The 71025-nt window shown below is 46.9% G+C and overlaps 2 protein-coding genes across 2 annotated transcripts; one reads left to right on the plus strand and one right to left on the minus strand.

Moving 5' to 3' along the window:
• Positions 1 to 4615: 4615 nt before the first annotated feature.
• On the plus strand, positions 4616 to 30170 carry APBB1 (amyloid beta precursor protein binding family B member 1). Its single transcript, XM_064288521.1, has 14 exons — positions 4616 to 4711; positions 12194 to 12925; positions 18435 to 18610; positions 18714 to 18770; positions 18854 to 18939; positions 19059 to 19122; positions 19560 to 19709; positions 20102 to 20229; positions 20629 to 20743; positions 20892 to 20976; positions 21262 to 21345; positions 29331 to 29446; positions 29592 to 29768; positions 29850 to 30170. Exons 2-14 carry the CDS (start codon positions 12208 to 12210, stop codon positions 30015 to 30017), a joined length of 2124 nt encoding a protein of 707 aa, XP_064144591.1. The 5' UTR covers positions 4616 to 4711; positions 12194 to 12207; the 3' UTR covers positions 30018 to 30170.
• A 377-nt stretch (positions 30171 to 30547) lies between these two features.
• SMPD1 (sphingomyelin phosphodiesterase 1) lies at positions 30548 to 35194 on the minus strand. Its single transcript, XM_003412057.4, has 6 exons — positions 34681 to 35194; positions 32947 to 33719; positions 32236 to 32407; positions 31858 to 31934; positions 31498 to 31643; positions 30548 to 31316 (listed from the first exon to the last, which is right to left on the minus strand). Exons 1-6 carry the CDS (start codon positions 34984 to 34986, stop codon positions 30907 to 30909), a joined length of 1884 nt encoding a protein of 627 aa, XP_003412105.1. The 5' UTR covers positions 34987 to 35194; the 3' UTR covers positions 30548 to 30906.
• Between the last annotated feature and the right edge of the window lie 35831 nt (positions 35195 to 71025).

The raw sequence follows: 71025 nt of genomic DNA on the forward strand, positions 1-71025 counted from the left end.
CGAGTGATAAAACCCAACTCAAACTGGCATAAGCAAAAAAGGAATTTATTGATTTGTATAAATAAAAATTTTGGGGGTGGATTTTGACTTCAGGCAGAGCTTAATATAGTTGTTAAATAGATGTTATCAGGAATTTGTCTCTCTCCATCCCTCAGCTTTGCCTTCTTTTAGTTGGTAGTCCCCACCCAGGGACTGCCGTTACTCTCCAGCTACTACCTATTCTGTTTTCCAATTTTCTCAAAAGAGGTTCTGCACTTATTTATTCTACTTCATCATTTTCCATTTATTTGTTTCATTGCATTGTGGCCTCTGCCTCCATTTTCTGCTTATACAGATTGTATCTTGGGGATTCAGGACATCCATGTTGCCAAATTCAACATACCCTTTTCAGCACTGACCTTATTGGAAATCTTCACTACATTTGATGCTGTTGATCACTTCTCCTCCTTGAAAGTCTTTCTTCCTTTGGATTCCTTCCATGACATTACTTTCTCTTGATTCTTCTCTTACCCTTATTTTCCTTCTCAACTTTCTTCTTGACCTTCCCTTCCTCTGCTGGTTCCCCAAATGCTGGCATTTCCAAAATTCAGTCCTCAGCCCTCTTCTCACCCTGGTGCTCTGAGTATGTTTTAGAACAGCCCTGTTGAAGGAGGGCATCGAGGAAGCCTTTGCTAGGCCCAGCATCTGACTTATGAATTTCATTGCGTATAATATGTGGGGAAATTTACTTCTCATAGATTTTCCAAATGAAAACAACCACCCAGAAGAAAGGGGGTTTATTGGATCAACTACAAGAAAAATTACAGTATCAAAGCAATACTTACGTGTGGCAGTGGTTATGGCAGTGGTTAAGGCTGACTTTGCTTCAAAAGTGTCTTTGCTGTTAATATAGATGAAAGATCCATCTTTCCATATAGGAGACTTGAGTCTCACCTACCTAGTAATGCTACCCTAGTTGGCTACTCTACCAAACCATACAGCATAAAGCCATTACTCTTAGTAACAGTGACTCTGGATGAGCGTTTCCAGTTTTTTTTTTTTTTTTAAACAGGTCTACGAGGTAGTAGTTTTAAAAAGGCTGCTCCCTCAGAGGGGCCCACAATTTGTCAGAACCACAGAGTCCAAGACAGCTCATAGATTACTGGTTGCTCCTACACCGTGGAGAGTATGGGGGAGGGGGAGAGAAATAACAGTAGAAAAAGGATGGGTGAAGGCACAGGTGTGAGTTCCTATTGGTCAGGAGGCTTTGCAGACCCAAGAGGAGATCAGGAATTCAAGAAGACTGTATGTGTATCAAATACATCCAGAGGTAAGTGTACAAGTGAACTGCAGATCTTCCTTTTTGCATCCTAGCTAATTAGACCTCCATGCCCCCATGTCTTACTGCCTGTCTCTGGCTACCCAAAGAGATTTTACCAGACATTGTAGCCTTTTTGCTCAGTGGGGTTGAGAAGACAAGCATTCAGTTGGGCTATAGTAAATGGGTGGTATTTCTGGGTATTTTTTTCATTTGCTCAAGCAGAAACCTGAAGGTTATCCTTTTCTTTCGCTTCCATGGCCAATCACTCAATTGATCACTAATTTCTGTAAATTATCACCTCCTAAATATTTATTAAAACTAAGCACACTTCTCTCCATCCCACTCCTACCACTCTAGTCCAAGCCATAGCTATCTACCACCTAGAATACCTCAACTACTCTGTAACTGGCCTCCATACTTCCAATTTTGCTTTCTTCCTATCTATTCCCCACTCAGTAGCCAAAGGTGATCCTGTTAAATGCAAGAGCAAACATGCCACTACTCTGCTTAAAAGCCTTCAGTGGTTTTCCATTGGCCTTAAAACGAAAGTCCCTTTATTTAAAAAAAAAAAAAAAAAAAAACCTTAGCCTGAAAGACAAGGCCCTCCTGGATTTGCACTTACCCACCTTACCAGCTCATCTTGTATCATTCTTTTTCACCATTACACCCACACTGATCTTCTCGTACTATTCTTTACCCCTGGAATAATTTTCTCTTCTCCTGGCTGACCTCTACCATCTTTCACCCCCCTCCCCTTAAGTATCACTTCCTAGTGAAAGCCTACCCAGATATCCCCAGGCCAAATTAAGCCCACTCACATAGTGCCCTGTACATCTCCTTCAAGATACTCATCACATTTCTAATTACATGTTTAACTTCTCTTTCCCCTGTTGAATCTCAAGCTTCGTGAGGGCAGGAACACTATCTTGTTTCCTGATGTGTTCCTAGCACCAAGGACAGTGCCTCACACATTAATAATTATTTGTTGCAAGAGAGCCAATGAATGAAGGAATAGGGCCACCTTTTTTCTTCTGAGTAACTCCCACTGGGTAACTTCTTCAGGACCCAGATCAGATACTATCTCCTCCAGACTGGGTAACAAGCAGACCTGGTTCATTTTTGGATTCCTGGGCGCTAGCTTGGGATGTAGTACATGGTTTATACATCATAGATGTTTATGAAATTACAATAAACTCTTTGCCATGAGTGGACAATTGTTGAAACTGAGTGACTGGCATACGTGAGTTCATTATTCTGCTCTGTCTACTTTTGTATGTATTTGAAATTTTCCATACTAAAAAGTTAGAACATTAATAATCATCTTAAGTCAAGTGAAAGTATAGTCAAAGATGATCTTGAGGTTTCTGGCTTGGACAAGTGGTAGATGGTGGTGCCATTCACTGGGATGGATGAAGTAACTGCAGCCGCATCCAGTCTGGAGTGTATGCATGTTGGGGAGGGCTGTCCTTAGAAGACCAATAAAGGAAGATGAAATAATGGATTCGGATTTGGATACCTTTAGTTTTAGATGCCCTAAGGACATCTCTAGTCAGTTGCTTGATATGTTAGCAGGTCCAATAAATTAAAACCTGCCTTAGGATCACTACGAGTTGGAATCAACTTGACAGCAACAGGTTTTTTTTTATTATTATTATTATTTTAGACACAACAGTTGATCTCTATTCACCTGGAGCAACAGAGAAAGGAGAGTCAGGAATAGGAGGAGGGTATGGAATGTGTGGCTAGTTGCCTCCATAAATAACTGCTTCCTTTGCCATGAGACCAGAACTGGATGGTGCCTGGCTACCATTACTGAATATTTTGATCAAAGATTACATAGAAGAATCCTGATCAAAAGGGGGAAAATGCAGAACAGAATATAAAATTCTCATAGACTCCAGACTTTCCTGAGCCATGGGGAGTGGATGAACCCCTGCAACTATTGCCCTGAGATTATCTTTAAACCTTAAACCAAAAATATTCCTTGAAGAGTTCTTAAAACCAAATAATAATTTAGCTTAACTAGTAAAAAATGTCTTCCTTGAGTGTTATGCTTTTTTAAGAATTATCCATATGGGATCAAACTGACAACTGCAGTTAGGGGCCAGGGAATTTATGTTAATGAGGAAGGATCAACTCAGAAAAGGAGGGTGAGAATGGTTGCACAACTCAAGGAATATAATTAATGTCACCAAATTGTAAATGTGGAAACTTGAATTGGTATATGTTTTGCTGTGTATATTCGCAACACGAACAAAATAAATAAAATTTAAGAAAATAACCCCCAAAAAATCCTGCCTTAGAGCAATGAGTCTTTAAAGGGTGTCTGGATGGTAACACTTTCCCTCATTATTCTTGATGGCCTCTGGGATCTATCTATTCCATCATCCAGAGGTCTGCAACATATATTGTGCCAGACCGTTCTTCCTTCATGCCTTTTACCCTCTCTCTCTCTTTGGCTTTCTTCCCTCTTGTGGATTTGTACCAGAGAGCAATTTATTCTTGACATTTGTGAGGCCTGGGTACCACAGTCTTATGTGAGCAAGAGCAAGGATAGTTAAGAAACAGCTGGGTTCCAGTCTGATCTCACCGATTATTGTGACTGCGGGCAAGTACTTTTACCTTTCTGAAGCTCAGCATCTGCCTCTGAAAAAATGAGGATAATAATAGCAACGACTTCATAGGGTTGCTGTGAGGATTAATGCATGTAAAGGGTTTAACACAAAGACTGGCAGAGTGAAGTGGTCAATAAATATGAGCTATAAAACAAAAATAACATAACAAAAATTTATTTATTTTTATTTTTTTTTATTATTATCACTAACACTGTGTCCTCATTGCCTCCGCACCAGGACGTCAAGGTGTGTTTCTGCAAGAGCAGAGCAGGCTGCCTCCTCCGAGACCCTCCTGGCTCGGCCCCGGCCCCGACTCGACCACCGCAGCTCCCGCTGCAGCCTTGCCGGTCCGTGGCTCCGTGGGGTCGGGCCCTGCGGGGCGCGCGCGGTGAGTCTGTGGCATCGTCGCGAAAGGCGGTGCCAGGCTGGGCAGGGGTCGGGAATGCTAGGCAGAGCTCTGGGCCCCGGGGAGCGGGTTGGAAGGATGTCGGCTGGCGAGGGGGGCTGGGCCTAAGGGGACCACTGGGAGTCGAGGGCCCTAAAAGGGGCGAAGCGGGGCGCATCCGCCCTCCCGCAAGCTGCAGCAAGAGCCGCCCGGGCAGGGTTTGCGCTGGTGGTCCCGCGCCCGGCCCAAGATGGCGCCCCTCCCCCCGCGCGCGCCTCCGCCGCTCGGGGCGCGGCCCCGCGGCCCGCGCGCTCCTGGGCGGGGGATGTTGTGATGGAGAAACCGCGGCGGAGCCGGAGCCCCGCAGCCTGAGCCGCCTCTGCCACCTGGGCCTGGGGCCTCGCTGCGCAGGTAGGAGCTGCCCCTGCCCGGTCCCAGCCCCGGCGGCCAGATCCCGATCCCCAGCAGCAGGCAGGCCCCGCAACTCCTTCCCCGTGGCGGCCCGGGCTCCGTGGCCAGGCCCCATACCCGCAGGCGGCCCTCCCACCGCGTGCCTGCAGACCGCCCTCCTGTCCCCCCTCGCAGACGCCACCTTGGTCCTCACACCGCCCCCTCCCCTGACCTTTATCTTTTGCCCCTCTGGGATGAATAGGGGGCGAGAATAGGGGACGCGAATAGGGGACGCGAAGGGAGGGGCGGTGGGTGGGGGAGGGGAGGTCAAGGGCCGGGAAGGGGATGTGGAGTGAGGTGGGGAGGAGGCCGCACGAATTCCAGCTAGAGTCCCAGGCCCGGGAGCTGTCAAGCCGCATTTTGTCGCCCTCAGCGACCGAGGGGTGGGCCCTGGGGGGCCGGCTGTGTCTCAGCTCAGCCGGAGGCCTAGCACTGACGGGAGCACTCTTGAGGAGCGGATTTTCCCCTCGCCAATACGGAGGCTATTCCAAACCTATTTTGAATATGCCTGTGTGTCTCTTGTATTCCAAACCCCTCAGGCTATAGTCCTAGCTCACGCCGCCCTTCAAAGCCAAAACCCTGTCTACACTTGCTACCTTTATTTCCTCACTTCTCATTCATTCTTAAAACCACTCTACTCAGTCTTCTGTCCCTGACACCCACTGAAACTGCACATACCAAGGTCACAGGAGACCTCAGTGTGGCTAAATCCAATGGATACTTTCTTATCATCCCGTTTTACCTTTTAGTAGTATTCAGCGGTGTCTGCTAACCCACTCTTCTTGAATCATTTTCCTGGTTTCTTTCCTACCGCATTGTCTGCTCCTTCTCCATCTCATTTGATACCTCCTTCTCCCTTTAGATGCTGGTGAGGCTCTTGGTGAGCTGTCTTCTCTCATTATGCACTTTCCAGGGTATTTTATTCATCCCCAAGGCTTCAAATTCCATATATATGTTGATGATTCCCAGCTTTATATATCTGACACAGCCCTCTTTCCTGAATGCCATGCTCATATATCTCTAACTGTCCTCTTGGTATCCCCTTGGAAGTCCAACAGGAATTCCAAACCTACAGATCCCAAACTGAATCAATTATCTTTCCTATTCCATCTCTACCCTACTTTTGTATCGGCTTTTCCTTCAGATCTCAGAAATGGACACTTTCCAATCAGTTGCCCAGGCTGGCATCCTGGGGCAACATTCTAGATTAACCTCTCTTCCTCACTCTCCACATCTGATGTCCCCAAGTTCTGTTGTGTTCACTACCTAAATATTTCTCAAATCCATTTATTTCACCTCATTCGCACTGCTACCAAACTTATTCTGGGCCACCATCCTTTTTTTCCTTTACTGCTCTAAGTATACCCTCTTGCCTACTGTCCCCTAACTATTCTCAACACAGGACCCAGAGTGATCCTTTAAGAAAATGCATCTGAGCATTTATTCATTCAACAAATATGCTTTGAGGACCTAATATGTGCCAAGCAATGTGCTAGACACTGAAGATATAATTATGAGCAAAATAGACCAGGTCTGTATCCCTGTGGAATTGACAGTCTGCAGGTGGCGGTGATGGTAATCAAATAAGAACGTAGTACAAATACCAATGTAGTAAATGCCATGAAGGAAAGGTGTATGGCTCTTTGAGAATACACAAGAGGAGAATCTAAATTTGGTCTGGGGTTAGGGGAAGAGGGTGCAGGAAGTCTTCTCTGAGAACATGACATTTGAACTAAGATGTAAAGGATGAGTAGAAGTTAAATAGCCCTAGAGGGTAGGGGAAGAAGGTCTCAGAAGGAAAACCATGTGCAAACACCCTGTGGAAGGAAAGAGCATGATGGCTTCGAGGAATTGAAAGAAGGGCAGTGAGACTGGAGAGCAGAGTGACCAAAGTGTAGAGGAACGCAAGGGCCAGACTAGCAGGACGACTTAGGCATGTTAAGGATTTGTGTCTTAAGGTATTTGTCCTTGGTGTAGAATGTTGATGGTAGTAGATGTGAAGCATAGATGAAGTCCGGAAATTTTTCTCAGAAAATTGCCAGTGCTTGGGGATGGATTGAATATGGGGAATGAGGGAAAGGGAAGTGTCAAGGGTGGTACCTCTACTTCTGATTTGCACAACATGATACGTGGTCATAACATTTCATGAAGGTCATGGAAGAGAACCAGTTGGGGGTGGGAATGAGAAACATGAGTGTGGCTTTGAGTATAGTGGCTCCAGGGGTCTTTGAGACCTCCACGTGGAGATGCTGAGTAGAAAATTGAATATATGTGTCTGGAGCCAGATGAGGGGTTAAAATGGAGGCATGAATTTGCAAATCATCAGTGTATAGATGGTAACTGAAGTTGTGGGCATGAATGAATACCTATTAAATATAGGATAAGGAAAAGAAAAGGGCATAAGAACACACCATGACAGACTACAGCATGCAATGGCTCATAGAGGAAGATGAGCAGGCAAAGGAGTCTAACCAGAAATATGGAAAGAAAACCAGGAGATGTAGTGTGTAGAAGCCACGGGGGAGTGATGGGAATGGTCTACAGCATCAAATGCTGCAGATAGTACAACCAGTATAAGGACTTCAAGTGTCCATTGGATTACATGACACAGGGGCCATGTCAACCTTAGTAGTGGCTGTTACAGAGCAGTGTTGGGAGTGGAAGCTGGATTGGAAAGGGTTGAGGAGTCAGTGGGAGGTGCGGAAATGAGAACAGTGAGTAGAGACAACTCTTTCAAGAAGTTTGCCTGTGTAGAGAAAAGAAAGCAGAGAGTAGCTCTGGAGGGCTGTGGGGTCACGAAAGATTTTGTTTTTAAACTGGGAGATAGTGAATCCCATTGAGAAGTTGATTATATAAAAGAGAAAATCAATAAATAAACAACAACAAAAAGAAAAACAAACAACCAGTTGCCGTCGGGTCAATTCCAACTCATGGCAACCTCACGTGTATCAGAGTAGAACTGTGCTCCCTAGGGCTTTCAGTGCTGATTTTTTGGAAGTGGATCACCACGCATTTCTTCCAAGGTGCCGCTGGGTGGACTTGAACCCCCAATCTTTGGGTTAGCAGTGAAGCGCATCAACCATTTGCACCATCCAGGGATTCCAAATAAATAATGATATAAAATTCCTGGAAAAGCAGGAAAGGAAGGATTCAAATTGTAGGTGAAGTGGTTGGTTTTAGGAAGTAGGGAAGAAAAGGATAGGTTCTGAAGTAGTTTGTTTGTCTGAGGATGTTTCCTACTGATGGTTTCCATTTCCTCTGTGAATTGGGAGGTTGTCCTGTCTGAGAGGGAGGAGGTGAAGGAGCTGTCCATGGAGAGTTGTGTTCTAGTTTCAGCTTAAACCTTGCTTCCTCAGGCAGGACTTGGCTAAGTCTCAGGTGTCTGTAGAGCCTGTTGTTCCCCATTACAATATCCAATCATTTATTAAACCAATAAGGAGCATTTACTAGGTGCCAGGCTCATGACGCTGCACTGTAATGGCTTGATCAGTGATGGTTTCCCCACTATATTGGGAGTTCCAGCAGGGGAGGAGCCATTTCTTTGTCATTCATCACTCTCCCCCATGCACAGCACAGTGCCTGGCATAGCATGAACAGTCGGAATAGAAGCCCCTCACTGTCTCCCTGACTTTGAGCAGGACTCACCCCTTAGCCCTGTGTTTGCTCTCAGCTCCTTCATGCTTTGTTACCACTCCTTCTAGCCCTGGCCCTAGGGGTAGCCCTGCCCAGCTCCCTGTCTTGAGCCAGAACCCTTTGGCTTTTTCCATTCCTTTGAAATACTCCAGGTATGGATACTTACAGTGAGAGGAGAAACTTTGAGTTATGCCCTTTCTTGAAGAAGTTGGGTATCTGGTCATGTTTTCGACCTCAGAAAGTGAGCGAATATTGACCACTCAGCTTTGGGCTAGCTGCTCAGTCTTCTACACTTACCACAGCTGAATTTCCCCATTCCTCCCCTAATACTTTCTTGCCTTGAACCAGGTAGGCAAAGCTGCCCTAAAGTCTACCTGGCCCTCCATGGTCCCAGTCACACAGTGCATGTTCCCTTTTGAGGTCGTATCTCAAGAAGGTTGGACCCAGTCTGACTTCTGAGAAACTTGGCTCCATGCACCATTGCTTCAGAGATGGGCTCATCATCCCTATGATTCCCTGAGCCTGGCAGAGTCACGGGGTCCTCTGTGTCCTCCAACTCATGGAGATAGCACTGCTGAACATACTTTGAGCCAGAATGTCAGTTTAAGCTAAGGCACTCCTTCTTCTCATCCAGGATCTCAGTCCTCACCTGTCCAAATGCCTGTCCTGTCTTACTTCCCTCTCAAGACCCTTTGTCATTCTCCAACATCCTCCCTAACATTCTCAGTACCCATCCCCAGCCCATGGGGCCACACAAGCCTTTCTTAGTGTCTATTCCAGGCCACTTCCAAGCCTCCTAATTCCTGCTTCCTCCTACCCCTTCCTCTGTCCCTGTCGTCTCTTCCTCCCTTCAACACCAAGGATCAACTACATGGCAAATACACAACACACTTACCTTAGTACTGGGGATGCAAAGTTGAATAAGCCATGGTTCCACATGTTTTGATAGCATTCAGTACTGGGTATTGTGAGATGCAAAGGAGGGCATAGTCCATTGAGGGTAGGGAGAGAAGACTGGGCAGGAAAGACTTACTGCTGAGGAGCTGTGATTGTTGAGCTGAGTTCTGAAACATGAGCAGAAGTTTTCACAAGAAGAGACAGGATTTCAGGCTGAGGGAGCAGTGTAAACAAAGATCCAGAGCTGTGAGAGTGTGACATGTTCCAGAATCCGCCACACTTCCTGTGGCTGGAGTATAAGGTGTGAAGGAGGTAGGGAGTGGGAGGAGGTTTGAGCAGTCATAGGGGATGGCTCAAGGAGACTCTTGGGTGTCCTGCTAATGAGCTTAGACGTATCCTAAAGGCGGTGGTGAGCCATCTAATTTTTGAACCAGAGAGTGATACAATCTGGTTTCTATTTTTGGAGGATTACTGTGGTTCTGTTAGAGGCAGAGTCATCTTTTTTTTCTTTATTTATTCCAGTGACCACGAATTTTCTCACTGCCCAGGTGGAGCCACACTGAGCAGAATAACAGTTAAACGTAGGGTAGACGCATGGACAGAAACTTTTTTTTTCATTTATTCCACAGATGCATGCCTAACACTGTGGTAGGGTCTGAGGAGCTAGAAACAACAGAAAGGCAAGCTGTGGCTTCTGTTTTGGGATCATACACTGAAAAGTTGACAAAGTTGTGCTTAGGGCAGCCTAAAACACCTTGCTGGCAGCCTGTGCTTGGTACAGGAGCTACACTGAGGAAGCAGAGAGAACTGGGGCAGGGGGGGAGTCACGGAAAGAAAGTGGAGGGACAGGGAGCTAGGGAATTCTGAGAGAAGAAATTGAGGAGAAAGAACTATACAGTGGTAGTCAGAAAGAAAAAAAAATGAAGGAAGATTGTATGTGTATATGTGTGGAGGGGGGGTCAAGTAGGAAGAGAACTGGAGTGGAGTATCAGAGAAGGAGGGAATAATATGGTAGGGGTTATCTGAAGGAGAGGAGCCTCTGGGTGACTCAGATGGTTAAGTGCTCATCTACTAACCAAAAGGTTAGTGGTTTGAACCCATCCAGAGGCACTTTGGAAGAAAGGCCTGGTGATCTGCTTCTGAAAGGTCACAACGTTGAAAACACTAGGGAGTGCAGTTCTACTGTGCAACACACAGGGTTGCCATGAGTTGGGACTGAGTTGATGGCAACTGTTTGGTTTTTTTGGTTGGCCTGAAGAAGGGATCTGCAGAGAGGGGTCAGGATGAGAGAGAATCGGGTAGTGGTTGGTCAGGGAGAAATAACTGTATGATGGGGCCAGTGGGGATCAGGAAAGGACATTGAGCAGAGCAGTGGAAGCTCAGAGAGGGTAGACAGTATGGAATGAGGTCTTGGGAGGGGGACCCCTGGAGCAGTGGGACTAGAAGAAGAGGTAGGATTCAAATCATTGTGAAGAAGGCACTCAGTGAAGGCCTTGTAATGAGGGAGTCCTGGGGGATAGAAGAGGTGGGGTGCAGTTGTAGAGCAGGAGACCCCTCACCTGACAGACAGGTGGAGTTTGGTTGGAGCACCATGACCAGTGGTTGAGATACAGTAACATGACCGAAGTGTGATTTCTGAAGCTTGCAGAGGAGATGCTGAAAGGGGGCCTGGAGAAGATGAGAGGGTCAGTTCACACATTAATTCAACAAATATTTATTGAGTCCCTGCTTTGTGTCAGGATGGTGCTAGGCACTGGATATACTGCACTGAGCTGGGGAAAAAGACAAAATCTTCACCACCGTGGAACTTAAATTATAGTGAGGAGACAATCATTAAGCAAAACAAATAATAAATTAGCTTGTCAGATTATGATAAGGAGATGTTGAAGGGTTGGGGATTGCTGAGAATGGAGTATGGTGGCCTGCAATTTTTTAAAGGGTGTTCAGGGAAGCCCTTACTGAGAAAGTGACATTTGGACAAAGGCCTGAAAGACTGGAGAGTCCAGATCAAAGGCTCTGGCAGTGACCTAGGTGGGGGATGTTGAAGGGGCTGGCAGAGGAATTGATCCCAAGGTGAGACACTTCATAGAAGCAGCCACCAAAGCATAGCTTCCACTGGCCAAAGGAGCCATGGATTGGAGCTGGAGGCTCTCATCTGTGACCTGCCTTCCCAATGCCATGCCCTTGAGGGCTAGGTCTGCAGCTCATTCTTCTCTGTCCTTACAGTCCCTAGTATGCAGTGGGCTAGGGGGCTGGTGGAACATAGCAATTATGATGACTGGAACACAGCCTGGGGCACTCATAGTGGTAGGGCTCGGGATAGCAGTGTGGCAAGAGGAAGGGGGCAGTCAGTGTCCAGTGTCCTGAACCCATCAGCCAGTCCCACAGCAGCTGTGTCCCTGGCACAGTAGGCTCGGGCCAGATGAGCTGGGGGTGTGGTGCACAGAGAGCCATTGTGTGGAGGCTCTGCTGGTGGGAGTGAGGGCAGAGTACGGACAGGCTGTGCTACCCCGGGATGCTCCAAATCAAAAAACCAAACCCATTGCTGTTGAGTCGATTCCAACTCATAGTGACCGTACAGGACAGAGTAGAACTGCCCCATAGGGTTTCCAAGGAGCACCTGGTGAATTTGAACTGCCAGCACTTAACCACTATACCACCAGGGTCAGGACCAGGAATGAGGATGGGGTGGGCTGTGGACCTGGGGCTGGCCTGTGATGGGGTGCTGGTGCTAGGACAGAAGTTGAGCTCAGTCATTCTTATGAGAGATTAGCTGGTGGGATAAGAGCAGTGTCTGCTGGCCTGCTGAGTGTGGCAATATGAGAAGGTACAGGACGGAGACCTGGGACAGAAGCAAGGGTGCTGCTGTTCTGACCTAGAGGCTCAACGTGGTCTCCCCTCCCCACCCTACAGGATCTTCCAAGGCCATGTCTGTTCCATCGTCACTGAGCCAGTCGGCCATTAACGCCAACAGCCATGGAGGCCCTGCACTGAGCCTACCCCTGCCACTGCATGCTGCCCACAACCAGCTGCTCAACGCCAAGCTGCATGCCACAGCTGTGGGACCCAAGGACCTGCGCAGCGCCATGGGGGAGGGTAGTGGGCCTGAGCCAGGCCCTGCCAATGCCAAGTGGCTAAAGGAGGGCCAGAACCAGCTCCGGCGGGCTGCCACAGCCCACCGCGACCAGAATCGTAACGTGACCTTGACCCTGGCGGAAGAGCCCAGCCAGGAGCCTGAGACAGCACCCTTGGGCCCCAAAGGTCTAATGCACCTGTATTCTGAGCTGGAGCTCTCAGCCCACAACGCAGCCAACAGAGGGCTCCGAGGACCTGGCCTGATCATCAGCACCCAAGAGCATGGGCCAGATGAGGGAGAGGAGAAGGCAGCAGGGGAGGCTGAGGAGGATGATGAGGAAGAGGATGATGATGAGGAGGAGGACTTGTCTTCTCCCCCAGGGCTGCCTGAGCCCCTGCAGAGTGTGGAGGTTCCCCCTGGGCCCCAGGCCCTTGCAGACGGCCCCCGGGAGCACAGCAAGAGTGCCAGCCTCCTGTTTGGCATGCGGAATAGTGCAGCCAGTGACGAGGACTCAAGCTGGGCTACCTTATCCCAGGGCAGCCCCTCCTATGGCTCCCCGGAGGACACAGGTACCTTGTGGACCTTGACGGGGCAATGTGGGAGGGCTTGAAGGCAAGGTCAGGCCTCTCTAGACAGAGGCCACGACCAGCCTGGCCATGAGTCACTGAGCCTGTGTCCTCAGTCCACAGCAGGGTAGGCCCAGGTTTTCCTGACATTTCCACATTCAGGGAGTGCTTGAACAAGCTGATAGATCCATCCATAATGAACACCCAGATGGATGGTGGAGTAGTTCTGTTTATGGGGCACTTACCAGGTAACTGGCCCTGTGCTCAGGATTATCATATTTATCTTTACAATAATGCTGTGAGGTTGAATACTATTATTATGCCCACATTACAGATGAAGAAAGAGACCCAGAGAGATTTAGTAGCTTTCCCAAGGTCACTTACAGTCAGTAAACAGTAGAACTGAGATTTAAACCAGATCCGAGTCCAGAGCCTGAGCTCTTGAGCCCACATTTCGCTGCCACCAGTGCATACAGCATGATGAACTAAGATGCACTTGGGGCAATCTCTGTCCTGTTCTAACAGGCCAGGTCTGCAGGGAGCAGCCGGCGTCTCCCCACTGTGAGCCCTGTTTAGAAAGACCGGGGTTGTTGTATACCACGGCTGTGGGACCCAAGGACCACATATGATCTGCATACCCAGGACAGAGCATTGTGCTGGGCATTGCAAGGATACTGTTTTGTCAGGAATAACTAAAAGTTAGGAAACAAGGGAAGAATAAACATATGCTTCTTTGGGATTAAAAAAAAAGGTATTAAGATCCAAGGTTTGATCATTAAACTTACCCCATTTAAATAAATCGGTTCTCCACATTTGCTGATATCACCTAGAGATGCAGACAGAGCTAACGGAAGAGATAGTGGGCTGTAGCCACAACGCTGGAGTTTTGTGGAATGGGAGTGTAAGTAAAGATTAGGGAAAGAATTTTATTGGCACTGGGCAGCAGGTGCCACACCCAGACCCCAAACTGGAAGCTTTGTAAGGAGCATGCAGTTCAGATGAGCCTAGGGTAGCACACCATTCCCTTTAGAAAAACTCAGAAATTGTCACACATCAACAAAAGTGGAGAGAATAGAATAATGAACCTGATTTACCCATCACTCAGTTTCAACAATTATCAATACACGGTTAATCTTGCGGCATCTATACACTCACCCATTCCTTGGGCCCCAACTGAGGTTATTTAGAAGCAAATACGTTCATCTGTAAATACTTACACATGCATTTCTAAAAGGTTTCTTTTCCCCTCTTTAAAAAGAGTTTGGATTGTTTGAATCGGGATACAAATAAGTCCTAACCCATAAATAGGTCCAGACATTCCCCATGGTTAAGTCTTTTAAAGTTTCTTTTGATCTGTCAGTTCTCCCTCCATCTCTATGTTTTTGCCTGCAGTTTGTGTGTGTGTGTGTGTGTGTGTGTGTGTTTTAACTGAAGAAACCGTGTTGTTTGTCCTGAGTGTTTCATAGTCTAGCTTTTGCAGACTCTCCCTGTGGTGATGTTTAACATGTTCCTCTTCCCCTGGATTTCCTATAAATTGGTGGCTAGTTCTAGAGATTTGATCAAATTCAGATTTGAGGTTTTGTTTCCTTTTGTTTTGTTTTTACAAGAACACTTCATAGTGTCTGATTGCCTCTCTTTTTGTGATGTTAGCAGCCTTTGGTGGGCATTGCCTTGACCCCTTGTAAAGGGCACAGTCCCTACTCCACTGCATCTGGTTGTTTATAGGGTTGGGGCAAATGTAGTCTCAGTGGAGCCAATTCATACAACTTGTCAAAGAAAACTGAAAACTAGATATTGATGTAAAATATCCCAATTTTTAAATGTTGGCAATTCACTTTTTTTTTTTTTTTAGCACTGTGCAGGCCATACAAAATTTGTCTGAGGCTTGCATCAGTCTGCATGTTGCCAGTTTGCAACCTCTGTGCTAGGGGATGTGACCCAGAGGCCAAAATACAGAGAGCCTCAGTGGCTCCTGGGCCAGTCACTGTAGTGGCCGCACCCATGAGCCTTCTGGAGTTGAAGGATAAAAGTGTGAAGAACCAGAAAGGCATGCTAGGCATGGGCAGCGGCCTCAGCAAAGGCAAGAGGATGGTCGAAGTTCATGCTCTAGCGGACGTGATGAAAACAGGATAGAGTCGTGGGGCCGGCCCAGGGAAGAGGTTGGGTCACTGCTTATTCTTTTGCGATTGTGTTTCTATGTCCATGAAAGCCACAGAGCATGCCTGGGCTTCTGTAGGAATGGGGCTAGAAATGAGCAAAAAATTATTTTCTCTTCCCCACCCTGGGATCTCTACAGTGTTATTGATTGAATATGTAAATGCATGAACACATGAATGAATGATGAATGAATAAATGATTGAATGAATAAATTTTACTATCTCTGTTGGGTACATACTCAGTGCCAAGCCTTGTCCTAGATGCTGAGGATACATTCTGCAGGAGACATGTGCTCCTACTCATGGCGCTCACAGTCTAACGGGGAGGCGGAAATAAGCAGATGGTTATAATCAGTATGATGAGCACCTGAGTATGGGAGGCATCAGAGGGACACCTAACCCTGCCTGTGTGTGCGGAGAGGGGAGGAGTTTGGAGAAGTGATCTTTCCACTGATGCCTGAAGAAGGCATGGGAAATAGCTGGCAAAGACGGAGAGAAGGAGGCTGGACTGAGAGAGGAGGAGGTGCATATCCCAGGCAGAGAGAGAGGGAGAGAGAAAGGGAGTGGAGTGGTCAGAAATAAAGGCTGTCAGGCTGATAGTTAGGGGCCCCTAACAGCACATAAACCCTGTGGAGCAATTTGGACTTTATCCTAACGACAATGAGAAAACAATTAAGAGTATTAAACTGGAGAGTAACTTGGTCAGCTCAGCATTTTGGAAGAATCATTCAGGCTGCAGTATGCAGCCCAGATTGGAAGACACTAGACAGGAAGCAAGGAGATCAGTTAGGAGGCTGTTTGAGTGATCCAGGTAAAAAATAATAGTAGCCTGGATGACATGGGGGTGGAGAGAAGGGGAGAGCGTTAAGTGAATCACTGATTCCTGAGCACATGAGTCCACCTGGCCTAGCTATTAAGGCATGCTTGGGTGGATGGGTGAATGAATGAATGATAAATGAAGGTTTGAATTCATACGTGAGTGCCCAAATGAATCCATGCAAGAGTGAATTTGTGCATTCCTGAATAAATGCATGTATGTGGAAGCAAAGGCCCCTGGGGCCATGCTTGGAGGGAGATGTGCCAGGCTCCAGAAGGGCCTCCCATATGGTCAAGGGGGAGAAGCTGCCCCTCCAGGACAGATCCGAAGGATGAAGCTCTTTGAAACAGGAAGGTACAGGCTGGCAGGGATGGCAGATGGGATTGGTGTGCGTGACTCAGTTCAGAGACGGTGAGTTGGTCCCCAGATTCCAGAAATGGGAACTCAGGGATTGCTGAAGTATACATCCGCTCAAGAGGACGGGTGTGGCTGTGGAGGACATGGAGGCCCTGGCTGGCGGTGTTCCTGGAAGGTTTTAGAAGGAAAGCCCTGAAGGAGATAAAGGGTCTCTGGAGACAGCAGGTATTCTCTGAGGCTCCATCAAGTGTCAGGTGCCCACCGGGCACCCTATTCCCTAGGGCCTGAAGTTAGGGGTGGGAGAGAGGTGAGGATGGCTGTCTAGGAGGCCAGATGTGCAAGAAGAGCCCCTCCCTCACTGACTGTCTGTGGGCCCACCCTCACTTCGAAGCTGAGCATAGTGAGGCACCTTGCTGGAATAACTCTCACACCTGGTGTGCAGTCACCTCAGTGTAACCACGCCCACCCTAGCCTTCCCCTGCTGTGCCTGGTTGCCCGGCAGCTTGGATCTTGGGACTGCCTGTCCCTCAGTGCTGCCTCTTGGACCAGTCAGGATTCCTGGTTTCCCTGGTAACGGGAAGCACGTCAGCAGTCTGGGCGCTCCCAGCCAGTCCTGGTGCTGCGGTTGCCGAGGAGACGCTGCAGCCTAGCTGGGCCTGGCAGGTGAGCGGGGCTGGTGGGGTGGAACCCCAAGCCCAGCCTCAGGCTTCCTGGGACCTAGGCCCTCAAGGCCACCCTTAGGCTCCAACTGCTGGGCAGGTTCTGGGCAGGAGAGACATCCCTAGGGGATTTGAAGCCACACCCTGTTTATGCTGAGAGCTATAAGCTCTGCAGGGCCCCATGTGGCTGGGGTGTTCCTAAGGGACTGAGCCTCCAGGTGTCTGTGAGACTGGGCTTGACTAAGGCACTGAGGTGACCACTGGGGGGTGGGATGGGGATTCAGGATGGGGGGGCAGGGTTAGGAAGAAGGGATGTGAGCAGAAAGGGCCAGGGCCTCATGAGCCCCCTTCTCCCCACCATCCTGACCCCATGGAGGCCCCCTAGCACGGTGGTCCTGGCCCCTCCCTATGAGCTCTAGGCGGGGGAGGATCTTGCCTGGCAGACGCTCTGCCCTGGTGAGAAGGGGGTGGGATGAGCTTTTCCCTGCAGCCCAGCACCAGGCTGTGAGCCCAGCTGGCTGGGCTGGAGGGGCTCTGAGGAGGGAGGGTAGAGGCAGGAGGGGCCGGGAATGAGCACCATGTTCTCCCAGGACTTTTTCCTGGCTATCATCCTTCAGGACAGCAGCCCAGGTGAGGGGCAGCATGGGGCTGGGCATGTGGGGCGGGGCTGACTGGGAGAGCAAGGAGGTGGGAGGAGGCATCCACTGAGGGATGGAATGGTGTGGCTCTGCCGAGGAGGAGGGGCGTATGCCACAGGTGTGTGGTACGCATGTATGCACATGAAATGTTTGCCTGCATCTGTGTGTGGCAAGGTTTTGAAGTGAGTATCTATGGTGTCTGCACACGTGGGGCAGGGATTGGTGTATATTGTGTGTCAGAATGTGTGTCACATGTATCCACACATGTGTTGGGGGTCATTGGGGGTGTGGCACCTACACACAAGTGTGGCAGGGTTGTAGTATATAGCTGTGTGTGTGCACACCTCTGAGTACAAGGTTTGCATTAATATGTGACTGGAGTTGATGTTTATGTGTCTATGTACACAGGTGTGCACCTGTATGTGGTATCTGTCATCTGTGCTGGCATTGTCTGTGTGGTGTTTGCACAGGTGTGTGGCAGTGCCTTGTATACATTGTATGTCTGTGTGCACATGTATGTGTGCAGGAGCTGATGAGTGTGTGCCCCTTCATGTACCCTGGAATATGGATATGTATGAGAGGAGGTTAATTGGGGTTATCCAGCTTCCCTCTCTCCCTTCATACTTTACTTCCTTCCCTCCATATGGCTGTACTAGCCAGGGGCAGGGCCCAGGAGGAGACTGGAGCCATGTCCTCTGCTGGTAGCCCCCTATGTTGTGACTTCAGAATGTAGGCTCTAGGAGAAAGCAGGAACCGTATTGCGCGGTAGCCCTTCTGCCACCCCTTCTTCTCAGCCGTGGGTTTCAAGGGAGGGACTGTGTATAAGTGCCGCACTGCCTCTGCTTGTTGGGTAGGCGGACCCTCACCAAGCCCTCCACCTGGCAGATTCCTTCTGGAACCCCAACGCCTTCGAGACGGATTCCGACCTGCCAGCTGGATGGATGAGGGTCCAGGACACCTCAGGGACCTACTACTGGCACATCCCAACAGGGACCACCCAGTGGGAGCCCCCAGGCCGGGCCTCCCCATCACAGGGGAGCAGCCCCCGAGAGGAGTCCCAGGTGAGGCTCATGGGCGTGTTGGCTTTGGACCAGGGCAGAGAGGGGATGCGTGCTGCTGGAGCAGGATGAGCCACCCGCTGACTGCTCCCTTTTCTCCTCCTAGCTCACCTGGACAGGCTTTGCCCATGGAGAAGGGTTTGAGGATGGAGAGTTTTGGAAGGTGGGTGAGGGTCCTGCTTCATGATGGGGGGAGCTGGAGAGAGGGCATCAGTTTGGTCCTGATTCCTCACTCCCCTTCCCAAGGATGAACCCAGTGAAGAGGCCCCTATGGAGTTAGGACTGAAGGACCCTGAGGAGGGGACATTGGCCTTCCCGGCTCAGAGCCTCAGGTGAGTGGAAAGGCACCGGATGCAGTGGGCTGGCAGTGGAAAAGATCTATCCAGAAGGGACCCTGTGGGACAGCTCCATGTTTGAGGACCCTGTGCCAAGTGTTACCATCTGCCTGCAGCCCAGAGCCGTTGCCCCAAGAAGAGGAGAAGCTGCTCCCACGGAATGCCAACCCAGGGATCAAGGTTTGTTCAAGATTAGCCCCCATTTCCCAGGCTGGGGCTGGCTTCTTCATGTGGAGGAAAGCCCCTCATGTCGTATTGTGTTCTGGGGGCATTTCTGGTCTCAGTACAGCTCCTAGCTCCTGAGTTAAGGGCTCCTCCAGTCTCAGAACAGACTCCTGTGTCCCAGCTGGAGACACCAGCCCGGTGGCCTTCCAGGCTTGCCTCAGATCGCCCTTTGAACTAGTAGGGGTTTCCTTTCAGACCACCCTACCCTCCTCCCCAACCCCAGCAACTATGTCCTGCTTTGGAGCTCTTCAGTCTTAGCTCAGACTCCCACCCCCCACCACATTCTGAGTCAGAACTCCTCTGCTCTCAGCACAAACCAGAGGCCTCTGCTCAAGGCTCCTGCAGTCTTAGCTTAGCCCCTTGACCTCAGCCCCCTCTTCTGTGTTTGGCAGTGTTTTGCTGTGCGCTCCCTGGGCTGGGTGGAGATGACTGAGGAGGAGCTGGCCCCTGGACGCAGCAGTGTGGCAGTCAACAATTGTATCCGTCAGCTCTCCTACCACAAAAACAATCTGCACGACCCCATGTCTGGGGGCTGGGGGGAGGTGAGAACCTGAGGCCAGTGGGGGGTGGGGGTGCAGTGAGAGAAGTGAAGGGAATGTGAGAGGTGGGAGATCTGATCTGACCTGCCCAGGAGTGAGAACTGGGGGTGGGGAGGGGGGGTCTGACCCATCCCAAGTGACAGCCCTGTGAAATGGTGTGTGTCTCCCAGTGGGGGTCCTGGAGATGGTTGCCTAACGGCAATAGGGATGTTGAAAGGAGCCATTTGAAAAATGGCAGGTGTGACTTCATCCAGAGCAAGGCCTGAAGGGTGGGTGGTCTGCCACCAAACCAAGGGCTCCAGAGCTATGGCTAACTGACCCTGAGCTGGAGGTGGCAGGAAGCAGCCACCTTCACAGCTAGGGCACCACTGAGTGCCTGCTTCCTGGGCCTGTAGGGAAAGGATCTCCTACTGCAGCTGGAGGATGAGACGCTAAAGCTGGTGGAGCCACAGAGCCAGGCACTGCTGCACACCCAGCCCATCGTCAGCATCCGCGTGTGGGGCGTCGGGCGGGACAGCGGAAGGTGGGAGCTGGGCCTGGGAGCTGAGGGTGGGGGCTCAGCTAGCAGTCAGAGCGGGGCCTCCTTTCTAACTCTGTTCTCTGCCTCTCTTGTGCTGCCGGACCCAGAGAGAGGTACTATGCCTATTTGCTTTGACCTTGCCTCCTCCCACACCTGGACCAGAAGCCGCCAACCCCCCAAGTTCCCCTGTTCTGCCCCTTTCTGCCCGCTGTGCTCGCCCATTCCCCTCTCCCTTGCATACTTGCCTGTCTACCCTCCAGCAAGAAGCCAGCACCCACAGAGCACCCCCAAGGGCGGGAGCCCTGGAGGAGCTGTGATGGACAGGGAGGATGCAGGCAGCTTCGGACAGGACTCAGCACCGAATGGTGCTGGGAGACACTGAGGCTACCTTCCCCTCAACAGGGACTTTGCCTACGTAGCTCGGGATAAGCTGACCCAGATGCTCAAGTGCCACGTGTTTCGCTGTGAGGCCCCTGCCAAGAACATCGCCACCAGCCTGCATGAAATCTGCTCTAAGGCACGGCCCCCTCCTCTCCCTGGAATCTCTGCCCCCTATGCTCTACAAGGGTGTGGGCGGAGTCACTGAGGGGGAATGGGGGCCACCAAGGCTATGAAGCTCTAACAGACCCTCCCTTGCTCCTTCCCTTCATACCTTCCTTCCTCAGATTATGGCTGAACGGCGCAATGCCCGCTGCTTGGTCAATGGACTCTCCCTGGATCATTCTAAACTGGTGGACGTCCCTTTCCAAGGTTAGTGTGTCAGCCCCACCAGGTCCAGTTCAGGTGGCAAAGGTGGGGGAGGGGGCAAGAGGAAGCAGGAGCTACTGGACAGACATGATAGAAAAATAAACATATGGAGAGAGAATACTCTATCAAATAAGTGGAGGGACTTCAGTTAAAGGGAGGCAGGGTGGAGGGATGGAGGTAGGGCTTTGGCTGGGAGAATGTCTGGCTTACGGGCTCATGCCCTGGTGGTGGGGACTAGAAGTGAGCAAGCTCTGCCACCACAATTGACCCTTCTCTTCTTTCCCACAGTGGAATTCCCAGCACCTAAGAGTGAGCTGGTACAAAAGTTCCAAGTCTATTACCTGGGAAATGTGCCAGTTGCTAAACCTGTTGGTATGTGTGCCTGTCACCTTGCTTCCAAAGCTCTATCCTTACCCTCTGCCCTCCAGTGCCTCTCCTAGCAGACTTTCCTCATGCTTGGTGTCTCCAGGCACTTCAAAGTAAAAGTACATTCCCCCACTCTGGACCTCTGCCCCAGCTGCACTCTATGTCCTACCTATAGCATGGGCGGGTGGGGGCGGGAGGGAGCCAGGGAGCCTTCACAGAGTGTTTACCATGTGGCTGGTGCTGAACTGGGCACATGGGGAGACCCCACTCTTGCATCCACCAGTAAAGCTTTGGGCAGGTTGGAAGGCAGGTCTTAGATAATTGGAAACACCAGAGCTGCTTGGAGCTGGGTTCTGTATTACAGCACCAACTGTGGGCTTTGAGCATCTAGAGAGAGAAGCAATGAAAGTAATTGCCATGTACTTTATTGTTTGTAAAGTACTGACTTATATATAATTTAATTTCTTGATGATCCTATGAGTGTGGGCTTATGATAATACCTGTTTTATAGATAATGAAGTAAGGGCAGAGACTATCTTGTTCACTTTTACATTTCCAGTGCTATCGTAGTAAAGTACCTGTTGTTTATTTGTTCATTCACTTAACAAATGTCTCTGAATGTGTCAGGCTCTGTACTAGGCACTGGGGGAACAATGGCCACAGTCTTGCTTTCACCGAAGTTATAGGCTAGTAGAAAAAACAGGCATTAATTAAATAATCACAGAAATAAGTGTGATTATAAATTGAATTATTCATCGAAAGAAAGTAGCAAGATGCTATGAAACTCTGTAACAGATAAGCTTCATCTAGAATGGCGATCTGAAAAGGCTTCCCTGAGAAAGTGACATTGAACTAAGCTCAGTCAACAAGTAGGAGCTAATGCAGCAAAGTGGGATGGAGGTAGGGGGAGGGGAGGGAAAAAGCGTTCCAGGCAGAGCGAATAGTATGTGTGAGAGCCTGTAGTGGGAGACTTGGAGCTGGAGATGAGAACAGCATGCTCAGGAGATTTAGCTGACCCCTCATCTTTACTCCTGTTTCCTCCTCTTTCCTACCCTCAACTCCTAACCCCCAACTCTCATATCTGCTCCTTTTCATCTGCCACCTTACACAGGCTAAATCAACTGTGACCTTCGGTTGCCCCTCTGCTGCCCAGCAGCTCTCTGGGTCTGCTTTGTTTAAGGCAGAGCTTTCAGACTAGTGGCCTCTAAACTCACTTTGGGAGGTACTTTGGTACTTTGGAGGCATTGAGACAAAGCCAGGGGTGCAAGGTGAGGCTGAGAGCTGGGCAGACCATGCAGGACCTCGTAGGCCACGTTAATGAATTTGGTCTTCATTCTGAGAGAAGCGAGGGGTTATCTAAGGGTTTTGAGCAGTGGGCTTGACACAGTCAGATTTGCGTTTTGTAAAGCACATTCTGACTATAGTGTGGAGAAAGATGTTACGCGGGCAGAGGCGGATATGAGGAGCTCTGTTAGGAGAGTCTTGCAGTAGTCATGGCCAATAATGAGAATATCTTGGACTGCAGTGGAGCTGAAGAGGAGTGTGGATTCAGGAGATGTTTAGGGGATTAAAGTGAACAGGCCTCAGTGATTGAGCGTGGGTTGCAGGACAGAGTCCTTAAGGATGATTTCTCGGTTCCTAGCTTTCGGAACTTACTGGTTAGTAACTATTAAAAAACAAACAAACAAAAAAAAAACTATTAGTCACTAACAAAGTGACTGTTTGTCAGTAACTATTAGTCACTGTTAGTGGTGCTGTTCTCTAAAGGTAGCAAACACTGGAAGAAGCCAGTTTTGGTGTGGAGTTTAGGAGCTCAATTTTGGACATGCTGAGTTTGAGGTGCCTTTGGGATCACTGAGTGATGAAGTCAAGTTGGTAGCTGTATTCACAGGTCTGAAGCTGAGAGGAGAGGTCTGAGCTGGAGATACAAATGTGGACATCATTGGATTATAGAGGTAATCAAAGCGAGGAGCATGGAGTAGATTGACCTGGAAAAGTGTGCAGCCTGAAGCGAGAAGGGAAATAAGGCTAAGCCTAGCCTTGAGGCTCTCCAACATTTAATGGATGAGTGAAAGAGGATAAAACCACAAAGAATAGTGGGAACAGCTGCAAAGAGGTCAGAGGAAGGAAAGAGTGCTTCAAGAAGTGGCCCGGCATCATGTCAAAAGACACTTAGGAAGACCTCAGTAAATGTTTGGTGAATGACAAGCAAATGAACGAATGAGACTTGCCTCAAATTACACAGACTTGCCTCAAACCCTGCTGTCTTTAATGACCAACACATTCATTGAGGGAACCCTTTTTAGGAAAGGTAGGGATTGAACTGGAATTTTGAAGGAAGACTTAGATTTGCAGAGGAGTGGGTATTCCGGTTAGATTCAATGTCGTTGCCAAAGACTTGGAGCTGGAGATGAGAACAGCATGCTCAGGAGATTTAGCTGACCCCTCATCTTTGCTCCCTGTTTCCTCCTCTTTCCTACCCTCAACTCCTAACCCCCACTCTCATATCTGCTCCTTTTCATCTGCCACCTTACACAGGTCCTTACTGTGCTTAATCAACTGTCTGTGACCTTCGGTTGCCCTCTGCTGCCCATCAGCTCTCTGGGTCTGCTTTGTTTAAGGCAGAGCTTTCAGACTAGTGGCCTCTAAACTCGCTTTTTGTTTTCTCTTATGCTCCCTCTTTTACCTCCAGGAGTTTAACATCGGCCCCTCCTGAAGCTGCTGTCAAAAAACAATATCCATGATTAAATGAATAAATGATGGTTGGGTACCTGATTTGTGCCAGGCACTGTCCTAGGTTCTTGGGATACATTAATGAACAAAACTGACAAAGACCCCCTGCCTTCAAGGAGCTTACACTCTACCAATAAAATAAACAAGCTGCACAGTATGTTTGAAGGCAACAACCAGTTGCTGTCAAGTTGGTTCCGACTCATGGCTACCACATATATGCCAGAGTAGAACTGCACTCCATAGGGTTTTCTTTTTTAAATTTATTTAATTTTATTTTTGGTGAAAATATACACAACCAAACCAATACCAACTCTTATTCCAAAGTTTCTAGACATAATGATCAGTATATTGGTTACAGCCTTTACATCATGTCATCATTCTTGTTATTTCTGTTCTAGTTGTTTCACTTCCATTTACTTATTCTCCCTGCCCCTCAGTCTTCTCATCTATGCTTTAAAATAGTTGTTGACGTTTTGATCTTACATAGTAAAATAAAACAAGAAAAACTAAACCCATTGCCGTCGAGTTGATTCCGACTCATAGTGACCTTATAGGACAGAGTAGAACTGGCCTATAGAGTTTCCAAGGAGTGCCTGGTGGATTCGAACTGCCGACCTTTTGATTAGCAGCTGTAGCTGTTAACTACTATGCCACCAGGGTTTCCTGGTCTTATAGAGATAACTTTTTTTTTTTTTAAACACAGGACTCAACAGTGACAATCTTTACTCTTTGGCTAAAATGTTACTTAGTTTAAAGGTGACTTCAGGGCATAGTTCCAGTTCAAGGTTTGAAGAGAACTCAGGGCCATAGTCTCGGGTACTCCTCCAGCCTCAATAGGTACGGTAAATCTGGATTCTTTAAGAATTTGAAGTTCTCTTCTACATTTTTCTCCCTTTTTACCAGGATTCATCTACTGTGTTCCCGATCAGAACGTTCTATAGTGTTAGCCAGGCACCATCTAGTTCTTCTGATCTCAAGGTGGAGGAGGCAGTGGTTCATGTAGATAATTTGTTTTGTAGTCCAGTTCTTTCTCTGATTCTTGGGTTTCCTTCTTTTTCTTTTGTTCCAGATGATTGAAGACAAATAATTGTATCTTAGGTGGCCACTCATAAGCTTTTAAGACCTCAGACACAACTCACCATACTGGGAGGTAGAACATAAACTTTAAAAACTATATTATGACAGCTGACTGGATTGTCCCATGAGACCATGGTCTAAACCTCAAACCAAGAGCACTAATCCCATGAGGTGATTGGTGATGTCTAATTAGTATCAGAATTTGTGCCCCCCTCTTTTTTTGGTTGTTGTTATTGTTGCAAAACTATACACAACCTAGCATTTACCTGTTCATCCTTTTTCCCTGTGTACAGCTTATTGACATCATTTACATCAGTTATGCTGTGTAAACTTCACCCATATTCAGTGCCATCTTCCCATTTCTATGAACAAAAAGTAACTACTACCTTGGAAGTACTTCTCCCTCCCCTCTGCCTTACCCTACCCCTGGTAACTGCTAATGAATATTAGTTTCTGTATATTTACCTATTCATGTAAGTTCATAAAAGTGATCCATAGGGTTTTAAATGATTGATTTTTCAGAAATAGATCACCAAGCCTTTCTTCTGAGGTACCTTTCAGTTAGTGGCTGAGCACATTAACAGTTTGCACAAACCAAGGACTGCTTGAAGGCAACAAGTGCTATGAAAAAACTATGTTGTCTTAGTTATCTTGTGCTGCTATAACAGAAATACCACAAGTGGTTGCCTTTAACAAAGAGAAATTTATTTCCTCACAGTAAAGTAGGCTAAAAGTCCAAATTCAGGGTGTCAGCTCCAGGGGAAGTCTTTCTCTCTCTGTGGACTCTGGAGGAAGGTCCTTGTCCTCACTCTTCCCTGGTCGAGGAACTTCTCGGGCACAGGGGCCCTGGGTCCAAAGGACACACTCTGCTCTAGGTGCTGCTTTCTTGATGGTGTGAGGTCCCCAGCTCTCTGCTTGCTTCCCTTTCCTTTTTATCTCTTGAGAGATAAAAGGTGGTACAGGCCCCACCCCAGGGAAACTCCCTTTACTGTTGGTTCAGGAATGTGACTGGGTAAGGGTGTTACAATCCCACCCTAATCCTCTTTAACATAAAATTACAATCATAAAATGGAGGACAACCACACAATACTATGGGGAATCATAGCCTAGTCAAATTGATACGCATTTTTGGGGGGACATAATTCAATCCATGACAAATGCACAGTAGGATAAAGGGAGTGTGGAGCTGAGGGTCAGGGATTAGGTTGCATCCTGAGTTGTTACCAAATCTGATAACCTCCCCACCCCCCCCCACCCCCCCCCGCCCCCCCGCCGCCGGCTGCTTTCTTCCAGAGTCAGATGTGTGCATTGCTTCTCTCCTCTTCCCCACCCCCTCTCCCCCAAGCAGATCCTCCAAGACTCCAAGGCCAGGCTCCAGGCCCATATCCCTCTCTGTGATTACGCAGTTTGACTTTGATGTCCCTCCCATACTCATGAACTTTGAGATTCCCCATTGCCCTGGCCTAAATGCCCTAAATCTCACACCTGTCCACCTGGCTTTTGTGGCCCTGTGCAGTCTGACCTGTCCCACCCACTTCTGTCTGCATCATCACCCTTCTGGGGACTTATGTGTTACTTGGTTCTACCAGTTTGGGTGCATCTGCCCATGCTGCCTTGAGGGTGATTTGCTTATGCCTATGGAATTCCTTCAGCAGGTAAACCCTGTGCTAGGATAGAGGAAAGAGAAGAATTCAACTTGCCCTCTGTCTGTCTGAGTTTCCTAGTTAGTGCTGCTGTAACAGAAATACCACAAGTGGTTGCTGTTAAGAACAGAAATTTATTTTCTCACAGTTTAGGTGGCTAGAAGCCTGCATTCAGAGCATTGGCTGTAGTGGAAGGCTCACTCTTTCCACTCTCGGGGAAAATCCTTGTTTCAGCTTCTTAGCCCCAACATCCCTCAGTTCCTTGGTGATCTCCACGTGGCATCTATCTTTCTCCCATCTGTGCTTCCTTCTCTGTGTCTAATCTGTTCTTTTTATATCTCAAAAGTCATTAGGTTTAAGACAAACCCTGTACTGACATGGCCTTTATACTGACATAACAAAGAAACTCTGTTCCCAAATGGGATTACATCCACAGGTATAGGGGTTAGGATTTCAACCCATATTTTGAGGGGACACATGTGCATTCATAATACTGTCATTGAGATTGCCATAGCCCGCTGTGGCAGAAGATTTTCCAGCAGTGACAAGTTGTTGCAATGAAAGTTGTCCCAGAGGTTGTTGTCCTCCCTTACTCTGCAGCAGGGAAAGCCTCCCAGGTGGGGCTTAGATGGAGTCCTGAAGGCTAAGAATGGGGAGTTTCTCAGGCAGTCAAAAGGGAAAGGGCACCCCAGACATAGGCTTTCCCCTCAGTTACAGTCTGTCCCCTGAGGGCATCTCTTCTGTTGCTTTGTATTCCCCATCTGCCTCACAGAGTATTTGCCAAGATTAAATGCTAATCAATGCTACATAAATCATCTGAAGCACATGGAGCAGTAAAATATGAGGCCTGACAGCTCAGATGAGGCCACCTTTTGGAGGACTTGCATGCTTAGGAGAGGAGTTTGGCCTTGATCCAGCCAGAGATAAGATGAGCAAGGCCAAGACAGAGGACTTTCGAGGAAGACGTTGGTCCTCTGCTTTGTCTCTTGCCCATGGAGGGTCCACCCTGGTCTGCTCCTAGTGGAGCTCAAAGGCACTCAAAGGGGCAGAGGGCCTGGGACTGGCCCAGAGAGATGTGCGCTTTTCGCACTGGCATTGTTCACTCTAACCCCTTTGTCTCAAAGTGGAAGAAGCCGTAGATCACACAGCCAGCTCATGAGTAGAGCAGGGACTAGAATCCAGGCCTCTGCCACCTGTGCCTTTGTTCTCTGCTGCATATAGAATGAAACTGGGATATACAAGTGCAAATGTTTAACAACAGTTTGAGGTAGAGGGGGCTTTGTGTGATAAGAGAAAGTTGGTTGACCTACAAGTTACGAAACTTGGGTTCTTTAGCCTTTGAAATTCTTGAGTGGAACTACGATTTTGACAGTACTTTTAGTTTTGTGTCTTAGTCATCTAGTGCTGCTATAACAGAAATACCACAAGTGGATGGCTTTAACAAAGAGAAATTTATTCTCTCACAGTCTAGGAGGCTAGAAGTCCAAATTCAGGGTGCTAGCTCCAGGGGAAGGCTCTCTCTTTCTTTTGGTTCTGAGGGAACTTCCTTGTCATCAATCTTCCCCTGGTGTAGGAGCTTCTCAGTGCAGGTACCCTGTCCAAAGGATGTGGTCTGCTCCTGGCACTACTTTCTTGGTGGTATGAGGTCCCCATGTCTCTCTGCTCCTTTTATATCTCAAAAGGGATTGGTTTTGAGACTCAGTTTAATCCTTTAGATTAAGTCCTGCCTTATTAACATAACTGCTTCTGATCTTGCCTCATTAACATCATAAAAAGAGGTAGGATTTATAATACATAGGAAAAATCACATCAGATGACAAAATGTTGGACAGTCACACAATTCTGGGATTCATGGCCTAGTCAAAGTGACACATATTTTGGAGGGGGACACAATTCAATTCTGCAAACTAGGAATATAGAGAAGGCAGAACTAAGAACACAGACTCTGGGATCAGACTGCCTGAGTTCAGATCCCCATTCCTTGGTGTGACCTAGTTTCTTTATCTGTAAAATGGTTATGAAAGAATCTATTGTGAAATTGTTGTGAGGTGTGAATGATATAATACATTTAAATGACAGTACATTGTGACATAGAACAAATACTTATTAAATGTATCTTAAAAAAAAAAAAAGACTGGGTCTTGGGAGAGGACTGGCCTGTGAAGGCTGACCTGGGAGTCAGTGCTGTGGAGGCGAAGCAGTAAAATGTCTGAATGTGGATAACTGCTGAGAGAGCAGACATGGGGAGGTCAGAGCTTTGGGAGTCAGTCAGTTTAGGAGGAAGAGGCAGAGCCAGCGAAGAAAACCAAACATAGGATTCAAGATGGAAGAAACCAGGAGAGTTCCAAGTCACTGAAGCCAAGGAGAGCTCCAAGGAAGGGACACGGAGACGGTATCATCCTCAGGGCCATAGGCTGGTAAAGTGGAGATGGTGTAAGGCCTTGGGCTTGACTGAGCAAAGCTAGAAGGTCTAGGATAGAGCTGGGGTGTCCTCTCCCTACCCCCAGTGGTACCATGTTTGTTGTACATATCTTCTAGGGGTAGACGTGATTAATGGGGCCCTGGAGTCAGTTCTGTCTTCCAGTAGCCGTGAGCAGTGGACACCAAGTCATGTCAGTGTGGCCCCTGCTACCCTCACCATCTTGCACCAGCAGGTAAAGAGCTGGGGTAGAAGACATGACTATGCCCTGCTGTGGAGGGGTGACAAGGGATGGGGAGGAGCTTCAGGTAAGATGGGCATGCCCCAGTAGAACACAGAGGGTTGGGGCACCCCATTCTAACTGGGCTCCCTCTCTCCAGACGGAGGCAGTGCTGGGGGAGTGTCGTGTGCGTTTTCTCTCCTTCCTGGCTGTGGGCAGAGATGTCCACACATTTGCATTCATCATGGCTGCTGGCCCAGCCTCCTTCTGCTGCCACATGTTCTGGTGCGAGCCCAATGCTGCCAGTCTCTCAGAGGCGGTGCAGGCTGCATGCATGGTAAGTGAGTAGGGTGGTGGGGTGGCACCCATCCCACGTGGGGCAGGCCAGAGAGTGACTGCCCCACCTGCCTCTCTGCAGCTCCGCTACCAGAAGTGTCTGGATGCCCGCTCCCAGGCCTCCACCTCCTGCCTCCCAGCACCCCCAGCTGAGTCTGTTGCCAGGCGTGTAGGGTGGACTGTCCGCAGGGGCGTTCAGTCGCTCTGGGGCTCCCTCAAGCCCAAACGGCTGGGGGCCCATACCCCCTGAAGAAACCCCCTTGTCCTCCTACCTGCTTGCATCGGGCTCCAGGGAACTCAAGGTATGGGGCAGGGAGGGGCTCTAGAGGCCATTCCCAGGTTTCAGGGCCTCCAAAGCTGCCCCTCCTCAGTAGCTGGGGTTCCCTGCCTAGGAGCTGGGGAGGGAGTGATCTAATGCCTGTGAGGAACTGGCAACACTGGATTGACAAGAGAAGCAGGAAGCAAGGCCAGCCCCAGGCTCTCCATCTCCACGTGCTTCAGGTGGAGCAGGAGGGACTGGTCCAGGCCATGCCCCATCTTCATAGGGTCTAGCAGGGGCAGGAGGAGGAGGGGACTGGACCAGCATGGGTCTCCTCCCCCCTGCCCTGTGGGCACCTCCCCTGTACTGGTATCACTAATAAAGTCTGTCTGCCCTGCTGAGCTGTGTGCATTCCTGTGCTTGCACCACATCATCACCCTGATCCTCAGGTATGGCCTTGGTCCCAACGCCCCCTTGCCCTGCTTGTCTGGAAAGAAGAAATTAAGACAGCCACAGAGGGCTAGAGTCCAAGTCTCTTTATTGTAACAGCCTGGTAACAGCAGCACAGAGTTCCTGGCTGGGCAGCACCGGGCCCTCAGCGACAGCTCCTGTCTAGTCAGCCCAGGGCAGTGTCACCTTAGGCCTCAGCTCTATAGCCATGAAAGGACAGCAGCCCCAGGGCAGCCCAAACCCCACTCATATTCTGCTAAACCAGCTCCAGGAAAGGAGAAGGACCTGTTTCCTTTGCTTACTTGGGGCCTCAGGGTGGGCACTTCCACCAGATATTCTTCCTAAGTTGAACCACAGCAGTCCTTAGCGTCCTGGGCCTTTTGCTCACTCCCCAAGATCGGAACTTTACCAACGCTGGGCCCTAGGGGCGCTAGCAGAACAGCGGCTTTGGCCGCAGGCTGTGGATGTCCAGGAGGCTCTCCTCCGGCACCAGGTGGCGGCACAGAGCAGGGCTGTCAGCACGGGCAGACAGCTGAGCGCACAGAGTAGTGAGGCGGCAGGACGGGCCGCAGGGCTCCGAGGGCGGGTGGCCCTTATGATAGAGGAACCAGAAGGTCTGGAATAGTTGCGTGTCGCTCCGCATGCGGTATACCAGGTCGTGCCAGGCCGCAGGCAGCGCGTTGGGCAGCCCGTAGGTTTCTCGAGCCCTGTAGAGGCGCTGCCAGTGTGGTGTGGCCCCAGGCGCGTTTGCCTGTGTCAGGTTTAGGATGAAGGTCTCGTGGTCCAGGACCACGTGAGAGCTTCCGGGGTAGTCGCCGTCTATTTGGTAGACGCGGTAACCTATGAGGAGGGAGGGGAGGAGGGAGGGCTGGCTGGAGAGGGAAGGCGTGAAGCCACCGCCCCAGGGAGGGGCCACATGCTCCACCCACCCGTTGCAGGTTTTAGCTGTGGCCCTGACTCTGTCCCTCTTTCCTCCCTGCCATTAACTTCAGGATTACCACTTCCCCATCCCACCACTCACCAGGATTAAGACCAATGTAGGTGGTGGCACTGGGGGCCAGGAAGGCCACAGCAAGCGGCCGGCTCAGGGTCTCCTCGTCATAGAAGACCTCAAATTCATCCACATGGGTGTGGCCAAAGAATTGACCAGCCAGGGTGTTCTCATACCTGGTCAGAAGACACCGATTTTATTCAGAAGATTCTAGGGAGGGGAAGGAGGAGATTTAGGGGATCTTTCTCCGTTCTGTTCAAGTAAGTAGCTTCCCCACCCCAATGGGGCAGCAGCGATGGTGATATGCTCAGGGCAATTTCTAACAGTAGACTACTCTTCATCCCACCCCGCCCCCGCACACCACCCAATCCCAACCCACCTGCCTCCTACCTGGCTACAATTCGGTAATAATTCCAGCTCCAGCTTTTCAGGCAGTGTCCTGGGGGAATGTGGCCAATTATATGCACCTGGGGGAAAGGTGAAGCCTGATTAGCAGGGCACCAAGGGGTCCAGGCAGCCTGCCAGGGTAGTTGGTACTCATCTCAGTGGCTGGCATTCCTGGCCAGAGGGAGGAGGAGTAATGGAAGGGCTTTCAAAGAAGAGCCTGAGTTCAACTCCCAGGAAACACTGTTGCTGGGAGTGCTGGAAAATCCAGCTTTTTGCTCGCAGGTGTTCCACCTTCAGACAAGCACCTGCTGGTGAAGGGCCTGCTTCTTGTCCCGCCCCCATCGGCGGCTACTCCACCTTGCCCCCAGCACCCTCCCTCACTTTGTCTCCTTGGTCCTCAGCAGCCTGGAGCTCCCCGATCAGCCACTGGAGCTGCCCAGCAGGATCTGTGGAGTTGATCAAGAGCCAGAAGTTCTCCCGGGAACAAAAATTCATATTGAGAGAGATGAGGCGGAGGCCAGGGCGTGGGGACAGGGCATAGAACCCACCGATTCTGAAACAAAGTGAACATGAGGCGTCCGCGTTCATTCATAATCCTGGCCCTGCAGGCCCAGCCCTGTACTAGGCATTTGGGTGGAGGGCAGATGCTTACATGACATCGTCCCTACCTTGAAGGAGCTTATGTTCTAGCTGAAGACCAAATGGTAGTAATTATAGGGCCTGTGTGACTGAAAATGGTTTAGAGGGCTAGGGTTCTGGGAGTTCAGGGAGAGATCAAAGTGCGCAAGCATGGGAAGCAAGGATCATTCAGGGGGAAGATGAGCTGGGCCTTGGTTGATTGGGGACAGTTGGTGACATTAAAGAGGGCAAGGCATTTTAGAGAGGGTCAGCATGAGCAAAGAGCCAGATAGGTACATGGAGAGAGAGTGCTGTTAGCCCTTTGAAGGAGGGTAGCTGGAGATAGGGTGTAAAGGGAAGGCAGGGCCAGGTTAGGGAGGCCCAGTGTGGAGTGCTGAGGACTCATGCAAGAGCAGACAGAGATAATGCCCAGGTTCCCTGCTCCCTTCCTGGGTTTTCATGGGCCTCAAGTACCTGAGAGTGTGAAGGGCTTCTGCAGTCAGCCAGGGCTCCCACACCTTGGCCATGGCCTCATAGAGCCAGCGGGAGGAGTGGTTGCCCTCAATGAAGGGGGGAGGGAAGCCGTTGACGGGTGTGCTCTCGTGGTTGCCCACGGCAGGGTATACTGGCACTGGCCCCAAAAACTTCCTCACAAGAGCTGTGATGGTGGTCAGGGCCCGCAGCTGGTCCTGGCGAGACTGTTGCCAGACATCATGGGCAGGGATGTCTCCTGTCCAGTACACCATGTCAAAAGGGCCAGCTGGGCCCAGCTCACTCAACAGGCTCTCCAAGGTCCGCAAGGGCAGGTCACATTTGCTGTACTCGCCCCAGTATCCAGCACCTGGCCGGGAGGTGGGCGGAAAGCCAGAGCCCTGGCGGCAACACAGCGGGTTCACACAGTCAGGATCTGTGCCCTCCAAATAGTCATGATCCCAGTGCAGATCAGTGAGGAAGAGGATGCGGCTGACAGGGGCACCTGGGGCTGGGGGGCTGGGAGGCCGGGGGGGTGGCTTGGGTACCGCTGGCAAAGAGATATTCCAAGATGAGAAAACATCCCAGTGCCCACAGGTGGAGCCCAGGAGCAGGCCACAGGCCTCAGATGGGCTCAGCACTGAGCGCGTCCACACCTCCACCATGTCACCCTGAAAGAGCTGGACAGCTGACTGACACACTGCAGGTGGTGCTATCTTCAGCATATTGCACAGCTTGATGGCCATGGAGCCCACCCGGGCCACATTGGGCTCTTGCTGTGATGGGAGCAAGTGACAACAGGTCAGATACAATGTAGGGGAACCAGACCAACCCCTGACCACCACTCCTTGGACCACCATGTCAAAACTTGGCTGGTCTCAGTGCCCCATGGTGAAGTGACCTCAGTGAACCCACTGCCTTCCACAGATACTGTCCTGTGACTCAGGCAGTACATGGTCAGTACTTCCTCTCTGGCTCAGGGGTCAATGGCATTTCAAATTTCTGTTTGACCAGCTGGCTTCTCATGGGACTGTCATCTTAAATCACACAATGGTGACTCTTAAAACTTTCTTAGTTATTGTCTGCAGGTGGCCCTGAGCCTCGGGTTGGGTAGAGTGACAGGCTGTCCAGGGTTTGGGGACATACACAACCTTGACCTTGTTACCCCGGGGAGCCCTGCAGAGCTCACTGGCCAACTAGCACTCATATATCTCCACTAGGGTCACAGCAGCCCCATCTAGTCCTCGCCTCAGGATCGTTCCTAATCCAAGTCCTTTTTGAGTATCCAGTATCAGGCATGATGCTCAGGGCTGGAGATGCCAAGGAATGTAAAGCACAGTGGATCAGGAGTCAGGCACACCAGGATGGGTGTTCCAGCACCCACCCCACCAGCTATGTGCCCTTGGGCAAGTGACTTCTCTGGGACTCTGTACTCATTTATAAAATGGAGATCACAGCTGTGCTCTAAAGCTTCACTGGCTTGATTTAATTTGTATGAAATGGCTAGCACAGTGCCCAGCGTATAATTTGCACACTTTGTCATTTACAAGGGTCACAGTGGAGTGGCGGTGTATAGCCACCGTGTCCCTAAGAGAAAGCAAACTCAGTGAAGGCTTGTAGACAACACTCTCTCCAGTTGGGACTGCTCTGGGGGCGCCCCCGCTCCAGCATTAGCCCTCACCTCCACCCACAGCGCTTCCCTGTGGCCCGCTCCACCGCAGCCCCTTTGGCGCTCACCTTCAGTCCGATGTCAATGACCGTGAACAGGACTTTGCAGACCGGGCAGGTGAGGTTCCACCACCCAAATGTGGCCCGGAGCTGGGGCGCCATGCGATTGAGCCTGGCAGGATGGCCTTGGGCCGGCAGAGGATGGGCCTCCGCCGGGACCCAGAGAACCAGGGAGTCGGGCAGGGCAAGCGCCAGCGCCAAGCCCAGGGCCATCCAGAGGAGTCCCAGTCTGGAGGCCTCCGAGGACCTATCCGGACCCTGCTCCGGGTCGGACCTGGGATGGCCCTGAGCAAGAGACAGTCCGCGGCGGGGCATTGTCAGGCCTCTTGGACAGGGCTAGTTCGCCCTTCGGCCCGTCCGGACTCTGCTGGCCTCGGCCCTACCGGCCCTCCGGGCCCCGGGCGCCGCCGGGGAAGCACGTCCACCCTTCGCTGCTGTCGGCTGATTCCTCCTCTGGGAGCCGCAAGCAGCTCCGCCCTTTCCTCTTCCTCGGCTGCCCAGCTGCTGATCGCTGTGGCTGAGGCTGAGGCAGGGAGCCCCAGCGACCCAGGAGCGAAACGGGCGGGGCGCGCCGTGACCCGCCCAGGATCCAGCCCTGGTTCCTCCCCTTTACCCCCCACCCCCCACCCCGCCCTGCACGAGACCGCGCGGGCCGCGGGGTGGACAGACTCAGCTTGTGGTTACCTCTGGCACCGCCTGGCGGCCCGAGCGCAGGAGGCCGCTCCAGCCACCTCACCAAGACTTGCTTTGGGGAAGATGAAATGCTGCTGGTGGAAGATTCATCGGCGACTCCTAGCCTCCTCCTCTCTCCACACCTGCACTCAAATTCCTGGAATAGCTGCCAGACCGAGCCTGCGTTTAACTGGGGAATGGAGGCTGAAGGAGAGCAGGGCTGGGCAGAAATTCTCTTACTGGATGTATTACCACCCTTAAGGGGGCGCCTACCTGGATTTCCCACACGCTGCCAATGGTACCAGCACTCTTCAGTCACCCTGACTGAGAGCCTCTGAGTCACCTTGGATTCAGAATTCTGAGGTTGGAAGGGATCCTGGGCACATGTGGGGACACCAGTAAAAAAAAAAAAAACCTTCTCTTTATTGATAAGGAAACTGAGGAGCAGAGATGGCGAAGTGACTAAGAAGAGGTAAAGATTATACAGCCATGAGGGCCCAGGAACATGGACTAGAACTTGGGTCTCCCACCTCTGTGTATCCGGAATGGTAAAAGCTAGCATTTATTGGGCTCTGTACTACGTACTACATGCAGAGCCCTGCTGGAGCAGTGGTTAAGAGCTCAGGCTGCTAACCAAAAGGTCAGCAGTTTGAATCCACCAGGCGCTCCTTGGAAACCCTGTGGGGCAGTTCTACTCTTCCCCATAGGGTCACTATAGTCAGAATTGACTAGATCGCAATGGGTTTTATACTATGTGTGGGGGCATTGATCCAGGCACTTCGTGATCACTAATCTTCAATTCTCACAACGGCCCTTAGAAGTGAGTATACTACTATTATTACCCCATTTTACAGATCTGGAAATTGAGGCACAGGGCAGTTAAGTGTTTGAACAGCAATTAATACCTAAGCTGTGTGTCTCCTAGAGTGCTCCTCTAAGATTCACTGAGTTTCCAAGTCCTGTTAGCTTTCCGTTGACTTTGTTACAACGGCGTCTTTTTCCTCAGTTCCATGGGCACCATCTCAGACAGAGTAATAAAGATAATAATTAACACGCACTTTTTCAGATTATGTGCAAGGTATTTTCCAAAGGCTCTCCCTGTATTAACTCAATCCTCACGACAGATTTAGGAGGTAGATGTTTTCCGCATCCTACAGAGAAGGAAAGTAAGGATTAAGAAACTGGCTCAAGATCACACAGCCTGCTAGTAAATGCTAGAACCGGGGTTTGAATCCAGCCTTCTGGCTTTATGCTTTGGCGCTCCTTCGTCATCACTTTACGCTTGTATCTATAATGTCTGGGTCTTCAAGGGTGAGGATTTTGCTGGAAGGAAAAGAAGGGGAAGGTATGTCTGAACATAGGGACAAGCATGGACAAAGTACAGAGGCATGAAAGGACGTGGTGCGTTTGCTATGAGGCATAATACCCTCTTACTCCATTTCTCCTACTCCTAGTAGGGATTTCAAGCAGTCCTATTTCTCCTCAACTGTTACTGCTCTGAGTGTCCTTCCTTATGTAGGAGGACAGTGATGACCCTCAGGGCATATATCCTTTCTGTTCTCCAAGACTAGTTCATATCCCATCTCCTTAATAACATTTTTTTATAGATTACTCCCTCCTTTTTTTGTCCAGTCCTCACAGTGTTTTCATATAGATTGTTGTTGATCAAACCATCACTTGCCGCATAGCACACACTCTTATCCTTCTGGATAGGTGGTCAAAAGCTCCTCTTCCCCTGACATGGATGATATTGTCACATGGTTCTCCAGGAATCAAATTCTGAGACAGAGATGGTGTGTCAGAGATTTATTAAAAGGGCTCTTGGAACCAACACTTACGGAAGGGAAGGGAAGAAAGCAGGATTGGGCAGAAGGACAAGCTGATCTGTGATGCTGTCTCAATAGAGGCCTCAGCAGATGGAAACTGGGCTGATACTTCAGAGTTGTCCTGAAACTGGGTAAGGGGACTTGCTTCAGCTGGGGCAATTCCTGTAGGGGGCCGAGAGCTGAGGACTTTCTGCCAAGAACACTCCTAGCAGCTGGGGGAATAAGTCCTTTATTCCTGGAGGGGGATCCAGGTAGCACATCACAGCATCCACCGCAGTCTACCCCTTGTGGTGCTCGAGTCCACTCTGTATAAGTTCTGGGAGCAGCTCCTCCAAAATTCTAGTGAATCTCTCTTCATGGTGGAAACTTAGAAGAGGATAGATCATGGGAAGAATTACAACTCACTGCAGCTGAGCTCAGGACAGCAACTGATTCTCATCATTTTGCTCCTCTACTATCCATTCCTTCGCCCTCAGTTCATAGCTCTGATGATCTCAGGGACTTGCCTGGTGGCTTTATCCTGAGGGCTCTGAGCCCTGGTATTCACGTCTTCCTCAAGATGCTGCACTTCCCCTTTTACTATCTAAATAGGGCAGGGGAGTTCAAAGAAGTACCCAAGTGGACCAGCTGGATGCTAGACATACTCTTCTGTGTCTCCATTGTGTAACAGCTGCCCTTATTCCTCCTGATAATGAGGATCGGATTCGTAGCCAAGATGATAAGACCTCTTCTTGCCTGCTGGTCCCTTTACACAAGGGTCCCAAAGTTCCCAGGCAGCAGCTGGGACTCATGCTGTTTCCCTTGTTGAACACATTTTCCCTATTGGAAACAGGACTTCTAAACCCACAGAGCCTGGAGTTGTGGAGCAAGAAGCACAATTCCCCCAAGTAGGTCACTGGTAAGCAGGGCCATTCCTGCTTCCACTCCTTGGTTCTGGACTCAGGTGCTCTATCTATCCATTGAGGACGCAACACCATATAAAGGTTATAGGTTTAAAGTATATACTGCTTCCCAGAGGATGGCACCGCATCCTCTCTAGGTATCACTTCCAAGCTTGTCTTCCAGCTGTGCCATCACTGTATCAGACTGGCAGTTTCTGGGTAGTAGGATATGTAATATGACCAGTGAGTTCCATAATCATGTGACCACCCCTGCACCAAATTTTCTGGTGCAATGTCTTGGGATCCCATGCCTGTTGTTCAAACACTCTGTGAACCCTCTAATAGTGGTGATGGTTGAGGCCTAGTGGGCAGGAAAGGCAGACTCACACTTGAAATAGATGTCTATTTTGGCCACAACAAATTGCTTCACCTTCTAAGGTGGAAGAAGTCCCATGTAATCAATGCCACCAGGAGGCTGGTTGGTCTACTCAAGGTATAGTACCATGTTGGGGGAACTTGGCTATTGTTTTTGCTGCTGAAAGTTTGGATATTTGGCAGAAGCAGTAGCTAGATCAGCCTTGGTAAGTGGGAGTCCATGTCTTTGGGCTTATGCTTTTGGGTTTCTGATGGTTATGTGCTGCCCCCTGGGCTATATATATATATATATATATATATATAGGTCAGCAGTGGCATTTCCTGCCACCAGCCTTAACCTACAAAGGAGAAATGCCCTGGTACTTCTTAGTGATACCAGTGCTCCTCGCGTCACACATTCCTTATTGCGTTGGTAAATGCTGTGTCTTCCAGGCCTTCCTATGGAACATAGCTATTTAGTGGGTTTTCTGGCCTTATATAGTATATATCTACTCCCAGTACCCACTTCTCTGAGCCTTTTAATCTTTTCCGCCAATTATGGCGTGTCTACTCACTTTTTTTTTTTTTTTACTCAGTTTGGGCCATCACTTTTTCCATGCTTTTAAAATTGCTGATTTATTACTTCCAACTTTTCACTATTTTTTCCAGAGTGTTGATTGAGCTTAGCAATACCACCTGTCATGGATTGAAGTGTGTCCCCCCAAAATATGTGTCAACTTGGCCAGGCCACAATTCCCAGTATTGTGTGATTGTCCACCATTTTGTCATCTGATGTGATTTTTCTATGTGTTGTAAGTCCTACCTCTACAATGTTAATGAGGCAGGATTAGAGGCAGTTATGTTAATGAGGCAGGACTCAATCTACAGGATTAGGTTGTGTTTTAAGTAAATCTCTTTTGAGATATAAAAGAGAGAAGGGAGCTGAGAGACAGGGGGACCTCATACAACCAAGAAAGCAGTGCTGGGAGCAGAGCAAGTCTTTGGACCCAGGGTTCCTGCACAGAGAAGCTCCTAGACCAGGGGAAGATTGATGACAATACCTTCCCCCAGAACCAACAGAAAGAGAAACCCTTCCGTTATAGCTGGCGTCCTGAATTTGGACTTCTGGCCTCTCAGACTATGAGAGAATAAATTTCTGTTTGTTAAGCCATCCATTTGTGGTATTTTTGTTATAGCACCACTACATAACTAAGACACCCAATTCCTTTGTCCCTTGTTGTTAGGTGCCATTAACTCAGTGCAACTCATAGTGACCCTGTGTATAACAGAACAAAATGTTGCCCGGTTCTGCACCATCTTCACAATTGTTTGAGCCCATTGTTGCAGCCACTGTGTCAAACCATCTTGTTGACGGTCTTCCTTTTTTTCACTGACCCTCTACTACTCTTTTACTTGACCACGTTGTCTATTTTCAGGGACTCAGCCCTCCTGATAACATGCCCAAAGTAAAAAAGATGAAGCCTCACCCTCCTCGCTTCTAAGGAGCATCCTGGCTGTACTTTTTCCAAGACAGATTTGATTGTTCTTCTGGCAGTCCATGGTATATGCAGTATTCTTCACCAACAATGTAATTCAAATGCATCAATTCTTCTCTGGTCTTCCTTATTCATTGTCCAGCTTTCACATGCATATGAGGTGATAGAAAATACCATGGGTTGGGTCAGGTGCATCTTAGTCTTTGTGATGGTTAAGGTTGTGTGTCAGCTTGGCTGGGCCATGATTCTCAGTGGCTTGACAGTTTTGATGTAGTCTGGCAGTTGTATAATGATGTGATCACTCCCATGATGAGATCTGATATAATAGGATCACCTCCATGATGGAATCTGCTGTGAGCAGCGAATCAGAGAATCAGAGAAAGGGAGTTTCCCTGGGGGTCAAGCCTACATCCAATATAGGTGCACTTTCTGGCAAGGCTCACTGGCTTTTGCTTGCTCTGGATCCTGCAGCTGGCTCCCATTCATCTGACCTCTAGTTCTTGGGACTTGAGCTAGCAGCTAACCTGCGGTCTGAATCTTGGGTTCACCAGCCCCTGCAGCTACATGCTTAGGGAGAAACTTCGAGCCTGATCCACGGATTTGAGACTTTCCAGCCTGTACAACCATGTGATCCATTTCCTTGATCTCTCTCTCTGCCTCTCTGTATCTATAGATGCTTCACTGGTTTTGCTTCTCTAGAGAACTGAGCTAAGATAGTTTTCAGAGTGACACCTTTGCTTTTCAACACTTTAAAGAAGTCTTTTGTGCAGAGTTACCCAATGTAATACATCATTTTATTTCTTGACTTCTGCTTCCATGGGTCCCAATTGTGGATCCAAGCAAAATGAAATCCTTGACAACTTCAATATTTTCTATATTTATCATGATGTTGTTTATTGGTCCAGTTGTGAGGATTTTTGTTTTCTTTTTGTTAAGGTGTAATCCATACTGAAGGCCATAGTCCTTTGATTTTAGAGTTACTCTTTCCCCTGTAGTTCTCAGAAGCCCAATGCATCGAACCAGCTAATGCGTTCCTTTTCACAGGTATACCATTCCGGTTCACCAGGGGCTATCTGAGCACCACCTAACCGAGGGGCTCTTCTTATCGTCAGCTGAGTGGTGAGTGATTCAGCTACCAAGTCCCATCCTAGTCTTTGCTTTCTCAGAGCACTCTTGGCACCAACTGTTGCAGGTTGGGTTACTGTTATGAACTGAATTGTGTACCCCTAAAATATGTGCTGGAATCTTAACCTCTCTACCTGTGGAGGAAACCCTGGCGGCGTAGTTGTAAAGTGCTACGGCTGTTAACCAAAAGGTCGGCAGTTCAAATCCCCACGAGATGCTCCTTGGAAACTCTATGGGGCAGTTCTACTCTGTCCTATAGGGTCGCTATGAGTCGGAATTGACTCAGCAGCACTGGGTCTGGGTTATACCTGTGGATGTAATCCTGCTTGGAAATAGGATTTTCCTTGCTATGTTAATGAGGCCACATCAGTGTAGGGTGTGTTCTAAACCTAATCACTTCTGGGTTATAAAAAGAGCAGATTAGACACAGATGCAAGAATAAACTGGGAAAGGCAGATGCCATGTGAGAATCGCCAAGGGACACCTAGGGCTACTGACAAGGAAGGAATTAACACAGCCAAGACCGTGTCAGACATTTAGTCTCCAGAACTGAGAAAATAAATTTCTGTTCTTTAAAGCCACTCATTTGTAGTATTTGAGTTACAGCTGCACTAGGAAATTAAGACAATTACCCGGAAAGCAGACCTTAAGATGGAGGTGAACTTGCAAAAGCTTAATTAGGCAGTGCTCTCAATAAAAGGAGCCCTGGTGGTGCAGTGGCTGAGTGCTCAGCTGCTAACCGAAAGGTTGGTGGTTTGAACCCACCAGCTGCTCTGTGGGAGAAAGATGTAGCAGTCTGCTTCCATAACTATTTACAGCCTTGGAAACCCTATGGGGCAGTTCTACTCTGTCCTACAGGGCCACTATTAATTAGAATTGACTCCACAGCAACGGGTGTGGTTTTTTTGTTTTTGTTTGCTCTTAGGATCACCCCCTGTGAAGGAAAGGAAAAAGTAGGATTGAGCAGAGGGAGAGAATGAGCTGCAACGGATTCTCTACAGAGGCTGACTCTATAGGGAGTTCTGAAGTTGGGAGGACCCTTGAAAATTGCTCCAAGCTGAGGCAAGGGGGCTGGCCCTGACCTCCTAAGTTGACCAGTCATTGGACTGGGCTGCCCCACAAAGGGTGCCAGACCTTGGGGGAGGGGCTGTCCTTGGTGGAGGCAATTCCTGCAGTGGCTGAAAGTTGAGGGCTGTCCTTCCAGCAGGTGGGGGCTAAGTCCTTCATGCCTAAAGGGGAATCTGAGTGACATATCACAGTGTCTACCACACTCTTATTCCCAGTATCTGTCATAGGAAAGGACAAAATAAAACTTGTATCCTGTGACCTATGAGTCATGATGAGGAGGACTCTGAGAGGATTGATAGAGTGGTGAGGACAACTTTATTTTTTATTTACTCTGAGTTTTATAACCTCTGAAACCTAGTTTGGAGACTTCCTGTCTACTCAACAATGAGTAGAACTTAGGGAAGAGGAGGTGAGGCTGGTTAAAGATCTAAGGCTTCCAAAAACCCCTGCCACCATGATCAAATTGGTGCTAGGCTTGGAGAGTGTCATGAATTGAATTGTGTCCCCCCTCCTCCGACACAAAATATGTGTCAACTTGGTTAGGCCATGTGTGCTTGTCCTCCATTTTGTGATTTTCCTATGTATTGTAAATCATAATATCTGGCTGTGGTTAAAGAAGATTAGGGTGGGATGTAACACTCTTGTTCAGGCCATATTCCTGATCCAACATAAAAGGATTTTCCCTGGGGTGTGGCCTACACCACCTTTTATCTCTCAAGAGATAAAAGGAAAGGGAAGTAAACAGACAGTTGGGGACCTCATACCACCAAGAAAGCAGCACCAGGAGCGGAGCGTGTCCTTTGGACACTGGAGCCCCTGAGAAGCTCCTCGGCTATGGGAAGATTGAGGACAAGGACTTTCCTCCAGAGCCAACAGAGAGAGAAAGCCCTCCCCTAGAGCCGATGCCCTGAATTTGGACTTGAAACGTACTAGACTGTGAGAAAATAAATTTCTCTTTGTTAAGGCCATCCATTCGTGGTATTTCTGTTATGGTAGCACTAGATAACTAAGACAGGGCTGCCTGACTGGAATGGAGAATTTCCTAGTTAAAAACCTACTGAGCTAATTTGATCATTCCCACTTAGGGTAGCCATGCTCCACTGTTTCAGGAAACATGTGTAAACTCTATACGGGTAACCAGCCAACTCTTGAGTTGCCTGTGAAAAAAAAAACCGAAAATTAAATCCATAATCCCAAAGTCAGCAGTCTAGAAATGTTGGAGAAAGCTCCCCCTCTTGTGGAACTTTTGAGGAGTACCAGAGAACGAGGCGTCTATAAGTTTTAAGGGCACAGAACCAGAAGACATTGCCTATTCTGATGAGCAATTCCAACACATTTATGTATAGAACTTCCAATATTAGGGACAGTGGTTAAGGGACTAGGATTTAGTTTCAAGCTGCCTGGGTTAGAATCCTGCTTCTGCCACTCACTAGCTGTGTGACCCTGGACTGAGTACGTCACTTTCTGATCTTCAGTTTCTTCCTGTGCGACATGGAGATCACGAGAGTACAAGGCAGTTGTGAGGATACAATGCGATGAAGGGGGCAAAATGCTTAGCACAGTAGTTGTTGCTATGTGCTGTGGAATCGATCCTGACTAATAACGACCCTATAGGACAGAGTAGAGCTACCCGATAGGGTTTCCTAGGCTGTAATCTTTACAAGCCCTGGTGGCACAGGGTTAAGAACTTGATTGATAACCAAAAAGTCAGTAGTTCGAACTCACCAGTTGCTTCTCGGGAGAAGGATATGGCAGTCTGCTTCCTTAAAGACTAAGACACCATCACTTCCCCCTGACAGCTCACAGACCAATGGGAAGAAACGGACATGAAAGCACGTACCGGTACTAAAGGTCTTTTGACAAAGTGCTTACTGTAGCACTCAAAGGAAGAAGCAGCTGATTCCAGCTGATTGGGGAGCAAGTGTTGGTGAGAGTGAAAAATTTCCTGGAGGGTACTAATCTTGAAAAAATGAGTTAGTATTTGCCAAGAGGACAAGATTGGGAAGAGCTTGCCCCTTTTTGATCCTTGAGATGCCCTAACCTTTTAGAACCAGCTACCTAACATGCTCCCGGCTCCCTTAGGGCCTTTGCACCTGCTGTTCCTTCTGCCTAAAAACATCTTCCCAGTCTTCACACTTAATTAACTTCTACTTGTTCTTCAGCTCAATGGTGATTTTCCCAGGGATGCTTTCCCTGACCTCTCTGACTAAGAAACTGACTTACTGCATTCTTCATCACAGTGCCTCATTTTTACATTTATGTGCTATTTGATTAATGTCTGCCTTCTCCAGCAGCCTGTAACCTTCATCACAAGGACCATGTCTGGCTTTGCTTCCCATCATATCCCCAGCACCTACCACAATGTCTGGTGCAATGTCTCAGTAAACATTGTTGTTTGAATGACTTAGAAGAATACAAGCAAATGCCCAGAGGCGTGAAATGCTATGCAACAATGGGAGACTTTCAAAAGTCCAGAAGAAGAGTAGTGGCAAAAGGAGATGCTGGAGAGGTAGGCAGGGACCAGATCTTGGAGGGTTCAGTTACAATCTAGTCAACTGAGAATCACTGACGGCTTTTAATCAGGTAAGATTTAGGTCAGGCCTTGTTCTATGCTGCCTCCACGCCCTCCTGACTGACTTCCCTTTGTCTAGTTTAGCCACTTCAACACACACAAGGGGCCCTCCCCAGTCAGTGCTCCCACCCACAACATACCCATCAATCACCAACATTTGGTGGCATAAGTACACCTTACCCGTTCGTTTGTCTGCCTTCTCCACTACTACTTGAGTAACAGAACTGCCAAGACCTTCAGTTTCACCACTTTATCCCCACAGGGCCTGGGGGCCAGAGCAAAGGCTCAATGTTTATTTGTGGGGCTGAGGTAGGTACAGGCTGTAGGAGAATGTTGAGTCTAGAGATAAGGAAAATTGGAAAGAATTTAAGCAGAAATCACCAAAGTTATTACCAAGTAAGACTGAGAACCTAGTTGAGGTTAGAAACTGAGGGAAAAAAGTATCTCACACCCAAAAATGGTGAAATCACATATTATTACATTGGTAATAACATAGAACAATCCTAATGGATGGTGTCTTAGTTTCCTAGTGCTGTTATAACAAAAATACCACAAGTGGATGGCTTTAACAAACAAATTTATTCTCTCACAGTTTAGGAGGCTGGAAGTCCAAATTCAGGGCACCAGCTCCCAGGTAATGCTTTCTCTCTCTGTTGATTCTAGGGGGAAGTCCTTATCATCAATCCCCTGGTCTAGGAGCTTCTCAGAGCAGAGACGTCAGAGCCAAAGGACACACTCTGCTCCCAGCTGTTCACTCTTGGTGGTATGAGGTCCCTCTTTTCTATGCTGGCTCTTCTCTTTTGTATCTCAAAAGAGATTGACTAAAGATACAACCTAATCCTACAGATTGAGTCGTGTCTCGTTAACATAACTGCCTCTGATCGTGTTTCATTAACTTCCTAGAGTTTAGGATTTATAACACAAAGTCAGTTACATCAGATGACAAAATGGTGGGCAACCACACAATACCGGGAATCATGGCCAAGCCAAGTTGACGTACATTTTTTGGGGACACAATTCAATCCAGAACAGAGGGAATGAAAAATAATTTTGTTGTTCCATCTAACAACCCCTTTGGGAAGTTAGACATTAACCTTCTCATCTGACCATTATTCACATGATGAGTCTACTAACCTTTAACCAAACATTTTTCTTGCTTTAACAAGTATAGGGACTGCACCCCACTGAAGTGTTTCAGAGAGAAAGAATAGCAAATAGAAAAGCTGTCATTTTTTTAAAACCAGTTTTCTTCAAATCAAAAAAGTAATACATACACATGTTAAAAAATTTTCAGGTAACTTAAAGGGTTATTACCTTTTAAACATAATGAATGTTTTCTTCCTACCCCAAGCTCCTTTTCCTGCAGATAATGATGACTAGCAGTTTCTTGTGTATTCTTCTGGGATGTTTCTACTGTGTGTGTGTGTGTGTGTGTGTGTGTGTGTGTGTGTATGACAGAATGTTGAATGGGACTTCTTATGTTTTGATATTTTGACAAAAGCCCAAGGCATACATACCCAAAGGATTAAATAAAATTTGGTCAAACAGGTCCTTTGTTCATTACCCTATCACCCACTTCTTCACCTCCTCTCCTCTGAAGTACATTCCATAGCAGGCATCCCCTTCGACAAAGTTCCTTCCAGTTTAGCTCTTTTCCTGTGGCATCCATTTGGCTTTGCCACTCCAAGTTACGAGCATGCAGGCTACCCCACCTCTGCTTTCTTTCCTTGCTCAAATTCTGAGGGCTGCTCCAGCCAGCCTGCCCCTTTTAAAATTCTCTAGGTGAAAAGTAGGCAGAAGTCTTTATGTTCATGTATCAAGCTATCACAAGGAGATGGGGGGCTCAGAAGATCAGCTGGAGGGTGCATCCTTCTTCCTGCCTTCCCTTGCTAGCCCCCCTCCCAGCCCCATTAGGGAACTGTGCAGTATAGAGAAATCTATTAGCCTCTGAAATCCACAGATGACTTTGGAGAGAGCCAAACTCAGAAATCTGCCACATAGAGGGTGTCACAGTTTTATGTGTCAATTTGGCTAGGATATGGTGTCCACTTGTTTAATCAAACACTAGTTGAGATGTTTCTGTAAAGGTATTTTGTAGATGTGATTAACATTCGCAAATCAACGACATTAAGTAAAGGAGATTATCCCTGGATAATGTGGGTGGGTGTCATCCAATCAGGTGAAGCCCTTAAGGGCAAAAACTGAGGCTTCTCAGAGAAGAAGAAATTCAGCTTCAAGGTTTTATCATAGAAATCCTGCCTGAGTTTTCAGTTTGCCATCCTGCCCTATAAACCCATCAACTCTTGCTTCAGCTTCCAGCCTGCTTCCTGCTGTACAGATTTCAGACTTGCCAGCTGCCAAAATTGCATGAGCCAAGTTCTCAAAATATGCGTAACCTCTTACTGATTCTGTTCCTCCAGAGGACCCTGAATGATACAGAGGGTATCAAGAGCTCACTTACGACAGGCTAGTACCACACACACAAACTCACACCCAAACATCTGTGGGTACTCTGAGGAAGCCAGTTGCATGCAGGAGGTTGAGGAGGTGGATGGAAAATAGAGTAGTTCACACCTCCTTTTACAGATCCCAGAGCCACAGACCAGGCCGAAACTGGAGGTACAGGGTTGGTAGGGAGGAGTTTAAATTGGAAATGAGTTTTACATTTTAAGACAGGACTGAATCTTTTAAATACATAAAAGTGAGTTTTCATCCTGAGACCAGAAGAACTAGGTGATGCCCGGCTACAACCGATGACTGTCCTGATAGGGAACACAACAGAGAACCCCTGAGGGAACAGGAGAGCAGTGGGATGCAGACCCTAAATTCTCATAAGACCAGACTTAATGATCTGACTGAGACTGGAAGGACCCCACTGGTCATGGCCCCAGACCTTCTATTGCCCCAGGACAGGAACCATTCCTGAAGCCAACTCTCAGACATGGATTGGACTGGACAATGGGTTGGAGAGGGTTGCTTGTGAGGAGTGAGCTTCTTGGGTCAGGTAGACACTTGAGACTATGTTGGCATCTCCTGCCTGGAGAGGAGATGAGAGGGTGGAGGGGTTAGAAGCTGGGGAAAAGGACACAAAAAGAGAGAGTGGCGGGAGAGAGCAGGCTGTCTCATTAGGGGGAGTAATTGGGAGTGTGAAGCAAGGTGTATATGGGTTTTTGTATGAGAGACTGACTTGATTTGTAAACTTTCACTTAAAGCACAATAAAAATTATTAAAAAAAAAAAAAAAGTGAGTTTTCAACGTCGAAATGAGACTATGCTTCCATCTGAAAGTGACCAGAAATGATGGCGCCTGCTTGATATATTATGGGAGGAGTGATGTGAAACAGGCATTTTATTTAGCATGTGTGAAGGCTGTGGTTAGAAAAAATACAACCCAGGCCTGTTTGTCCTCAGCTCAGTTCAGTTTATTCAATAAAGTTGTTACATGTATATTTATATGTAACAATACAAAATTTAAAAATGGCATGTTTCTTTCACTTAACAAAGTGTCTTTTCATAGCAACATGCAGAGAGCCACTTCCTGGAAACCAGTTAATCACATAGTTTAGTTTTCTAGTGTGGCTGTAATACAAATACCACAAGTAGGTGGCTTTAAAGAACAGAAATTTATTTTCTCACAGTTCTGAAGGCTAGAAATCCAAACTCAGGGTGAGGCTTTAGGGGGGAAGCCCTTCATTGTTTATTTCAGCTCCCAGGCACTGGGTTTTTTTTTTTTTTTTTGGGTAGTAGCTGCCAGCGGTCCTTGGAGTTTCTGGGCTTGTAGATGCATCTGTCTCCTGTGGTCTGTCTTCTTCTGTATGTGCTTGCCTCTGTGTCTAATCCACTCCTTTTAGAACTCAGAAGTGATTAGGTTTAGGGCATACCCTTCCCTGGTACGGCCTCATTAACAGAACATTAGATTGCGTTATGGAAAAGTGATTACATTACATTATATCCACAGGTATGGGGTTAGGATTCTAACACATATTTTGGGGGGATGCAATTCAATCTGTAATAGCACACCTCTCCTTCTGACTGGATTCTGAATTGAGGATAAAGGCATGTGCAAACGCAGTTGAGGATGAAAAAGCACCCTCTGCTTCAACCTGGGACTTTACTGGAAGAGAATGCTGGGGGCTGAGGCCAAAGTGAGATTTCCCATGAATCTTCTCCCCCATCTGTTCCTCAGCCTGACTTAGACTTCCAGACTCACCAGTGGGGAGAACGGGGGCCATAGAATAGGCCCTCCCCCAGCTGGTGGCAGAGAGGATCACATCCTGCCACACACCCACCTACTGGAAGAGAGTAACACGCTTTCCAGACTGTCCCTAGAATAATAATCTTTAAACTTTTACTTGCGTATCCCTATGAATAAATTATTTTTGATCATTCATCCACAGTATGAAATTTCCTTTGGCAAGGGGTATTTACCACTTTGGAAGAGGGGTGGAGAAAGCATAGGCTCCATGTGGGCATGCAAGCCCAGGAGAGACCTAAAGAGCTGGGACCTGGCTTTGGCAGCCACTTTGCCCATCTCAGCAATTGAGAGAGAAGAAAGGGACCAGAAGTATTCTCCCAGCAGAGTTTTCTCTTGGAGGACAGAGTAAAAGTTTTTCCCTTCCATGAAAACAGTAATGGACAGCTCCTCCAACATGCTTTAAGATCTAAAAGCTGTGTAAGTATTCCACTATAAATCATCATGAGGTATCTTGGAATGTTTATATTTGTGTTTTTTCTTTCCTGCATGTTCCTCCTCTAGACTTCTTGTTGTGTGCCACTGAGTCAATTCTGACTCATAGTGACCCTATAGGACAGAGTAGAATGTGCCATAACGTTTCCTGGGCTGTAACTTCTATGAGAGCAGACCTCAAGGTCTTTTCTCCTGCAGAGCTGCTGGTGGGTTTGAACCACTGACATTTTGGTTAGCAGTTTAGCATTTAACCATTGCACCACCAGAGTGCCCTCCATCTAGACTAAAAAAAAAGACTAGGGGTCAGCAAACTACTGCCTATGAGCCAAATCTGGTATACCACCATTTTGTTTTCGTACAGCCTTCAAGCTAAGAACAGCTTTTTATATTTCCAAATGGTTAAAAAAAAGATTAATATATCATGGCACATGAAAATTATATGAGATTCAGCTTTCAGTGTCCATAAATAAACATTTATTGGAGCACAATTGCCTATATTTATATATTATTTGTGGCTACTTTCTCACAGAAAGGCAGAGTTGAGTGGTTGCAATAGAGACCATATGACCCTCAAAGCCTAAAGTATTTGCTCTTTACAGGAAAAGTTTGCTGACCCTGGAGAAACTAGATAAGGATCACCCAGGTCTTCTGACCACAGGGAGTTGGTGGTGGTGAGGTGAGTTGGGGATGGTGTGAGATCAAATCAGGATGGACTCTTCTATGTCCTATTTGTAGGATCCTGGACAAGCAGAATACCTGAAAAGATGCAGTGGCCATAAGAAATTCATGGCCCCAGTAGGAAACTTTCTGGTTTTAGCATTTATACAGAACAATGTCAAGATGGCTGAGCATCCTGCCTCACCCCCATTAGCCAGCATCTGGAAGCACGCAGAAGCTGTCCCCTGCATACCTCCTGTCAACAGTTAAACGGGCACTGCCCAGCGTTAACAGCTGACCTTCCAGTCATCATTGAGAGGAGGCTCTTCATCATCACCTGCCTACATCCTTCCTGTGATGAAGGGTGCCTGTGTCCTGAGACACTGCTGTGCCCCAACCCACGTGGATTTTTGAAAACCCAGGATTGATGCAGATGGCCAGGCCTTTGAAACCCAGCAGGGAGTGCAATGTGGAAGGAACCCCTCAGCCCTGTGCTCGGCTGGGGCTGAACAAGGGTGAAGTCCAGTACGGCAATCTCTGGAATTCTCATTTCCTACCATTTCTATTCTCTGAAGAAGCTAAGCCTTAGAGGCACTTTTGAGCTGGAAAACAGGAATTCAACTAGAAAGCCAATAAGTGCATGTGTGTGTGGACATTTGTGTGCACATGCATGTGTGGGTGGTATGCGTGCATGCGTGTACCCCCATAATATCCCCTCTGTTGTGATAGCTTTCTGACCTCATCAGTACCTTTGAACTGTTGTCCCTCCCTTTTCTCTCTCTTTATCCAATGCCCCCCACCCCCCAATTTCACATCCTTTCTAAATCGTATTCTATGTTATTGTTGTTAGGTGCTGTTGAATCATTTCCACCTCATAGTGACCTTATGTATAACAGAACAAAACACTGCCCAGTTCTGCGCCATCCTCACTAGCATTGCTATGTTTGAGCCACAATGTCAGTCTACCTCATTGAGGGTCTTTCTCTTTTTCACTGACCCTCTACCTTACCAAGCATGGTGTCCTTCTTCAGGGACTAGTCCCTCCTGATGTCACATCCAAGGTACACGAGATGAAGGCTCACCATCCTTGCTTCTAAGGAGCATTCTGGCTGTACTTCTTCCAAGACAGATTTGTTTGTTCTTCTAGCAGTCCATGGTATATTCAACATTCTTTGTCAGCACCATAACCCAAAGCATCAATTCTTCTTCAGCCTTCCTTATTCATTAACTAGCTTTCTCATGTGTATGAGGCAATTGAAAATACCAAGGCTTGGGCCAAGCACACCTTAGACATCAAAGTGATAATCACTTCCATTTTCTATCCCTGAACTCAGGTAACTGAAATTGTTAGAGAAAATTCTACAGCTGGGAAAATGGACATCATGATAAATTCATAATCTCCAGCCTCACATGTGTATCAGCGCTGCCTGGCAATCTTTCCATATTTCTCTAATCAGCTTTCTCTTTCCTTTTCTACAACTGCTCCATAACTCGAAAATTTTCTTGTATTTCTGATTTCTCTGTCTGCACACTCACTCTCATTTAATGACTTTGCCTTCTATTTCACAGATAGTTTAGGAGCCACCAGGCAGAAACTCTGTTGCCTTTTGTATAACAAATTTAAAAACCTTCTTGTGTCGGTAACATTTTCTCTTTCGCTTTTCCCTTCTGGGGTATCCTAACAGCAGTTGCAGATATTTAAATGGCACTGTACTGTGCGTAGAGCCCTGGTGGTGCAGTGGGTAAGAGCTATGGCTGCCAAAAATGTCGGTAGTTTGAATCCACCAGCCGCTCCTTAGAAGCTCTATGGAGCAGTTCTACTCTGTCCTATAGGGTCGCTATGAGCCAGAACAGACTCAACAGCAGTGGGCTTGGGTTTTTTTTTTTGAGGGGGGGAGTACTGTGCACATCTACTTTACCCCCATTTTACCAGTAAAAATAACTGAGCCAATTCCAACTCATGGTGACCCCATGTGTGTCAGAATATAACTGTGTCATCTATTCCTAGACTTAAAAGTCCACCTCTATGTCTATGGCACACTACTTATTATGTCTCTAGCCCTGACTTGCCTTCTGAGCCCAGTCCTGTGTACACATTACTCCGAAGCCTGGAACATTCCTCTTCCTCACTCCTTGCCTGGATAACACCTACTCATGGTTTCAGCTTAAATGTCACTTCCTCAGGAGGCCTTTTCTGATCCTCATATCTAAGTTAGGTTCCCTCTTATACTGTCTCATAGCATTTAACATGTTTTGTGATTTGATGATTATTTGAGTGGTTATTTGTTTAATGTCTCTCTTCCAACCTTACTTTAAATTCCCTAGGACAGGAATCATGGCAGGTTTGATCACCATTAAATGCCTAGGACAGCTCCTGGTACTTAGTAGGCATATGATAATATTCTGTATGTTTCTGAAGTGATCTCAAATCCCATAAGATATAAGTCACTGTCCTGCTTTTAAACTACATATATATAAGCACTCATAATATGAACTTAGAAATATGTCAACCTTTGTGAGAATCTTCTAACACTAGCTATAAGTCATTAGAAACCTGTAAGTCATAAGAAAGTTACTTAAAAATTTTTTGAACTTAGACATAGAAGCATGTGAAGTATGTAAAGAATGTAAACAACCTTAAAGTTCACTTTGACCAGGCATGCTGTGACCCAAGAAAACATAACACAGTTAATCTCTAAACAACCTCCCTAATCTCTAACCTTGAAGAAAAGATGTGTTATTTGGCTGGTCTCTAACCTGGAGAAAAGATATAACATACTAGTCTTTGATGTCACAGTGGCCCTGGTCATGTGGAGCCAAGGTAACAAATTCACATTTAAACCCTAAAACTCTGCTCACTCCCTGAGAGAAGGCAGAGGTGGTATTGAGATTCTGTCTGCCGCTGCTGACCTTGGATCCTAGCGATGAGGAACCTCTGACGAGTTTGAGCCGTGGTTAAGCCTTCTTTCTGAGACCTCTCCTTAAAGGTAAAAGCCTGAAGTCTAAAGGTTTGACCTCTAACCATTGAGCTAGCATTGCAATTGTTGTAAATGTTAATTCTGATTCTCTGGTTCAAATGAATGTTGTGAGGTTTTACGTGCATGCCTTGCCATGACTACCGTGCAATAAATGAGTTTATGCATGATAAACCTGGGTATCTCTTTATTAATTCTCTAAGATAAAATCCTACACAACAGATAAATACTTATTGAATGAATAAATGAAGTCGATATAGGGTAGAGTGGAGGTAACAGTCAGCTCTTGGGCCCTCCACTTCCTCTTCTGAAAAATAAGGAGGCTGGGCCGATGTGCTTTCTGATATTCTAGCAGTGTATATTTTTGAACACTTTCCATATGAAAGAGACTATGGTAAGTACTGTGGGGATTCTACATACATCTAAGGCAAGGCTCCTACCCTCCAGGGAAACTTACAATCTAGTAGAGAAAACCAAATGGGCACAAATAGCCATAGTTCAAAGCAGAACATGCTGGTGTTCCATGAGGGGTCCAGCTCAGAACTTTAAGACTCATTGGTGGTTTGTGAAATCATTTTAGTAGGTCATAACCACAATTTTTAACAGTGGACAGAATAGATTAGAAAATGGCAGAGTGCATCACATGTAGCGAAGGCAAGAAAATTTTATTTCAATTAAGTGTGTGTCTGACTGTGTTTTCCTTCCTGTGAGTCTAAGTCAAAAAACATTGGAAGTCTCTGATCTAGATTCTTGAAGGTCAGAAACTGAGAATGGTGGATTTGGGAAGTTAACAGGGTACCCAGTGTTGATGCAAACTCTTGCTTAGTTTCCTGCCTCGTCCTTCCTTAAGAACTGGTGTGACCCAGAGAGGCCCCACATCTCTGTGCCCTCAGGCTTGCCAGATCTTCACAACTGACTTCCTGTCCCTGCTCTGAAGGAAGCCACACTGAGCTGCAGGTGCGGCAGACACAAAGTGTTCTTCACTGCATTGTTTATTTCACCCGAGAGTCTTACTTCCTGGGTAGAAGGACACTGGTATTTTTACAAGCTGTTTGCTAACCCCAGTCTAGCATCGCCAGAGCGTTCAGGGTGTAAGGAATGAAATCTGGACTGAAAAGTAAAACTGTGGTTCGGCTCTCAGCTTCAAATAGCACCAGAAGCTCTGGATCTCACTTCTGACAATCACCAGTCTTGCTCTCCTTTAGACTGGACTTCCTGGTTTTATGCTATTTCTCCTTTATACCACCCAACTCTGACATAACCAACTTGTAATACATTTGCTTGGGGTGTTGGGGGCACGGGAGATTGCCTTCTATCCAGGGCTGCTGATTTCAGCGTCCGTTAAAAAAAAAAAAAAAAAAATTTTTTTTTTTTTTTTACTAGAAAGTATTATGAAGCTGACTAAAATAAGGAAGTATCCCATAACCAGGCTTTCTACCTGCCTGGCTCAGAAACTTGTTATGTGCCAGAGAGTCTATTCTGACTCATAGTGACCCTATAGGACAGAGTAGAGCTGCCTCATAGGGTTTCCTAGGCTGTAATGTTTACAGGAGCCGGTTGCTGCGTCTTTTCTCCGGTGGAGCCATTGGTGGATTCCGACTGCTGACCTCTCAGTTAGCAGCAGAGCGTTTAACTATTGCACCACCAGGGCTCCCTCAGAACCTTACCTCCTTTGTCTTTGGTTTGCCTATCTTGTATCTAAACCAAGAAGAAAGTATATTACTTTCTGCAACTCTTTTTTCTTCCTCTCTTTTTAAAGATGCCTTTTATCTATTTCTCACTTACGGCACTGTCTGTGGTTTTACCAGTAGCCAGCAATGAATTTTCCTTGGCTTTTTACTTGCTTCAGAGCTCCAGCCAAAAGCAGACTTCAACATCTCATACCTTTAAGAAGCTTTAACACATGAACCACTTGGGTGGGAGTTGCTGGGGCCAAGGCCTAAAGGTCCTGCCTCAATGGGGACAGGCTACTTTCCAAGTCCTGGACAGCTGCACAGCGTGGGCAAGGCAGGGGACCATCCAAAACTTGCCAGACCTTTCATAACCTTCCTGTTGAAATCCAGTTTGTCCCTCTGACCATTTCTTTTGCAGCAAAATGGTAGAGTTCTTATTTTCTTATAGTCAGAGATTTAATTCACATAGTTTCTAGAGCTGAGACCTAATATCTTCTCAGTTAAGAGTATGGGGAAAAAGCCTGGTAGGACTGGGAAATTGAATCAAATTATCACAATAAACTTCCAGGATAGGTATTATTATCACCCCCAGTTTTCAGGAGACTGAGGCTTAGAGAGATTCAATGATTTGGCCAAAGCCATGCAGGTAGCAAGTGGTGGAATCAAGGTTTGGAATGTGATTCCAGGTTGTCCAAACTCCAGCCGTGTTCTCAGTCATTCTATTCCACTATGAAAATCTTGCCAGTCAGCAAAAGGCCTGTAAGATCTCAAGATATTTTCTTTAATTTAGGAAATAGTTGTACACATCAAGATGCCATACAAACCTCTCAGGTAGTGTGCTTCAGGGATTAGGCATTATTGCAAAGGTGAGAAATGCGTAGCACAACAATGTCTACCAATAGCACAATGAGTAAAAACATATGAACAAAAAGATCTCTTCTCGGCTCATTACAGCTGGAGATATAAAAAATGACTAAGGATGCTGTCCAGTTCTTAAGCTTAAAGGAGTAGTGATGAGGTTTTGGTCTTCTGTCCCTAGATGGGCAGATCTCTATCACCTTAGTATGAGAACAATAAGTGAAGAGGGGCCAACGAGAAGTTGGGGATTTGAGGAAAGACATAAAACAGTGCTTGGAACAGTGAAAAAGCCAATTGATTAGGGTATGTCATGGATTGAATTGTGTCCCCCCAAAATATCTGTCAACTTGACTAGCTCATGGTTCCCAGTATTGTGTGATTGTCCACAACTTGTCATCTGATGTGAGCCCCCTATGTGTTGTAAATCCTATCACCATGATGTAATGAGATGGATTAGTGGCTGTTACGTTGATGAGGTCTACAAGATTAGATAGTGTCTTAAGCCAATCTCTTTTTGAAATATAAAAGAAGCGAGCAGAGAGACATGGGGACCTCATACCACCAAGAAAGCAGGGCCGGGAGCAGAGCACTTCCTTTTGACCTGAGGTTCCTGTGCTGAGATGCTACCAGACCAAGGGAAGACTGATGCATCACAAAGACATTCCTCCAGAGCAGACAGAGAGAAAAAACCTTTCCCTGGAGCCGGCGCCCTGAATTCTGATGTCTAGCCTACTGGACAGTGAGAGAATAAACTCTTCTTAGTTAAAGCCATCCACTTGTGGTATTTCTGTTACAGAGGCACTAGATGACCAAGACAGGGTATATACATGCCAAAAAAAACAAAAACAAAAACAAAATCAAACCCATTGCCATCAAGTCAATTCTGACTCATAGCAACCTTATGGGACAGAGTAGAACTGCCCCATAGGGTTTTCAAGGAGCAGCTGGTGGATTTGAACTGCTGAGCTTTTGGTTAGTAGCCGAGCTTGTAACCACTGCATCATCAGGGCTCCATATATACACACAATGGAATATTATTCAGCCATAAAAAGAAATGATACATGGATGAACCTTGAAAACACTACGCTAAGTGAACTAAGCCAAACAGAAAAGGACAAACATTATACAATTCCACTTACGTGACAATATCTAGAATAGACAAATTCACAGAGACAGAAAGTGGAATAAAGTTCCCAGAGGCTGGAGGCAGGTAGAAGAGGGAAGTTATTGTTTAATGGCTACAGAGTTTGGAGGACAAAAATTTTGGAAATAAATAGTGACGATGGTTGCTCAACATTGTGAATGACATTAAAATTGTCCCTCAGTACCCGCAGATACCAAAATCCAAGACGCTCAAGTCCCTTACATAAAATGGCATAGTATTTGCATATAACCTGTGTACATCCTCCGCTGTGCTTTAAATCATCTCTAGGTTATTTATAATAGCTCTTTTTTCAATACAAAGTAAATGCTGTGTAAATAGTTGCTATTTGTTTAGAGAATAATGACAAGGAAAAGAAAGTCTGTACATGTTCAGTACAGAAGAACCATCACAGGCCTAACTACATAGTACATGTCAGCAACAATGTAACAATTCTCCACCCCTAGCATTTTCAATTTCGGATTGGTTGAATTCACAGTTGCGGAATCCATGGATACATAGGGCCGAGTGTAATGCCATTGAAATGTACAATTAAAAATGGGTAAAGTGGAAGATTTTAGGTTATCTGTATTCAGTTCAACACAAAGAAAACAAAAATGCTCACAACTGGACCAATAAGCAACTTCATGATAAACTGAGAAAATATTGAAGTCAAGGATTTCATTTTACTTGGATCCAAAATCAACGCCCAATGGAAGCCAGTTACCTGTTGCCATCAAGTCAACTGCTACTCATAGTGACCCTATAGGACAAGCAGAACTGCCCCATAGGGTTTCCAAGAAATGGCTGGTGGATTCGAACTGTTGACCTTTTGGTTAGGAGCCAACCACTTAACCACTGCACCACCAATGGAAGCAGCAGTCAAAAAATCAAACTACGTGTCACATTTGGCAAATCTGCTACAAAAGACCTCTTTAAAGTGTTCAAAAGCGAAGATGTTACTTTGAGGACTGAGGTGCTCCTGAACCAAGACATGGTGTTTTCAATCATCTCATATGTACGCAAAAGCTGAACAATGAATAAGGAAGACCGAAGAAGAATTGATGCCTTTGAATTATGCTGCTGGCGAAGAATACTGAATATACTGTGGACTACCAGAAGAACGAACAAATCTGTCTTGGAAGAAGTGTAGCCAGAATACTTCTTAGAAGTGATGATGGCAAGATTTCATCTCGCATAATTTGGGCATGTTATCAGGAGGAATCAGTCTCTGGAGAAGGACTTCATGCTTGGTAGAGGATCAGTGAAAAGGAAGAAGACCCTCAACAAGATGGATTGACACAGTGGCTGCAACAATGGGCTCAAACATAGCAACGATTGTGAGGATAGCACAGGACTGGGCAGTGTTTTATACTGTTGTACGTAGGGTCACTCTGAGTTGGAATTGACAGCACCTAATGACAACAACATATTTTACTACAATAAAAAATAGTGGGAAATAACCTCAATTGATTAGGGAAACAATATTGCTAGGAAGTTTTTGGTTTATATGGTTATTAATCTATTTTTGTACTTTTTTATTAGTCAGAATAAAGGAACCCTGATGCTGCAAACAGATTAGTGTTCTTCTGTTACCAAAAGGTCAGTGGTTCAAAACTACCCAGCAGCTCTGAGGGAGAAAGATCTGGTGATTAGCTCCCATAAAGATTATAGCCTAGAAAACCCTACGCTATCATTATGGGGTCATATGAGTTGAAATTGACTCAAAGGGACATAACTACAACAACAACGATTAGTCAGGGCAAGCAACATAGCTGCTGTAAGAAACAATCCCAAAATATCAGTGATTTAACACAATAAAGGTTTATTTTTGACTATGGTCACCGTCCAATGTGAGTCTGTGGTGAAAGTGAGACAAGCGAGGTAGAAAGTACAGAGTTCCCCTACCCTGCAAACTGTGTTTCCGATAAGTAGCATCTTGCAATAGTGTCGTACACTTGTTACAACTGATCAACCATTATGACTAATAAATACATTATTATTGTTAACTAAAGTCCGAGGTTTACATTAGGGTGAGAGTTGTTTTAATTTGTACATTTTCTTTTTATGAGTGAAAATGAACATTTTTTCATATTTAAAGCCAACTGTATATTCTTTGGAGTCCCTGGGTGGTACCAATGGTTAACATGCTCAGCTGCTAAACAAAAGGTTGGTGGTTGAAGTTTACCTAGTGGCACTTCGGAAAAAAAGTCCTGGTGATTTCCTCCAGAAAAAATCAGCCATTGAAAACTTTATGAAGCACAATTCTACTCTGACACACGTGGGGTCACCACGAGGCAGAGGTGATTTGATGTCAACTGGTCCCCCTCCCTCCCTTGGTATAGTCCTTTATCTGAACTCTTTGTCCATTTTTATACTGTATTGTTGGGATTATTCTTATTAATTTTTAGAAGGTTTTTTTTTCTGTATTAGAGAAATTAGCCCTTTGTTGCTAATATGAGTTTCTATTTTTTCTTTTCTTTTTTTTTTTTTTTAGTGTTTTGTCTTTGCTTATGGCGGTTTTGCCATGTAGAATTTTATTTTACATTATCAAAATTTTGATCTTTTCTTTTATGGGTTATAGATTTTGTGTCATACCTAGAAAACTCTTCCATACTCCACAGTAGTATAAATCTATGCTTTACACTATTGAAGAAGAAGAATAAACTAGGGGGACTCGCACTACTTGACCTCGGAACCTACTATAAAGCTTTAGTAGTCAAAACAGCCTGGTACTGGTACAATGACAGATACGTTGACCAATGGAACAGAATTGAGAACCCAGACGTAAACCTATCCACCTATGGTCACCTGATCTTCAACAAGGGCCCAAAGTCTATCAAATGGGTAAAAGATAGTCTTTCTAACAAATGGTGCTGGCAAAACTGGATGTTCATCTGCAAAAAATGAAACAAGAACCATACCTCACACCATACACAAAAATGAATTCAAAATGGATCAAAGACCTAAATATAAAACCCAAAACTATAAAGATCACAGAATAAAAAATAGGATCATTACTAAAGGCCCTAATATACAGCATTAACAGGGTACAAACCATAACTAACAATACATAACCTCCAGAAGATAAGCTAGATAACTGGGATCTTCTAAAAATTAAACACTCATGCTCATCAAAAGACTTCAACAAAAGAGTAAAGGGAAAAATTTTTGGCGATGACAAATCTAACAAAGCCCTAATCTCTAAAATCTACAGGAAAATCCAACACCTCTACAACAGAAGATAAATAATCCAATTAAAAAATGGGCAAAGGAAATGAACAGACACTTCACCAAAGAAGTCATTCAAGGGGCTAACAGGCATATGAGGAAATGCCCAAGATCACTAGCTATTAGAAAAATACAAATCCAAACCACAATGAGGTATCATCTCACCCCAGCATTACCGGCACGAATCAAAAAAATAGTAAATAAATGTTGGAGAGGCTGCAGGAAGATTGGAACTCTTATGCACTGCTGGTGGGAATGCAAAATTATACAACAATTTTGGAAAATTACATGGCACTTCTTTAGAAAGCTAGAACAGCAATACCATATAATCTAGCAATTCCACTCCTCGGAATATATCCTAGAGAAATAAGAGCCGTCACATGAATAGACATATGCGCACCATGTTCATTACAGCATTGTTCACTATAGCAAAAATGTGGAAACAACCTAGATGCCCATCAACAGATGAATGGATAAACAAACTATGGTACATACACACAATGGAATACTATGCAACAGTAAAGAACAATGACGAATCTGTGAAGCATCTCTCAACATGGAGGAATCTGGAGGGCATTATGCTGAACGAGATAAGTCAATCACAAAAGGATGAATATTGTATGAGACCACTACTATAAAAACTCATGAAAAGAAACGATCTTTGATGGTTATGAGGAGGGGAGGGCTGGGGATGGAAAAACACTAAATAGACAATTGGTAAGTGGTAGCTTTGGTGAAGGGTAAGACAGTACACAACACAGGGGAAGCCAGCACAACTTGTCCTAAGCAAGTTCACGGAAGTTCCATAGACATTCCAAACTCCTTGAGGGAACAAATTGCTTGGCTGAGGGCTTTGGGAACCATGGTCTTGGGGAACATCTAGCTCAAATGGCATAAAATATTTTATAAAGATAATGTTCTACTTTCTACTTTGGTGAGTAGTGTCTGGGGTCTTAAAAATCCTGTGAGCGGCCACCTAAGATACTCCACTAGTCTCAGCCAATCTGGAGCAAGGGAGAATGAAGAAAACCAAAAACACAAGGGAAAGATTAACTCAAATGACTGAACCTGACGGACCGCAAATACTGAGGCCAGTCCAACTATATGGTGCCCAGCTACCTCCACTGACTGCTCTGACAGGGATCACAATAGCGGGTCCTGGACAGAGCTGGGGGAAAATGTAGAACAAAATTCTAACTCACACACACACAAAAAAGACCAGACTTACAGAGACTGGAGAAACCCTGAAAGTATGGCCCCCGGACACCCTTTTAGCTCAGTAATGATGTCACTCCTGAGGTTCACTCTTCAGCCAAAGATCAGACAGGCCCATAAAACAAAACAGGACTAAAGGAGCACACCAGCCCAGGGGCAATGATGAGAAGGCAGGAGAGGACAGGAAAGCTGGCAGTAGGGAACTCAAGGTTGAGAAGGGGAGAGTGTTGACATGCTGTGGGCTTGATAACCAATGTTACAAAACAATATGTGTACTAACTATTTAAGGAAAAGTAGTTTGTTCCATAAACCTTCAACTAAAGTACCATAAAGAAAAAAAAAAAAAAATCTATGCTTTATTCTTCTGAAGAAAGAAATAGGAACTGTGGCTCGCATGGATCCCAGTTCAGGCTTGGAATGATTCACCCAGGAGCCCTCTAGCCCCAGCTGGTTTCAGGAGCCAGAGAAAATTTACAAAATTTCAAGGAAGGCATTCAAAACTGAGCCCCCTGCGGCATGGGTTAGGCCAGGGCCCTGCATCAGAGCCTAAGGGTAGTACTGGAATGCAGTGATTCACTCCTGACCAAAAAAAAACAAAAAATTACAATAAGGGAAATCTAGCTGTCCACAGGAAACCCTGGTGGTGTAGTGGTTAAGAGCTATGTCTGCTACCCAAAAGGTCGGCAGTTCCACAATGTGATAAGGAAGATCTGCTGCCTATTTGGAACCCTTCTTTGGCTAACTTGACCCAGAATCTGCATCCCCGTATCCCCTAAGTGTTCGGTGAATTCAGCTAGTCCATTTTTTATATGCTGATGAGTCCCAGATTTGTATCTTTAGTCTCCACCTCTCTTCTGAGCTTACACATCTCTAACTTAACTATGTCCAAAATGGAACTTTTGATCTTTCTTCCTGAATTTGGAACTACTCCAGTCTTCCTTCTCTGAGGATAAGGTACCTTAATATACGTAATTTTTGTTATCAGAAACCTAGAGTCATCTTCATGACCCTTTACCCCTCCTTTTTTTTCACCATCAAATCATGTCTATTCTTCCTCCAAAATCTATCCTAAATCCTACTATTGCTAACCACTTCTGCAACTATTGTCTTACCCTAAACTACTATCATCTCTTGCTTAGCTTGCATCGAATTATCTTCACTGGTTTCCCTGCTTCCTTTCTTGTCCCCATTTCCACAGTCCATTTTCCATAGCCTACTCTTCTCTTCTGAAATTGCATGTCAGGTCACTTCACCAGGGCCTTCACACTGGTGCTTCCCTCTGCCTGGAATGTTCTTTCCCCAGATCTTTTTTCCCATGGCTGTCCCATTCGTGTCCTTTAGGTCTCTGCCCAGTTGGTCTTCTCTGACCACCAATTGAAAATAGCATCCCACCTTTCCTATAACAATTAGGGTCCCCCCAGAAAAACAGGAACCACATTACGTAATTTTAATAAGATGACACTTAATGTAGGGAACTGGTTGTATGGGTGATTGAAGAGACTGAAATTCCAACCAGGAGAGTGAAGTGATCCCAAAATTGGCAAGGGGGGGAAGATGCTACCATCTCTAGGCTTGAGGGATGAAGAAAGGAGGTTTTTTCCCAGGGACAAAGTCAGTCTTCAGAAGGTAGAACCATTGTGGGCCTGTTCAGCAATGAAGCCTTGAAAGTTGATACAGTCAGAGCAGAGGCAAAGAGGAAGGTGGGGAAAGATCCTGCCTGCCTCTTTCATCTAGACCACAATCTCCCATCAGTTCCTCCCATTGGCCAAAGTCAGCTGGAAGCTAGCTAATGGAGGGTCCTGAGGAATGCAGCCTACAGAGATCAGCTCCGCTGTAATTCAGAGTTGAGCAGGGAGGATCCAAAAATGGGCCTGAGGACCAGCACGCCCCTTACTCTAGTTCTCTTAACTCAGCGCTATTCTTCTACGGAGCACTTATCCCTGTTTCTCCTCTTTCTGTTCTGTCCTATGCTGTTTTATTCTGTTCTACTCTTTCTATTCTAGTCTATCCTATTCTTTACTTGTTTATTGTCTGTCTCTCTAGGAATGAACTCCACGAAGCTAGAGACTTTGTTCACTGATGTATTCCTAGTACGTAGAACAGTGTTGACATATAAACCAAAAAAAACCCAAAACAAACCCATACTCCTTGCTGTTGAGTCAATTCCAACTCATGGCTACCCCATGTGCTAAAAGGTAGAACAGCCCCACAGGGTTTTCTCGGCTGTAATGTTTATAGAAGCAGATCACCAGTCCTTTCTTCCTCAGTGCCTCTGGGTAGGTGCAAGCTGCCAAGCTTTAGGTTAGCAGCCAAACGCAAGGTGTGCCACCCAGGGACCTGGTTGGCATATGTTGTTGTTGTGTGCCCTTCAGTCATTTCCAACTCGTAGTGACCGTATAAGTAGGACAGAGTAGAACTGCCCCATAGGGTTTCCAAGGCTGTAATATTTACAGAAGCAAACTGGCACATCTTTCTCCCAAGAAGCGACTGGTGGGTTCCAACTGCCGACATTTCACTTGGCAGCCAAGCACTTAACCACCGTGCCACCAGAGCTCCTTGGTTGGCACATATTAAAAAAAAAAAAAATCTTGCCCATTGCCATCAATTTGATTCTGGCTCATAGTGACCCTATAGGACAGAGTAGAACTGCCCCATGGAGTTTCCAAGGAGCGCCTGGTGGATTTGAACTGCTGACCTTTTGATTAGCAGATGTAGCTCTTAACCACTACACCACCAGGGTTTCCTGGTTGGCATATAACAGGTGTTAGATAAATATTTGTTGATTAAGTGAATGAATGAGTGTTCAGATATTAATGTCAATGCCACTAGCCTGATCTTTCTAATGAGGAAAAAATATATATATATTTTCTCATATTACTTCCTACTTCGGAGTTCTTCACTTGTTTTCCATGATAGGAAGAAAACATCCAAACTCCTTAGCTCAGCTATAAGGCCTTCTGTGCTTTGGTGCCTGACTCCCTGTCCAAGTCTCATCTCTTTCCTCCCCCTTTCACTTTGTGCTCTAGGCACAGGGTTGTGTAGTTTCCTGAATACCCTGGTTCTGTGCCTTTGCATACACAGTTTCTTCTTTTTCAAATACTTTCCTATCCTTTGACTTTTTGGCAAACTCCTACTCATTCTCCAAATCTCAGCCAAATGCCTCTTGAGTGCCACTGTCCCCCCAAATCCCTGCCCCCTATTTAGGTGATTCCTAACACATGTAGATGCTCATTTAATGTTTGTTGGGATCAGTAAATAAGCCTGAGTGGGGTGGGTCCTGAGGTGTGTCGGGCCTGAATCATGCTGCGGGCTGAGGGAAAGGGAGAACAGGAAGAGAGAGGGCCTGGGGGATCAGCACTAAGGTCAGGTCTTGGTGGGATCCTGGATCTGAAATGAATTTGGGCTTTGTGTCAAGGGACTTGTGATGGGATGGGAGGTCTGTCTATGAAGGAGAGGTGCTGAGATGGTACAAGGCTGTGTGACTTGGTGTTGGAGGGTCCAAGGATGTTGTCCTCAGGAGGCGGTGGGTGGGTTGGCATGTTACAGAATCTGGTCTTCTCAGGCCAGAGTCCCTGGGATGGGATTAATTACCCCAGCAAAGCCCATCTTCCTCATAAGACCCAAGAGCACAGGCAAAACAAGATGGAAAAGTCCTGGTGACTGGAGGCCTCTGTCTCAGCCTCTCAGGAGACCAGGGGGAGGAGGAAGACAGATGGAGACTCAAACAGGACTCGCCCAGCTCTCCCTATGTCCACTGGGCTCTGAGGAGCAGATGGTCCTAAGTGAGTGGCTCCAAGTCACTGAGAGTCCCTGGTCACTGGGCCCTGATTAAAGGGACCTGGTCTCTGGGAGATGTGAGCTATAGGTCCTGGTCATTGAGTGGCCTGAGTGTGAAGCCAGGTCAATGAAGGCCTGAAGGAAGAGCCTGGTTGCTGTGGGGCTTGAGTGAGGGATCCTAGTCACTGAGACCCAAGTGAAGTGCTCTGGCCATTAGGCCTGAGTAAGAGAGGCCCTGGTCACTGGGGGTGGAGGGGTGGGGGGTGGTAAGTGAGGCACCCTGATCTTTGAGGAATCTGACCTAGAGGCCCTGGTCACTGAGGAACCTGAGAGGCCTTGGTCACTGGAGGGTAGGTTGAAGGGTGAGTGAGGGACCTGTTCGTTGAATAATATGACCTAGTGGCATGGTCACTAAAGGATTTGTGTAGGGGGTTCTGATCACTGAAGCCTCAGTGAGGGACCCTGTTCACTGGAAAACTTATGTGACAGCCATTGGTCACTGAGCCCTGAGTAAGGGGCCCTGGTCACTTGGGGGCCTAAGGAAGAGACCACCTCGATTAATCCCTGGTGGGAGTATATGGGGAAGGCTTCCTATTGCTTCCAATTAATCCATCATGCCTCTGTATGCTCCAGGCCCAACTAGCGTGCCCCACAACAGCCAGCAGATGGCACTGTGGACTCACAGGAGGTCCAGGCTTAGTGAAGGGGCAGCTGGCAGGTAGTCATTGTGGGTGGAAAAGTTCAACTGAGACAGGCTCAGGTGCAGGCTTCACCAGCTTTGGGAGCTGCAGGGTGGAGGAAGGGGATTGGTGGCCCCTGACCATACTCCCTGGGGTGATAGCCAAGCCAGATGCCCTGGAAGCAGGGAATTCTGTGCTGTGAGTTGGGAATAATCCTGGGACTGTTTCCTACCGTAGGAGCCAGGACAGGCTTGATCAATATCCCTAGGGCTTGGAACAAACACTTCCAAATCTGCCCTAACACACTCAGAAAGGCTTTCAGTTCTAGATGGTTCAGCTGTACCTGTCACAGGCCCAAGACAAACTAGGAGCTACCCTGGACCCTAGAGCTGTTGTTTCCCAGGGTTTTTAGTGTCCTGGCCCTGTGAAGCCCAGACACAACTAGAGTCTGGACTCTGTCACAGTCAGCACTTGTTATAGTCCAGAATGTGTTAACATCTCACATCCCTGGGCCTAGCCCCATTCCAGAGCCATGCCACCTTCCCGCACCTTGTCACACCCCAGATACAGTCACAGAGTAGGGCTCTGTCATTCCTCAAGTAATGGGACACCCTGGGGCCCTATCATCTTCATATACAGGACAACCCAGGGCCCTGTCACCTTCATAAACAGGGCAATGCAGGGCCCTATCCTGTCATTCTTTAGATACTGGCACTTCCCAGGGTCCTGTTGTACTGCATGCTAGTCCCTGTACTGTGACAGTATCTGATATCTGACAGCTGGTATGTGACAAGCTCTGGGCTGTGTCAGTTTTAGGTATGTGGCAGAGTCCTGAAATGTGCCTGTACTTGAGGTATGACAGAGCCCTGACTGTGACTTTATCAACAGTGTGCAGCAACTGGTCCCTAAAACTTGTACCTGTGGGCGTGGTCACCATCAACAAGTACTAACGATTAGCATTTATCTTAGTTATCTAGTGCTACTATAACAGAAATACCACAAGCAGATGGCTTTAACAAAGAAATTTATTCTCTCTCAGTTTAGGAGTCTCGAAGTCCAAATTCACAGTGTCAGCTTCAGGGGAAGACTTTCTCTCAGTCAGCTCTGGGGGAAGGTCCTTGTCATCAATCTTCATCTGTTCTAGGGGCTTCTCAATGCAGGGACCCTGGGTACAAAGGACATGCTCCCCTCCTGGTTCAGCCTTCTTGGTGGTAGGAGGTCCTCCTGTCTCTCTGCTCACTTCTCTCTTTTGTATCTTAAAAGAGATTGACTTAAAACACAGCCTAATCTTGTAGGTTGAGTCCCGCCTCATTAATATAACTGCCTGTAATTCTGCCTCATTAACATCATAGAGGTAGGATTTATAACATACAGGAAAATCACATCAGAGGACAAAATGGTGGACAATCACACAATACTGGGAATCATGGCTTAGATAAGTTGACACACATCTTGCAGGGACACCGTTCAATCCAAGACAGCACCCACAATGGCCACAGTGGCAAGTGCTGTGGAGGATACAGACTGTATACAAAAGGGCTTCTCAAACTAACTGTGATGAAAGAGCAGTTTTGATTTTTAAAAAATTTTCCAAACCACTGCAAGCTGATACTTTTGTAAAATGTGGTTAAAACAAATTACTAGGAAAAAAAAGACATTGAACTATAAGCAGACATTGAAAAAATCTTTCTATTTTGGACTAATTTCCGATTTAGAGACAAGTTGCAAAAAGAGTGGAGAGATTTGCTGTATACCCTTCAGCCAGCTTCCCCTCATGTTAACATCTTATACAACCATGGCACATTTGTCAAAACTAACAAATTAACATTGTTGTTAGGTGCCATCAAGTCCTACTCATAGTGGCCCTATAGGACACAGTAGAACTGCCCCATAGGGTTTCCAAGGAGCAGCTGGTAGATCCAAACTGCTGACATTTTTTGGTTAGCAGCCTAGCTCTTAACCACTGCACCACCAGGGCTCCAACAAATTCACATTAGTCCAGTACTATTAAGGCGTCCCTGAGTGGCGCAAATGGCTAAGCACTTGACTACTAGCCAAAAGGCTGTCAGCTGGAGCCTCTCCAGAGGTACTTCAGAAGACAGTCCTTGAAAACCCTATGAGTGCAGTTCTAATCCGCACACACAGGGTCACCGTGAGTCAGAACTGACGTGACAGCAACTGGTTTGATTTTTTTAGTTTGGATTTCACATAATGTCCTTTTTCTGTCCTAGGATCCAATCCCAAATACCACAGTGCATTTAGTGTTTTTTAAAATTATTAGATTCAAATACATGTGAATATATTCTGCCAAATTGCTTTAAAAGTTTCTAAGCACTTACTGTCAGTTTCTGAAGTTATCTCATCATGGCTTCCCTTCATCTTGCCCATGGGATGACCGGAGCCCCCAGCAAATAGGTGATGTAAACACTCTGAGCCTTAGTCTCCCCAGCTGTGCAGTGGAGTAAATAATGCAACCTGAAGGAGGATTCTGAGAATGAGATGAGAATCATCCAAACATTTTGGTATGATGTCTGGCATGGAGCACAGGACAGCCCAGCTGGGGTCCTCAGGTCCTGCCTTCATCTGCTCTGTTTCCTCTGAGCCACGTTAGTCCCACGGAGCTGGAATCAAGGTTCTAGCAGGTTGCCCGGCTCAGGTTCCATTCCATCAGGCACTTGCATTAGTGCCTAGTCACCCTTCAGGTGTCAGGAGGAAGCCCCCTGGGGGCCTTCCCTCCCATCGCCTCTAAAATGTACAGATTACTGCTAAACACTTTCCACATTTTATCATTCTTTAGTTATAAGTTCAGTAATATCAGGAACTGTGCCTGATTTTCTATTTCCAGCATCCAGCAAGTGCCTAGTCTACCAAAAAAAAAAAAAAACCAAAACCCAAAAATCATTGGCATCAAGTCCACTGCTACTCATATGGACTCTCTAGGACAGGGTAGAATTGCCCCGTGGGGTTTCCACGGCCTAGGTGATGGATTCAAACTGCCGACCTTTTGCTTAGCAGGTGAGCTCTTAACCAATCTGTCACCAGGCTCCAAGCCTGGCCCATGGCCCATAGTCAACGTTTAAGAAATATTTGTTGAATTAGTACTTGGGGGGAAGATATGTGCTTTCTTCCTTCAAATAATTTAGGGTCCAAATGAACAGAGAGTAATACAATGTACAAGTCGAGTGTCAAAACAATATTTGGAAAAATATTGTCCCTGTTATATATGGGAGTCCCTGAGTAGCACATACTGTTAAGAGCTTGGCTACTAACCTAAAGGTTGATGGCTCGAATTCACCCAGAGGGACCTTGGAAGGAAGGCCTGGTGATCTACTTATGAAAGGTCACAACCATGAGAACCCTTTGGAGCACAGTTTTATTCTGAAACACATGGGGTTGCCATGAGTTGCAATCCACTCAACAGTGACTGTTTTTTTGTTGTTGTTGTTATTGTTGTTCAGTATGAGTTCAATATACCATAAAGGTGGAACCAGAAATCATTGGGGAAGGAAGAAGTATATTCCATACATGACCCTGGGGAAACTGGTTAGTATCAAAGAAAAAATAATCTAGATCCTCTCCTCACACTGCATACCAAGTATTTTCCAGATGGACTGAAGAGCTTAAAAAAAAAAAACAAACCTTAGAAACACTAAAATATTTATCAAATCTCTGGAAGGAAGTAATGTTTCCATCTTAGAAGTAATAGAAGAAATCACAAAACAAAAGATTAACTGAGTTGACCATAGAAGTCTTTAACATTTTTACTTGTCAAAAAGTGAAAGGTAACCAAAACAAAAAGGCAAACAAACTAGGGAAATATTTGCAGTGAGTTGCAGCAAGAACTTCCACAAATTGATTGAAAAGGAAACACTGAAGCCCTGATAAATAAACAGGCAGAGTATATGATCAGATGGTTTCCAAAAGAGGAAAGACATAGAATCCCTCTTAATAATCAAAGATAAATTCCAGGAAAAAGTCAGTGGTGGCCAAGAGAGTCAGGGAAAATTTCACAGGCAAGGCGGAATGTGGGCTCATTCTCGAAGATACAGGCTTTGAAGGGACGGAGGAAAGAGGGGCCCCAACTTTTTTTTTATTACCATTTAAAAAATTTTTTACTGTGTTTTAAGTGAAAGTTTACAAATCAAGCCAGCCTCTCATGCAAAAATTTATATACACCTTGCTGTACACTCCTAATTGCTCCCCCCGTACTGAGACAGCATACTCCTTCCCTCCACTCTGTATTTTCGTGTCCATTTGGCCAGCTTCTGACCCCCTCTGCTCTCTCGTCTCTCCAGACAGGAGATGCCAACATAGTTTCATGTGTCTACTTGATCCAAGAAGCTCATTCTTACCCAGTATCATTTTCTATCCCATAGTCCAGTCCAATCCCTGTCTGAAGAGTTGGCTTGGGAATGGTTCCTGTCTTGGGCCAACAGAAGGTCTGGAGACCATGACCTCTGGGGTCCTTCTAGTCTCAGTCAGACCATTAAGTCTGGTCTTTTTATGAGAATTTGGAGTCTGCACGCCCTGGTGCCTCAGGGGTTTTCTGTTGTGTTCACCGTCAGGGCAGTCGTTGGTTGTAGCTGGGCACCATCTAGTTCTTCTGGTCTCAGGCTGCTGTAGTCTCTGGTTTATGTGGCCCTTTCTGTCTCTTGGGCTCATAAGTACCTTGTGTCCTTGGTGTCCTTCATTCTCCTTTGCTCCAGGTGGGTTGAGACCCATTGATGCATCTTAGATGGCCACTTGCTAGGGTTTAAGACCCCAGAAGCCACTCTCCAAAGTGGGATGCAGAATGTTTTCTTAATAGATTTTATTATGCCAATTGACTTAGATGTCCCCTGAAAGCATGGTCCCCAAACCCCTGCCCTTGTGGGGCCCATCTTTATGGGGCATTTCCCTGCTCACTGGCCTCTCTTGGCTCCCTTCTGACTTTGCCAAGCTTTTGAGACCCAAAGCGTGATTTTCTTCTTAGTGTCTCCCTGGACAGCCTTTATCCATCTGTGATGGAAACAACCCTATTCATGGAGACAAAAGCACTATGGAACTTTGGGGAAGTCTAGCAGAAAGGTGTCATAGAAAGAGAATTCTCTGGTTGTGGGATGGGGCCAAAGAGTCCCTGGGTAGCACAAATGGTTAAGCACATGACTGCTAACCTAAAGGATGGTGGGTCAAACCGAGAGGTGCCTCAGAAACAAGGCCTGGGATATGCTTCCAAGAGGTCACAGCCAAGAAAATACTATGGAGCACAATTCTACTCTGAAACACATGGGGGTCACCATGAGTCGGTATTGACTTGATGGCAACTGGTTTGGTTTGGTTTTTGGTTTTGGGGATGGGGCCAGTGCCAAGGGTCCTGACTCTTGCCCGATGAAAAGCAGCCTTAGAGTTTTCCGACTTAAAAACCTGGCTGAATGTCCACTCCTGCCCCCAACTCCTAACGAGGGTTGGGCTGCTCCTCTTTAACAAC

The sequence above is a fragment of the Loxodonta africana genome, chromosome 7 (genome assembly GCF_030014295.1).
Source record: "Loxodonta africana isolate mLoxAfr1 chromosome 7, mLoxAfr1.hap2, whole genome shotgun sequence".
Classification (NCBI taxonomy): Eukaryota; Metazoa; Chordata; class Mammalia; order Proboscidea; family Elephantidae; genus Loxodonta; species Loxodonta africana.

Bases quoted from the DNA above. Each gene is read 5' to 3' on its own strand.
- SMPD1 (XM_003412057.4), bottom strand. From the start codon at position 34,986: ATGCCCCGCCGCGGACTGTCTCTTGCTCAGGGCCATCCCAGGTCCGAC. The intron at 33,720-34,680 runs GTGAGCGCCAAA...CTCCCATCACAG, and splicing joins TCATTGACATCGGACTGAAG to CAAGAGCCCAATGTGGCCCG. The intron at 32,408-32,946 runs GTACTTGAGGCC...ACTTTGTTTCAG, and splicing joins GAAGCCCTTCACACTCTCAG to AATCGGTGGGTTCTATGCCC.
- APBB1 (XM_064288521.1), top strand. From the start codon at position 12,208: ATGTCTGTTCCATCGTCACTGAGCCAGTCGGCCATTAACGCCAACAGC. The intron at 18,771-18,853 runs GTGGGTGAGGGT...CCCCTTCCCAAG, and splicing joins AGGATGGAGAGTTTTGGAAG to GATGAACCCAGTGAAGAGGC. The intron at 20,744-20,891 runs GCACGGCCCCCT...TTCCTTCCTCAG, and splicing joins TGCATGAAATCTGCTCTAAG to ATTATGGCTGAACGGCGCAA.